Consider the following 72,089-nt stretch of genomic DNA (forward strand, 5'->3'; position numbering starts at 1 on the left):
TTAAAAATTTAGCGAGGTATAGTGGCACAAGCCTGTAGTCCCATTACTTGAAAGTCTGAGGCAGGAGGATCCCTTGAGCCCAGGCATTTGAGATTGCAGTGAACTATGATCATGCCACAGCCCTCCAGCCTGGGTGACAGAGTCAGACCGTGTTTCTAAAAAATATATATATATAAAAATATATATATGTATATTTTTATATATATATAAAATATATATATAAATATATATAATATATTTTTATATATATAAAAAATATATATAAATATATATAATATATATAATATATATATAAGTATATATAATATATATATGTATATATAAAATCAGGATGGTGATAATTTCTAAGGATGTGAGAGGTGGTAGGATTTGCAAGTTTTCTGGGGAAGGGAGTGCTCATAGTAGTCTATGAATTAACCTAGTTGGCAAATACATAGCAACACCCTTTATAAAACACATGTATAGTCTGCATTAAACCATTATACATATTTTGTGCTTTTTTTCCTAACAATATATTTCACAATTTAAAAGAGGATAACATGGTCTTCACTCTATATTATACCCTAAATGCTAAAAAAAATTCAAATAGTTTACAGAGTTTAATTTAAAATCATGAAACTGTTCGTAAACTAGAAGGAAATACAAGCAAATAAATATCCAAGGTGGGTGCTAAGTGGATAGGGACTACTTTTATTTCTTTTTTCCCCCCATTTTTTCTAATCTGAATCTTCTTTTCTATAAATAAATAAAATAGGCCAGGCGAGGTGGCTTATGCCTGTAATCCTAGCACTCTGGGAGGCCGAGGCGAGCGGATTGTTTGAGCTCAGGAGTTCGAGACCAGCCTGAGCAAGAGCGAGACCCCGTCTCTACTAAAAATAGAAAGAAATTATATGGACAGCTAAAAATATATATATAGAAAAAATTAGCCAGGCATGGTGGTGCATGCCCGTAGTCCCAGCTACTCGGGAGGCTGAGGCAGTAGGATTGCTTGAGCCCAGGAGTCTGAGGTTGCTGTGAGCTAGGCTGACGCCATGGCACTCTAGCCGGGGCAACAGAGTGGGACTCTTGTCTCAAAAATAAATAAATAAATAAATAAAATAGAACGGCAATATAAAGGCAGTCAACCAACTGGGGAAGATACTGTGGTGATGTAAGGAACATGTATCTACCTTTTGTGAAATTTGGGCTGAGAGCACAGAACTCAGGCCTAGAATCTGGCGATGGGACTGCTATTGGTGCACTTGGAAGATTAAGTTAAGTATACAGGTATAAAACAGCCTCCATCGGGTAGACCTCATTCCAACTTCCTGAGCCCAGGTAGTTCACCAGTGGACGGGAGACAGGGACGTCGTGGATCTCCCAGTTCTGTCTCCTGGAACTGAAATTTTGACACAAGGAAAAAAGGTAGGAGATCTGCTAAATGTCTGTGGTTGGTAGTGTTAGGGCACAGTGGGTTTGAGAATAACAAAGGTTTAAAATCCTGGGACATGGGAGCTCCAGAATTGCTACATTTATGAGGAGCTTAGACAGGAATGCCTCATTCATTGTAGGTATAGTACAGGATGCTTTCTGAGTGTTTACGAAAATATTGGTGGTGGGGAGCCAGGCAAGGCAGCTCACATCTGTAATCCCAGAGCTTTGGTAGGCTGAGGCAGGAGGGCTGCTTGAGGCCAGGAGTTTGAGACCAGCTTGGGCAACATAGCAAGACCCTGTCTCTGCAAAAGAATAACAAAATTAGTCAGGCACGGTGGCACACACTTGTTGTCCTAGTTACTCAGAAGGCTGAGGAGGGAGGATCTTGAGACCAGGAGTTTGAGATTACAGTGAGCTATATTGCACCACTGTACTCTAGCTGGGGCAACAGAGCAAGACTTTGTCTCTTAAAAAAATTTTTTTAAACATATTTTGCGTGTTACTACAGTGGTGAGCAAAAATATATAGTGGTGACGGGGAGAGAAGTGGCAGGGAGAACAGCTCCATATTACCAAAAGAAAACTACAAAATGAAGATTAGTAAAGGAATTTGATTAAATGGACCAAATGTAGCATTGTGTCAACCAAGTATTTCAACTAAATCTCATCATAAGTATTTTACTGTGGGCTGTAAGTGCATTTTCACGTGATATGAAGTGAGGTCTCTGCAAGTTAAGTGTCCAGGGTGAACAAAGCTTGGTAAAGGGCTCTTAGCTGAGAACAGCTGGACAAATTATAATATTGACTATATTGTTACCAAGGACACATGCATCTCCTCTAATTGGATTCCGATCCACCCTGCCCTACCCTAAGGGTGTGTGGCCCACCCTGTGATCCATAGGCTGATTAAATTAGGTATTTAGGGTATAAAGGGATTAGCCAAAGATTAGTGAAAGTTGTTTTCGGTTTTTTTGAGACAAAATCTCGCTCTGTTGCCTGGGCTAGAGTGCTGTGGCATCAGCCTACCTCACAGCAACCTCAAACTCCTGGGCTCAAGCGATCCTCCTGCCTCAGCCTCTTGAGTAGCTGGGACTACAGGCACGAGCCACCACATCCTGCTAATTTTTCTATTTTTAGTAGAGACGGGGTCTCGCTCTTGCTCAGACTGGTCTGGAACTCCTGACCTCAAGTGATCCTCCCACCTCAGCCTCCCAGAGTGCTAGGATTACAGGTGTAAGCAACCACACCTGGCCCAGTGGAAGATTTAAATTCACCACTTTGGCAGTGGATTCCAAGATGATTTACAATTTTCTTATTCAGTTTTTTTTTCATTAGATATAATTCCCTCCCTTTCATTCACATAGAGATTTTTGAGAAAAGCAAACATCCTGAAGTGGACCTGAGGAGCAAGAAATTTGGGGTGAGTACCAAAGAAAGCAAAGGTGGAAGAAATTTGTTAAATATGAAAAGTACTGATGTGTGTGGTTGAGTTAAATTGTATTTGCATCTTTGGGGCTGCCCTCGACTGTTGCCAAAATCTTACTGCCAGAATCTCTACAGATCACATAAAAATTAATCTAGGTATTCCATACATATTTATTGAGCACCTACTTATGTTCAGGCACTATTCTAAGAGTTGAGAATACAACAAAAACAAAGAAAAAGATAAATTCCTATTCTAGCTGGGGATGTGGTAGGGAAGATAGATAACTACAAAGTAAACATGTACCATGTCAGCTATCTATGAGTGCTAGGAAGAAAATTAAGAATAAAGTGATATCGTCATCCTATTTAACCAAGATGGCCTTAAGGAGGCTTTTCTGACAAGATGATGATTAATTTAAATCAAGTTCAGTAAGAATTTGGGGTGTGCATTCAGGATGTCTCTGGGAAACTCTGCTATTTCCTGGCTAGGTGGTCTTGTTCTCAGTTGCCTAACTTCTCTGAGCCTGGCCTGTAAGATTCAGAGAGGCAACACACCACTGAGGGGGTCTTCGGCACAGTTCCTGACGCTTGTAATCAGGAATGGGACTGGGATCCTGCCACCCAGCAGGCATGCTTTTCTGCAGATCCAGAAAGCGCATGATTGCTAGCTTCAGTTCCCTGTCTATAAACTGGAGGTAATGGTAATGTTGACCACTTAGGGTTTCTGTTGTTAAATTGCTTTTATTGGACCAAATTTATTTCGGTGCATTGAACCTACTGCCAGGCACGGCCTTAAACTAGGGAATTGTATTCATTCATTTAATCCATAACAACCCACTAAACCAAGTACTATTTTTAACGGCATTTTAACAGCTAAGGAAATACAATCACAGAGGAATTAATCTAGAGCCCCAGAGCGAGGGATCCAATCCAAACAACTGGGCTGCAGAGCCTGGCAATGTTATTAGGCGGTCAGCCCTGTGCCGAGCACATAGTAACAGCTCAATAAATCTGTATGGTGGTGGCTGTTCCCATTCTACACAGAGGCTGCTCCAGAACTGCCACTTATGAAGAGTTTAAGGCAGCCAGTTTGTTGGAAGAGGAAGCTAGGGAGCGCTTGCATAGCAACCATAGTTTACTGCATAGTAACCATAGTGTTTACTTAAATTGGGGGGTTGGGGGAGGCTGACCGGGTAAGAAGGAGTTTGCCGGCCACCCCTTGGGACCCCACTTTGCACAGGAAACCAGCATGGCAGCCCCCGCCGTGTGAGCGCTTCTTCCGGAACCGCCCGGTGAGCCAGTCCTCTGCGCGCTACAGCCTCCCCCCCACTTTTGCGGCAGATGGTTTCTTCCGTTGTCCCGGCTAGTTCGGGTTCCGCGCTCGGGAGTCACAAAGCGCAGGGTCACGTGGGCGGGCCGGTGCGCTTTGTGACGTCAGCGGCTCCGCCCCCCGAGGCCCGCCTATCCGCGCTCGCCAGCTCCGCCCCGCGCGCGCCGCCCGTGCAATCCCTGCTTAAGAGACCCCGGAGTGGGGCGCTCGCCCGAAGCCAGGCCGCGTCCGCCATAGTGCCTGGCTTGGAGGTGTCGCCGACGCCTGGTGAGGGCCCCGGAGCGGCAAGGGGGGCAAAACAAACAGGGAGCCAGCGAAGCCCTCGCCGCTGCCCGGCGGTTTCCGGGCGTATTCTCGCGGTTCTGGGCCTAAAGCCGACGGGAACGAAAGGCGAGAGAAGCGCGGAGGATCCGGCGAGAGGAAGAGTCAGGGATCCTCGGCGGTGTCCCCGGGGTCCGCCGAAGCCACCGGGCCGCTGGCTGGGGCCCGGGGTGGTGAGGAAGTGCTTCGAGGCCTAGTGAGGCCTAGTACCGGCTTTGTGTCTGAGGCGGCGGCGGCGGCGGCGGCGGCGGCGGGGGGGAGGCGGAGCCGAAGCCGAGGGCGGCCTGCGGGAAGGCCTCTCCTCCGCCGACCGCGCGTTTGCGGCCTAGGCCGCGGGGTCGCTCGTGGCCTCCGGGGAGCAGGCGAAAGGGTTTTGCGTGTGGTGGGGGCCTGGGCCTGGGGAAGCAGACGCCGGTCGTCCGGAAGCCAGGAGGAGGCGAGAGGCCGCTCGTGGACTCCGGGCCTAGGCCCTTTCCCCTCAACCTTCTCCCGGGGCCTGGGTCACCCCAATCCACGGAAAGAGAGACCAACCGGGAGGTGCGGCCGCGCTATGGACCCCTGACCCCGTGGGGTCATTCGGACTCTAACGTGTGGACTGACCGCTACTGACTGCACCGCCTGTCCCCCGTCTCCTGCTGGCCCTTAGCATGAGCGAGGGGGACCCAGCCGGGTGACATTGTGCCCGTTGGCGGATTCTCGATTTCCCCTCTTCCCCATCCTCGTCCTCTTAACTCCCACATGAAGTGATTCTGAGTATCGGGGGGGGGTTCTGGATTATTGTTCTTACGAACCCCTGCTTGTGGTTGGGGGGTATTTAATCTGAGGCCTTAGGGTCCTTCGGTGTCTTTGAGTGTTTTATGTGTGTACATATTTTGCTCTTAAGTTTATAAATATACATATATTGAGAGTGTCCACGTCTCCTCGCTGAACCTTAGGAATCCTTTGGCACCATGTCCTGTGTGCATTATAAATTTTCCTCTAAACTCAACTATGATACCGTCACTTTTGATGGCCTCCACATCTCCCTCTGCGACTTAAAGAAGCAGATTATGGGGAGAGAGAAGCTGAAAGCTGCCGACTGCGACCTGCAGATCACCAACGCGCAGACGAAAGAAGGTAAGAGCCACATGGGCTCCAGATATTTGGTGATGGAAGATAGATACTAGTTGTAAGGTGGCTGGCAGAAGACTAACCGCCATTATGTCTCTTGTGGGACTGTTCTAGCACTTTTGATACAACTTTCATTGATAGTCAAGGGTTGCAGCAGCTGGATTTGGAGTTTTACTGTCTTATTTGGTTTCGGAATATTTGAGTCATCTGTAACAGGCTAATGCAAAAGCGTGGAAGTCTGATTATTCTCAGTGTTTTTAAAAATGAGAGGGGACGAGGGGGCTTGCTGTGCAGGTTCTTTGGGTGCTTGCCTTATGGCATTTTCTAACTTTGCTTTTCATCAGAAGTCGGGGAGGAGAGCATGCACAAGGATTTTATGTTAAAGCAGCAAGAGATACTTCTAATTTTCTAACCTAACAACGTTTTGGAGTTTAATGGCAAATTTTATGTCCTCCCTTTCTCCCTCCCCCCATTTATTTATTTGGAGTTGCCTGTGTTGTGGAGAAGGGATCCATACTTTAACATTTTTGAGATTTAATTAGAGCGTTGGAATTGTTTTTGGCACTTAAAATGTTCTGATGTGACCACTCTTGTGTAAATTCCAGAATTAGTAATATAGTAATTAAGTAGTTGAACTTAGTTCATGATGTTACTCTTAAAATTTAGCAATTTGGTGAAGATCAAAAGTACTGATTTTTCTTTTTTAAAGTAGTAATTGCTAGACTTTACATGACTGTATTGATACTAGGATACTGAAAAATAGACTACTACCATAGAGTACAAATAAGCCATTTAATGGGGGGGGGGAAACCTGCTGAATCTTTAGAGTTTTTTCTCCTTTTTAAAAGTATTTTATAATATTGGGAATTTAACAGTAGAGAAATGTGATAAGCAGTCTTTTCTGACTCTGAACTTGTTTTGGTTTCTTTTTCTCAGAACGGTAATGCTGATGTGTAGTTTTCAGTAGATCAGTCTTCTGAGAGTGATCGATGGGAGGAGAAGAAATAAAGTTCTAATTAAGCTAGGATATTTTTTGATCACTAAATTTGGCTTAAGGTGTAACATGGATTCTTTTAATTGAAATGAGAAGTCCTCCACCTCTCGCCTGTAGTTTGTTAGGTAGAGTAAATCTTGTCTTATAGAAGACCAGTTTTCCATTTACAACCCAGACATAATTGTATTAGGTTAAGGAATGGCAGTGCTGGCATAGCTTGACTCAAAAATATTCAGTAAGGAAGAACTTTGCTCACATCATAATATGTGAAAATATTGTCTTGTTCCTCTCCTTTTTAAAAACAAGTGAATGCCCTTTGATAATTGTAATCGTGTGTAATACTCCTCTGCTTAAGGAGAGGAAAAATTATTGGTGATCATGAACAGTTGAGAAATGGCTTTTTTTAAGTCCCCTAAAAGCATCCCTTAAGTATAATAGTGACATTTCACAGAACAGATGGATTTATAAGGATTTTAGGCCATCTGGATAGATTAATGAGTATTAATGAAAGATGATATAAATGAAATTAAGGGATATTAAGGCAATTTTAGTCATCATATACTTGCAGGTTTCATGTTTTACTGGAGTGTTACACAATTGAATCATTTGGGGCTAGGCTTTATCCATCCTTTCCACCTAACAGTTGCATACGGTTGGTTAGAATGGATTATGTTATGGTTGAAGAAATCTTGTCCACAAATTTAACAGTTTTGTGACTTTGTGTTTTATTTTTGTAGTCCAGGATATATGTGATACATAATCCAAGCCTTGAAAGGGAAGTGCTTTGCCCAGCAGATTTTCTTTTATATATTTGTGTGAACTGCCCTTGACAGGAGAAAGCTTTGATGTTAGTTTGGTTAAGAAAAGGGAGCTGTGGGGAAAAAAATGTATATTTTACCGAATCTTCAAATTAGGGGAGAAAAGGATTATCATTGATAGTAGTGCGGAGGTAGCTACTTAAAGTAGTTTTGTGGGAGATAGTATCCACTGTCACAACGCAGTTAAGAATGCCACTTTATTTGTTTCAAAATACAGCTTTGTAGGACATTGCCTAGGAGAGGATGCTGAGCATTAGTTTGTTTTTGAATGAATATTTAAGTTACCTAATCTACCGTGTTTCTATAAAACACTCCTTACAGTTTTGGAAGTCAGTCCATGTTTAGGATCCTTAAATCTTGGTAAGACTAAAATGCTTGGATCAAAATTCTATGTACTTTAGACTTGAGAATTCTACTTATTTCTGGACTGTATTTCAAAATGAATTCCAAATGATCTTTGTTATATGTGAAATGCTTTTCTGCACACTAACCCCTGAAAAACAACGTTTATTCAAACTTGGTGTGAAAGATTTGGAAGCTGAGTATGAAATATTAAGACCCTTATTATATTTCTGACTTTTTCCATTTTTAAAATTTATTTTTTTTATTTCATCTATGCCTTTCATGTTTGGGGTCAAAAATTACACTGGTGAAGAGAAAGGGTCTTTTGAAGCCAGCAGACTGCTTGTTAAGGAGGTATTTTAAGTGTGAAAATACTTTTAGGCAATCATTATAATTCAGATATCTAAAAGGAACATCTGTTTGAGGGACATTGGGGCCCTTGACTTTCAGTTTGATAAAATTAAGCTGTCTTCAAAAGCTATTGTAAGTGCATTTGAGAGGTGTTAGAGATTCAGAAACTTCCTGGCAGGTGTTTGACACTAAGTCTTGTTTCTAGAATTAACTTTTTAAAAATCCGGCATCTCTCCTGTTCCCAATTTTTCTGACTCAGCTTGCTTGGAATTTGGGACTATAATGAACTATCCAAGATAAAGATTATAGTTTTACATTGGCGTGCCTAAATCTAGGAAATTGCATCACTCTAACTCTAATTGAATACCTGTGAAATACAGCTTACTACTTAAATATACTGGAAAGAACTCTTGCAGGAACAATTTAGTTTAAAACAGGGAATATTAATAATATTGTGACTAAAAATAATAAAGCTGATACATATTAAAACCCTAAAATGCCCAAGTATATGGTAAGCTTCAAATAATTGGAGGAACAGAAGTAGTCAGCCACTCTGCTGAGTAACTTAGGTGAAGCAAGTAAACTTAATAACATTAACAGTGAACTCTAATGTCTGGTTGTGTGATTAAGGGAGAGGGATATATTTTTGCATCTTGTAGTGAGTTATTTTTCTTGCTGGTAGTTTTCCAAATTCTTTCCTTAGCTAGCAAATCTTTTTACCAAAGTTTAGGTCTAGTTTCTTAATTTCATTCTTACAGAAGTATTGTAAATAATAGTCTAAGGAGTAGAAAAATAGGATTCATTCATCCTCCCTCTTGATCTTCTCAGAAAGTGACATCATTGTTTATCCAGTGGCTACAGACAGGAATCCAGGAATTCCTCTGGCCTGATTGCTCTTTCTGCTTCATCTTCCCAATATTCAGTCTGTCAGCAAGACTTGTGGATTCTGCTTCAAAACCTTCTATCTCCGTTTCTCTCTGCATCCCAACACAAGCTGTCATTATCTCTACCTGGATTATTTAGCAGCTTCCTTATTAGTCACTGTTTTTCTTCTCTTGTTCCCCTACAGTTCATTCTCCCTGTAGATGCCAGAGTAATCTTTTTTCCTTAACATAAATCAGTCATCACCATTTTATTTAAAATCCTTCAGTGACTTCCTGTCGTACTTAGAAACAAAATAAAAACCAGTGTATGATCTGTACCTTTCTAGCCATGTTTCACATCATTCTTCATTTTCTGTAGCTCATCCGGCCTTTTTGTGTAATTTCTTCACATGTTTTTCCCTCTGCCTGAAATATTCCTTTTTCATTTCTTTGTCCTGGGCTGGCTTCTCAGTCTTTTAAGTATGCAGTGTAAATTCCTCACAGGGGCTTTCTTTGAATCAACATTGTATCCAAAGTTGCATTCCACCATCATTCTTTGTTAGAAAACCTTTTCTTCTTTATTTATAACATGTCATAATTTAATTTTTAGTCTGTTTTCCCCAGTAATAAGCTTCATGAGGGCAGGGATCATAATTCTCAACTCATGTTTAGGGGCTAGGAGAAATCGAATATCTTCATTCAAAATAACAGCTTTTTCTCATAGTTAACATGTTCAGCATTTCTGGCTAAATAGAATAGAGAATGACTTAGTCTTACTGAAATTTTAGAGTTCCACAGAAGTAGAGATGCTAGAGCTAAGAACCTGTTCACACTATTTGTTGTCTCTTGAAGAGAAGCCCCCTTGTGGCTTTGGATATTTGTCCTGACAATATCTAGATGTGAGGAATGTGTAGTTATTTTAAGTTCGTTTCCCGTAAAATTTGTATTTGGTTATAGTTTTCTCATTCTTGGATGCTTACCCAAATCCCCAAATAGAAATTCGACTATCTTTTTATTTACAGAATATACTGATGATAATGCTCTAATTCCTAAGAATTCGTCTGTAATTGTTAGAAGAATTCCCATTGGAGGTGTTAAATCTACAAGCAAGACATATGTTATGTAAGTATTTATCAAATCTCATGTACTTGTCAACATAGACTTTTTTTAAAAAGTTTATTTTGTGAGAAAGAACAAGTGTATTTTAGAACTGAAGTCATTACTTTAACCTTAGTATATCTTCTTGATCCTCAAAACTGTGAGGATAGGGTGTTTTGGTTTTTTTTTCGTTTGTTTTTTTCTGATTTCTTCCCCCAGTTAAGTTGACTTACCTGTGATGAAAAGTAAGAGTTCTTCTTAGGAAAAATTTTCGTTCCATATGGGCAGTATTTAGAAAGATAGGAAAATGATACTCATATCAGTGAATAAATATTTCTGTACCCTTCGCCTACTTTTTTTGTTCTCTTTTCTTTACCACAAAAATTTAAGCATCAGAGAGATCTGTCCTAAATATTTTGATAGCATCAAGAGTATTCAGTAAGGCCAATATTTGCTCTTTATCAATAAGAGGCTTTTGTTGTGAGGTCATAGAGTATATAGGACTTAGGAGCATGGACCAGAGGTGGGGAACCTTTTCATGTTGGAAGGCTGCATTAATTTAGCTATAATCAATTAAGGCTGCATTCAAGAAACTTAGATATACTTAAAAATGTACATTATTTTGTAAAAAATCTAATAATGTACTTAATAATTTCAAAAAAATGAAAACTATTTAAGGTTAATCTATTAATGACTTTGTTTTATTTGCTTTTTGTTGGAAAGCATTTGAATATTTGGTTGCAGCGTGCATGGAGGTCCACAATAATTTCAGTTGATCCTCTACATGGGTATCAGTCATTTGTGACCTTAAGGGCATCTTGATTTGGGTTAGGTAGGAGAATGTAGATTTGCAGCAATAAGTGGTTGAAAAACAAGAATACAGTTTTTGGGCCTGTTGCTAAAGGTTTCTACTGCATTTTTCCATATTTCGGTTGGCTCTTTCTTAGCATCAAACAATGACTTTAAAATGTCATCCCCTAAGAGCTCAATCACTTCCGTCTGTAGTTCTCTAGGTGCCTTGATGATATCAACTAGGTGAGGCTGAAATGCTAATTTGAGTGTGATGTCATGATTCTCAAAGTCAGTGAACCTTTCAGTGTATTCTCCAATTAATTGGTCTATGACAGCTGCATATTCTTCAGATGATTTGCATATATCATCCTGTTCATCAGTGACCTTTGTTTTTTTTTTTTTTTTTTTGAGACAGAGTCTCACTTTGTTGCCCGGGCTAGAGTGAGTGCCGTGGCATCAGCCTAGCTCACAGCAACCTCAGACTCCTGGGCTTAAGCGATCCTACTGCCTCAGCCTCCCGAGTAGCTGGGACTACAGGCATGAGCCACCATGCCCGGCTAATTTTTTTGTATATATATTTTTAGTTGGCCAGATAATTTCTTTCTATTTTTAGTAGAGACGGGGTCTCACTCTTGCTCAGGCTGGTCTCGAACTCCTGACCTCGAGCGATCCACCCGCCTCGGCCTCCCAGAGCTAGGATTACAGGTGTGAGCCACCGCGCCCGGCCTCATCAGTGACCTTTGCTATTTGCTAGTTGGGGAAAATGCTCATCCGAAATTTCCTTTTGAAGAAGTGTTTTGGGGTGGGTTGTGTTGTTTTGTTTTGTTTTATTTTGTTTTGTTTGACAGAGTCTTGCTCAATAGTAGAGAGCATGGCATCATTATAGCTCACTGCAATTTCAAACTCCTGGGCTCAAATGATCCTCCCTGCTCAGCCTCCCCAAGTTGCTGGGACCACAACCATGCACCATGATGCCCAGCTAATTTTTCTATTTTTAGTAGAGATGGGGTCTTGCTCTTGCTTAGGCTGGTCTTGAACTCCTGGGCTCAAGCAATCCTCTCACCTCGGCCTCTCAGAGTGCTAGGATTACAGGCATTAGCCTCTGCACCCGGCCTGAAGAAGTGTTTTGAGAAAAGATAACTGAAATGCTTGGATTTTTTTGCCACATATCATTCATATACTTAATTTTACCTTGCAAAGAAATATTCAGGTCGTTTTGATTTGACATAACACACAGAAATGCTGCATACCTATAGAAATCCGCTTTCAATAATTCACATTGCTGATCCTGTTATTCATAAAATTTAACTATCTGTTCTTGGAGAGATAAAATTTTGCTAACACCTGTCCTTGTGATAGCCAACTCACTTTAGAATGATGTGGCAAATCCACACCGAATATACCTCATGGTTCAGCTTTAGCATGTTATGAAACTGACCATGCCATGTTGCATTTGTACCAATATAGTTAACAATACTTATAACTTGTTGCAAAGTGTCACTTAAAATAGTAGCTTTAGGATAGAGATTTTGCTGATGCAAGATACAATGAAGAGAAAGAAGAACATCTGAATCTGTTAATACTTTTTTTATTTGTGCAATAAACCTTTCCTGTTTTCCTGTCATGGAAGGTACACCATCCATACATACACTTAAAAATTCAGTCCAACTTCATGACATTTATCTTGGGAGTTGTTGAAGATATCTGTTCCCTGTGTTTTGTTCACAAGAGTGCCCAAAGCGAGTATCTCTTCATAGCAAAGAAAATCTTCTGTTGTGGCCCGAATGAAGTATATAATACCTGTGCCGAGTCAGTAGTATAAGTTGATTCATCCAAAGTGATTGAATGATATATATTTTCCTTTTGAAGTATTACAGGACGTTGTTCTGTTTAGTTGAAGGCTAATTCATACTGCTGATCATTTATGGTTCTCCTTGAAAGAGGCAGTTGTTTGTACTTTGGAAATGTTATCGGGGTCTAAGCATCCTACAACTTCAACAATGCATTCTTTCACAATTTCTACGTCACTGAATGGCTTTCTTTTTTTCCCCCAAGTGTATATGCTACTTTATAAGTTGCTTCAGTGGCATTATTTCCAGATCTTACTGCTGCTTGAAAGAATTGTCTTTGGTTTTGCTTTTCATCTTTTAATTTCTGCCATAAACTCTAGCCAACCAGTGTTGTGTGGTAGTGGCACCAGTCAGGCTGGGGAAGTTAGAACTATATCATGAGCGTAGCATCCATCAGTTTAGCCGTATGGCTTACCAATGTTCTAATTGTGCCAGTTAGTCTGGGAGGAATATTTGATTGAAACTTATTCTTTGGTATTTTAAATATGTCCATTTTAAAAATAAAAATATAAAAGATGAGCAAAAATGTATTAGTGAAAATAAAAGGATTTGTTCTGTAAAATTTGGATTCAGTCAGAAGGCCACACTTAAGGACCTAGGAGGCCACATGTGGCCTTAAGGCCCCAGGTTCTCCACCCTTGGCATAGACACTGGAATCAGGCTTAGGTTTCACTCTACTTACTGCTTTATATCAGTTGCGTGACTTTGGGTAAGTTACCTAAAGTCTTTGTGCCTCAGATTCCTCAAAAGTAAAATAAGGTTGTGTGGGTACTTACTCACAGAGGGTTTTAAGAATTCAGTGGTGCCTGGCACATGGTAAATGCCCATGATTGGGGTAAGAATATAGCAGTCTCTCAGGACTAGTCTAGAACTTATATTCACTAAAGGGGCAAGATTAAAACTTTATATCCTTAACTTTCTCTGCTTTCTTGCAATTGTTATTAATGGTAACTAATATGTGGAAAGGCCAGCAACATAGGTTGTTTAAAGGGTAGTGATTTCCATTTAGAAACTAGGTAGCTTTGGCTAGGTGCAGTGGCTCACACCTGTAAGCTTAGCATGTTGGGAGGCCAAGATAGGGAGGATAGCTTGAGTCAGGAGTTCAAGACCAACCTGGGCAACATAGACCCAGTCTCTACAAAAAAAATAATTAGCTGTGTGGTGGCCAGAGCTCATAGTCCTAGCTATTCAGAAGGCTAGGGTGGGAGGATTGCTTGAGCCCAGGAGTTTGAGGTTATAGTGAACTGTGATTGCACCACTGCAGTCCAACCTGGGTGACAGAATGAGACCCTGTCTTTTAAAAGAAAAAAAAGAAAGGAAAGAAATTAGGTAGCTTTGAAATATTGGCAAATTCTGCTTTGGATCAATAAAAAATTCTGGAATTTCCCAGTCCTGTGAAATGGAATGTGTTCTTGGAATTGAGTTAAAATAGTGTCATTTCTTGGAGCTTTATACTCAATGTGGGCAAGAATTCATTTAAAAAATTTTTTATCATTAGTTTGTTGTTTCCATATGTTAACATTTGGCAGTCCTTTTGTGTAATATCTTCTGTATAGTAACAACATTAAAAAGCTGAATACTTCTTTTGTTGTTGTGATTTCCAAGTGAACTTAGGGGTATGTGCTTTTAGCTTTAAATGATTCTAAGAATTATAAATTATAAGAGGAAAATTAATTCATACAATCTAGTGTGAAATTGCACTTTAATTTATCAAGTGCCTTGCAAATTGACCAAGGAGTTGAAAAAAACAATTTATCAAGGGCTTTTCTTTAAAAATAGCAAACATTCAGTTTCTGTAGGTTTTTTTATATTCAGAATCTCTTGGGAAAAGAAATACTTGAAGTACATGGAAAAATAAATTGCTTCTTACATGGAATTGTGTGTTGAAATTCACGTATATAGAATTTTATTTGCATTAATTTAATAATAAATCTGTTTCATAAAATGCCTCTGACTTTGTTGACCAAATACTAGAAAATTAAAGCTCAATTTTTTTTATCTTAGAACTTCCAAATCATGCACAAACCTAGAAACTCCTTTTAGATGCTATCTAACATTTCTCTGTAGTCAAGATATGAATAATTTAAAACTAAGTATTTAAGGGCTATTTAACAACTCAATCCCTGTCCCCTTTCCTGTGTAGACTTAAAAGAATTTTGTTTTGAGTTTAATTTATATGTTCTTTTAAACATCAAATTGTCCAATTCATTCCATGTGTCTATTCAGTGGGGGTAAGGGAGAACTGTCCAATTCAAAATACTCTATATTGTATTTTCCTGGGAGTTAGAATTCTTGTTCAATTCTTGGTCATTGTATGGAGACATTTTAAAAATGAAAATAGCTATCAACCTGTCTTTCCAGGTTTGAAACTTAGTTTTCGGAGCACAGCAGTTTCTCAGGGGTCCAAATTATAAATGTTGACAGCAGTGCTCTTTAAGAAAATCTGGTGGGTGAAAATTTACATCTGGACCTATTCAGGAACTGGGGAATAATATAGTTTAGTTTTTCAGTCTCTTAAGAATAAACCACAAAGTTTCTAAACATAACAAAAATCCCCACACTACCTTTCAGCAAACATTTATTGTAAGTGACAAGGTATACTTATTTTTAGAATTCCCTAGTGTGGAATTTTTTTGAAACCACAAATGTGTCTTAAACTGTTCAAAGGTGATAAAGATGAATCATAGTACTTTATTCATTCAGAAATTGGCTGTTTTGAAATCTTTGTACCAAAGGAAAATTGTGTTTCTAAAAATGTGTGATTGAAGATGTGGTAAGATTTATTAGCACAAAAATTCATAAATAGCTAATGTTAGTTTTTGTTGTTTTTGTTTTGTTTTTTAGAAGTCGAACAGAACCAGTGATGGCAACTACAAAAGCAGTATGTAAAAACACAATCTCACACTTTTTCTACACATTGCTTTTACCTTTATAATGTAGCAGTGAAGTAAATCATTTTAGAACTTAATATCCCAACTGGTCATAGTACATATTGTAAATAAAATGTATTTTGATGACAGCTCAGTTGAATATGGATATGTGGCATAATTTGCACATTTATTTTGTAGAATGGGTAATTTGTGCCCATAACATTGTTTCATATTAAATATGATAGCATTCTCCCTGTATGACACTGTGTTGTACAGTTAATGTATGAATCCTTTTTAGATCGTTTAGGTTTTACACGAAAGAACATGATGGCATGTTCTACATCTGTCTGTCTATAGTTAGTATTTTGTATGTATGTACAGGCTGTTGTGTGCTTTTTGTTTCTTGCAATAAAAAAATGTTTGGAGTGTATATTTTGCCATTTTCACGTTGTATCACTTAGTTTTTGTTAGGTTTTTTTTTTTCCTGCCTGATTGATGGCTTTCAAAAATGCATTAGCAACATGCAAAGCTTATTAAAGTTTGATGTTTTCTCCAGTTTCAAACACATCATAGAAAAGAGCTTTCCAGGTACCATTGATGCAGCCTTATTATTTAGTCTTGCTTTATTTGGCAATTTTGAGCTCCTATTCTTTGTTTACAACTGTACCATAAAATGAAACCCAAAGTTGGGACCCCCTATGAATATATAAATGTCTCAATGATTTTGATGATTTTATACAATTGGGTACATTGTTTTCAGAGTTTAATATGAATAAGATCTTCCATTTCTATCTAGTCAGCTTAAATGTCCAAATTGAAATATTTCCCTCTTTCTCAAAAGATATTAAAATGCTGCATTAATTAATTGTAGACTGTTGAAAGCTATAGCTTATCAAAGGTAACTTCCCTTAACCAGGGTAACATCTTAATTTTTGTAATCACAGATTAACCTTAAGTGTGACACCATTTTGACTTTGAAGCTCTGAAGTAAAAGGTAGCATTTCCAAGTTAAGGAGTGAAACATCTGTTTCAGAACACAGCTTTATCATAATGGGGTTCTGTAAACTTGATGGTTCTCTAAACATTTTACTGCTCAGGCTTGATACTGTACACAATGCAAGATGTCTGAAATCTTCATTTAGAACTCAAGGGTATTGCTTGCTATTTCACTTTATACTTTTTAAATACTACTGATCTTTGTGTATGAGGGATTTCACTAACCTTGGATCATTGAATCTTAAACATAACATAGATTATCTGAACTTTGGACTTGTTCTCTAGAGTATATGGCCTTTAGTTCTCAAGGAACTAAATATAATAATTCAAAGATCAAAAGTCTTAGTGTTTTGGGGTTTTTTTCCCCTCTTTTTGGATATATGGGGTTTTTTTTAAGCATAATGCTGTAAAATCTGTCCAAGTTTCTGTTTTGCTGGTGATTGGTTTAAAACTGATTTTTATGTATCCAAATGCTAGCACAAATTAGATCGACTATCCTGGTTACTGTAGTAGTTAATGTAACACATTTTGTATAAAGTACATTTTATATAGTATTTAAACTAATTCAGATGAAGTTTTATTTCTTGAAAACAATTATTTCTTTTTTGTTTATTAATTAGCATGTGTATAAACACAAATCACATGTTCATAAATAAAGTTAACATTCTTTTAGCCTTGTGTGTTCCCTGGCATGTCTGTATTACATTTATAAGAAGCAGTTTATTTTAAGCTTATTCAGGTTTCTCTTCCTTTTTTTTTTTTTTTTTTTTTTTAATACTTTAAAAGTGGCTTTAATTTTTAGGTAGAATTATCTGAAATGGAGACATCAGATACCTTATCCCCATTATTTATTTGCTTGGGGTACATTTGCTGACATTTAGGATGAGAGAGAAATGTACTCATCAAGCATAATTAATGTCCATCTAAGGCTTAAGAGTCATGTGGATTGTACACATTCACAAAAGCAAAGTAAATAGAGGCGCTTAGCCAGTTTTTAAAATTCTAATTAGAAGTGTATTAAATGCATACTTTTCTGGTAATTTAAGCCAGCTGTAATCAAGGGTGGCTGTTTCCATATTCCCCAGCTTTGTTTTATTTAGTCATCCTTCCATGTTGGTACACCAAAGATGGATGTTCTTCTCCTAACTAAACATCAGAATTAGATTTTGTAGGATCCTTTAAATTCAAACAAGTATAATTGGCACAAAAGATTGCGAATCCTTGCTCCCAGAAACAAGACCCCAAATTAGATGCAGGGAGGTGGGTTAATTTTAATGTCTACAGTATGAATTGATCAATTAGTGAAGACTCTTTTTTTAACGTGACAGACTTACTTTTATACCATTAGTATCTTACTGAGTCACTATTTTTATTGATATTCAGTACATATAAATTCCTAATCATTTTTTAAACCATTCTTTGTCAACATTTTCACTCATTTCTTAACACCTTGCTATATGTAGAAAACAAAATTGGATGTTTTTCTAAATTTGTGGTAAAATTGACTTCTTTGTGGATTATAAGGTATTTAGGGGCAATAGTGATTATTTGGTGGGGAAAAAAGTGATTTAGGTGCAACTGCACATCTGAAACCACTTTCAGCTCAATAAATACATGGTACAATAATAATTTAGTGAAACGCTAAAAGGAAAGGATGAAGAAGGCCCAGCATAAAAACAAAATCAAGCCACTTCTTAAGTGTTAGGAGGGAGGAGACTTTTTAAAAATGTTTTTCAGTTCCATTGATAAGAAAGTTAATATAATTGGTTGCTTTCTTTCCAAGGAAATCATCAGTAGTTGTATTCCAGATAGTAATGGGCTATTTTTAAAGGCTAGTAATTTGTTTCATTGGTTAGAAACGTATAGATGATGGTTGACAATAATTTGTTCAGTCCTTGTTACTTCAATTCCTGGTTAGTGTAAAATGTAACCCTCTTTAAAACAGATTAAGTAGGTCAGAAATTATTCTGCGTAAAAATAGAATATGTATTCTTTTGGGTTTTTTCCTACTTACCCTTTGAGATTAGTTCTTAATGGAAAAAATACTTCAAAGCTAGGCAAGAATGAGAACCCATTGACAAATTATGTGGTTATTCAGTTATGTATCAGGAATGTGGGATTAGTGCATTATAACCTCTTCATAGCCCCTCAGTGTGGAGCAGAGAACCTTCTGTCTGAATAAACATCCCAGTGATGACCACCAAACTAACTTTTAAAACTCTTAAGATATTTGTGAGATGTATTTTAACAGTTAGCCAGCATTGTTTTTATTTACATTTATTGAATCCCTACTGTGGTGGGCAAGGCTAAGAACTTAATATTGAGACTGGTTACATTTCTATTCCAGGCTTGTAAATCATGCTGCTTTTATTTTAATACTCTTAGTTCTCTGGAATACTTGAAAAATATCTGATGAAGACTTTTTTCTTTGATCCAGATATCTTGTTACATTCCCTCCATTTTAAAACAAGAGTTCTGACCAATAATGCATGAGAAACTTACAACATGCTGAATAAGGAACTTACTTACTACATAGGAAGCTGTAGGGAAATCATATCTTCAGGATTATTTGCTAAAGATACCTGTGTGAGTGTGTGTTCACACAAACATACACACTTTTTAAAAACTGATGTTAAAATCGTTTTAGGGGATCAAATAATTTAAAAAATTTTTAAGTAATTTTTAAAGCTCTCTTATATCTTATATATATTTGCTCTGTTTGATTAAATTGTTTCTTTTTCCCAAGTTTTAAACCCATCATCATATGTGACAGCTGTTTTCCCTTTCCCCAGGCTGCCTTTGTTTTCCCTTTTTTTGACTTAACATCTTTGCCCTTATAAAGCTGTGGTTTCTTTGTTATTCTTTGTATTAGAGAATAAACAAACTTATTCAGGCTAAGCAGTACATGCTCAAAAAAGAAAAAACATAGCAATTATATCAGAGCTGTTATTTATTAAAGCAATTATCTGAGCCATTAAAGAGCTGCTTGTTTTTACAATATTGTATAAAACATTCTGGGAAAATTAGAAGGATTTCTTTTTCTCTCTTCTAGTGTACACTGTCTTGAGCATTATCAAATTTAGAGACCATTGAGAGACAAGGGACTCTTAGTATTTAGTCACCACTCTAAACAGATTTTCTATGTGATATACTTTTCTTTACCCCATTTTTTTCATTGATTGAATCCCCCCCCCAACTGATAGCCTTTATAACTATGTGTGAAATATGTAGAGAAGAGGATTAAGTCAGTTGAGTTACACTTTCAGGCTTAAAACAAACTAACAGTCTGTAGAAAACTAAGAAAATGCCCAATATTTGAACATTAAGTATCAGTAGGGGCTAAATGATCACTTTAAGATGTTTTCAGTTTGGAACTTGAATGTGTGTTTAATTTTTTGTGAACAGATTGATGACCCTTCCGCGTCTATTTCTCTGGCCCAGCTTACAAAGGTATATATATTCTTGAAAATATAAGTCTTTTTCTAACATTGTATTTTTTTTTTTTTAATGTGGAACAGTTTTTTAAGAGGGGTTGGGGGAGGATGTATTTGGCAAAAGCATTGTACATATTTTTACTATCCTGTAAAGAGTAGTTGCCGTTTTGAGAAGATAGGGGCGTACTTTGTCAGCCTCAGCGTAATGTTGGCGTATTGTTCATCTTCAAGACTTCAAGACACGAAGCTACACTTAATCACTTTTTTCTCGCATACATTTTTAAAAATTATACATTGGAAACTAACAAGGTTCTGGAGGCATTTCCTGGTTTTGGCTATAAATTATGTGGACTTTTCTAAAGCAGCCAAAACAGAAGATTTCCTTTACATGGACGATTGCATGGTTATTTCTTGAATATTTGAATTGATCCCATGAAGGTCAATATTTTAAATGTGATACAGTTGTTTCTTTATGCTATAGACTTGTAGTCTGTCTACGTTAGAACAAAAGTTTTAAACAACCTAATTTGTTTGAACACAGACTACATGAATTGTGTAAGTGTATAAAGTCGTTTACAGGAATATACCAATGTGTATGTTTAGCAGAGGGGCAAATTGTTACCTCCTGAAATCATTGTATGTGCCATGTTTTGCGATTAAGATTGCTTGCATTTTCTGCTCAAGAATGTGTATCTTTTGTTTGGGAAAGCACTAGTGATGGATTACTTTTTAAAACAATACATTTAGCTTACAAATTGTGCCTTTAAAAAAAAAGAATAGGCAGACTTTTGAGGGCTAAGAAGGAAGTTGTCTAGCTTTCCAAAAATCCTTTTTTCCCCCGCATCAGAACTGTGAAACCAAATTTAGCAACCAAGATTAATGAAAAAATGAGTTTTCCATTAGTGCTGTCCCTATATTGTCCTTAGCTTTGTTATAGGTTGTGTCCTTTCCCCCTAGAATGTATCCCCCAAAAATGTCCTAGTAACAAATTGCTTTTTAAGCTCCTGTTCTGGGAAGACTACACATTGAAATTGATTCTAAAACATAAAGTGGACTAAGACCATCCTATTTTATAATTCTCTAATGCAAAGTGGTTTAGCATAGAGTTAACATTTTAGTAGTTTATAGTTTACTGTTTTTATTCTTATGTACTGTAAGGACCATATTTGAGTTTTGGTCTATTCCTACCATTGTTTCTTTGCGGGGAGAAGTTGGGGAGTTTGGGGATTGCTTTTTTTTTTTTTTTTAACTACAGGTATTTGTAAAATAATGTTTGGGTTCAAACAAATTAGTTGTTAAACATCTGTAATCCAGTTTTCTGTAAATGTTGCTGTTGTTCTCAGCTCTGTTAATGTTAAGCATTCTTTGTATATAAATTTACAATAAAATGTTAAAACTGGTTGCTTGTTTTGTGGATGAATGTAAAGACAAACCCAATGAATGGCTGATATGACTGCTAGGTGCTTGAAGATTCAAGTTATTAGAAATCACTCCCTTAGACCCTGCTTATATCTGTTGTATCTAATACCTTAAAAGTGGAGCTATGAAGCTCATAGAATTTATCTGGAGAGTTGAATTTGACATTATGAATGCTCAATGCACTTTTTTTGTACTTAATTTGAAACTGACACCACTACCTAAAAAGCCTTCTGACTTCTAATACCTGCTACATAATATGTTTGGTCATTCTACCCCAATCCCTACCTCCAAGTTATAAGTTATAATCTCAATGCTCTGACACTTGAATTATTTTCATGATTTTAAAAACATCAAGTGTTTTTCTTCTAACTTAATCTCAGTCTTTTAGAGGAGTAGTATGTAAATCTCAATGTAAGGTACAAACAGGGTCTAAGGTTTGAGTGCCCCCACAAAGATTTTCTTCAGCTTCACGGACACCCAAACATCATGTAATGACCTAAGGAATTCTCAATGCCTCTTCCAGGTTATACATGTAAATAGCTGTTTTTAATGCAAGGTTAGTTAGATACTGCTCTTTACAGGATGAGTGGTGTTGTCTTTGGCTGTGTGGTCTTAACTGTGTTTCTAATGTGTGTGTCAAATAATTACCTATTAAACAGACTGCCAATCTGGCTGAAGCCAATGCTTCTGAAGAAGATAAAATTAAAGCAATGATGTCGCAATCTGGCCATGAATACGACCCAATCAAGTAAGTTCATAAATACTTTATACTAATAGGAACTTTTGGGGTGGGTTCCCCCCCAAATCAAAAACGTTATTTTTTTTAAAGTCCTTATATACATGTAATTTTTTTTTTCCCTTTTAGTTACATGAAGAAACCTCTAGGTCCACCACCTCCATCTTACACTTGTTTCCGTTGTGGTAAACCTGGCCATTATATTAAGAATTGCCCAACAAATGGGGTAAGTCCAAAGTAGAAACTATGGTACACCTTTTGGTTTTTTTAGAATTATTTCTTAGCCATCTTATTTTTCTTGGTAAATATTGCCTTCTCTATTACAGTAGCTAATGAGCATGACCTCTGGAGTCAGATTTGCTAGGCTTCAAATCTTAGTTCTGCCACTTAATAGCTGAGTGAGCTTGAGCAAGTTACTTGATCTCTCCAAGCCTGACTTTTCTTCTCTGACATGGAAATAATAATAATGCTTACCTCACATGGCAGTTGTGAGGATTAAATGAGATCATATATGTAAAACACTACAAATAATATAAGTAGTTAGTAAGCTCTGTGTCATGTTAGCTAATTTATTAAATAAAGGTAACTGCATTTTCCCTTCCTCCTCTCCTCTTCCTTTTCCCCCCCAAATAGGATAAAAACTTTGAATCTGGTCCTAGGATTAAAAAGAGCACTGGAATTCCCAGAAGTTTCATGATGGAAGTGAAAGATCCTAATATGAAAGGTGCAATGCTTACCAACACTGGAAAATATGCAATACCAACTATAGATGCGTAAGTATGCAAATTAGGTATGACCTATGGAGGCTACAGTTAGTCCCAGGGTGTGGTGTTTTAATCTTGGGCTTGTAACTTGGCTACTTGGATTCCTTGAGCACTTTGTATACCAAGATCATTAGTCTCCACTTGTTACATTTCTGTGAGGCTGCAGTCTGCTCCATTTAAAGCAAATTTAAAATGGATTTGGGGATTTTTGTTATCACTGAGTGCCACTTCCCTTGTAGTCTTCTGATTTTTTCTTTTTCTGTCATTCCCTGCTTTCTTCCTCATTCACATACATACTCCCACATAATTTTATTATATATGCTGCTTGCATTTTTTAAGTGAACAAAACAGGTTGTAATCATTTTCAGAAATGAGGCTTAAGAATAAAAGTTCTGCAGGATGTCAAGGCAAATTTAAGTGCCAAGCATAAATGAAATACTGAGGTATCTTGGAATAACTTTGGATACAGCATGTGAGTAGGGTTTATTTTATAAACCATTAGTTCAGATCAGCTATTACTTTATAACACACCTAATGCTTATTTTTATCTGTATTCAGATTTTATGAGCCAGTTTTTAATAAAATAGACAGACATGAAAATCTAGTGACATGGTTCGACTAGATAACTTCCTATTTTACCTGCTTTTATTACTGTGTTTAATTATCTTTTTTATTATCTTCAGTTGTGGATTCATAGTATACAACACAATATTAAATGTTGCTTTGGACTATGATTGTCTAACTATTGTGCATAAGAATCTTCTACAAAAATCTGTTAAAAGATTCTGGTCAGGTAGAGTGACCTTGTGCAAAAAAGGAGAAAGATTCTTGATGATCTGCCCCCCACCCCTCAGTTTTTGATTTAGAAGTTATGTGAAAAGACCCTAATTCTGCATTTTTAGCCAGTCTTCCAGGAAGATTATTAAGGTAGGGTATCCTCAGAACATACTTCGAGAAACATCAGTTTAGAGAATAGTTATGTTCTCAGTGACCAAAAATATATATATATGAAAAACTGTATATAGAAACACAGATTTCCTCAGCTTCATGCATAAATATTATTGTAGTATAGTGAGCAGATGGGGATAATAAAAATGGCTATTCTATGGAATGATATTGAAAAAATTAAATGGTTTTGAATATGTACTTTTTAGTAAATACAATGTTTTAGTTCACAGTTGAGAATTAGTTTTCCTAAACTCCCAGCCCTGCTTACTTCCTCAACTTCACCCCCATCTATTTTTTTTATCAGTCACCATCCTGTGTTTTTGTGGTTCATCTTAGAACAGTCTGTTGTTATGCTTTTTCTAATTCAGAGACATTTCATAGATGCCACCAAACAACTTTAGGTTGAAATTGGTGATTTTTACAGACACAATTTAAGAGCAGACCGCTTCATCTATCTTATGTAAAAGTTTTTAAGGAATAGAAGTTTGTGTTGGAAAATTAATATCCCCTGTGAACCCTAACTAATAATTAACTTCATTGCTTTTGAATGCTGAAATACAAAAGCCCATTTGTTTCAAACACACAGCAAATATTGGGGAAAGATGGGAGCCCAGCTATTTTAAATGAAACTTTCACCCTCTCCACTAACACCACTGATAAGCAACTCAGACTCTTCTTCTGTTTCTTTTTCTATCCTCTGTTCTCCTCTTTTTTTTTTTTTCCCCCTTTTCTTTTCTTTTCTCTCTTTTGGGCAGTGGGAGACTCCTCTTTCACAAATTGGGAACAATGGGGCATAAGCAAATTGATACTTATTTCTGGAATCGTGGTGATGTCTATGGAGCAACTGCAACACAAATAACACACCTAAGGTACCCTACTCCGTACAGCTGAGATTCTTTCATTTTTCAGCGTTGATATAAACACACTCTGTTCCTAATTGATATAGAAAGGATTTCTCTAGGAATTCCTATGTTTTACAAATTTGCCTGATTTCAGAGAAGATGGGGGTGTGGAAGCAGAGGTGAGAAGTCTGAGAAGAGCTTTTTTGTTTTTTAATACTATATTTAATACCAACATTTCTGCAAAATGCATTTCTACAAAAAAACTGGACCTGGAATGTCTAATGAGGTGTTACTTCACATTTTTGTAACACATATTTTGATCATTTAAGTCATTAATATTTCTTAATTGACTATAAATAAATTAATCTCTCTTAAAATGCTAATTATAAGTAGGTCATTGGTTTTGAAGTCTGATTCTTTAATTATTTGTGTAGTGATGACATAATAATTTCCCTTGAACTATCTTCCCTTAATTATATAATGTCAGAACTAATTTTAGTTTCCCATCTTGTGGCATTCACTTCAGTACCTTCACAGGTTTGGGGTACTGTTAGAATATGGAGAGGGAAGTTTTGGTTTGGTTTGGTTTGGTTTTTTTCCCTCAAGAAACATGGAGTAGGAAAAAATGTGATTAGATTGTTATCTAAGTTCGTATCCTGTCTCTGCTGCATGAGTAGAGCTTTATGGCACTAAATATGTTGCTTTATCTCTCTGGCCCTCAGTACTTAAGAGTTACGGATTCTAAGATCTTTTTAGCTGTTTTTATAGCATTTGTTTATTTTTGCTATATTTGTTTAGAGTTTTGTGTCTTTTTGTTGTTAGGGCGAGGATATGTATAACTGCTGCCTTATTTTGGAAGATATTATGCTTATCTAAACTAATTTGGCATTGTACTGAATTATAATTTCCTGTGTAGAAAATGTAGCATGAATGCTCTGCCTTCTTAACAATGTTAAAACATGAAAATCTTCTTTTACAGAGAAGCATATGCAATTGGGAAGAAAGAAAAACCACCCTTTCTACCAGAGGAACCATCTTCTTCATCAGAAGAAGATGATCCTATCCCAGATGAATTGTTGTGTCTCATCTGCAAAGATATTATGACTGATGCCGTTGTCATTCCCTGCTGTGGAAACAGTTATTGTGATGAATGTAAGAAATGATGAACCTTTGCAGATGTGTATTTTAGAATATTTGTGTTTACTTAGAAAAGCTCTTGATTAAAATATGCAATGTTGATAATAAGTGTTGAGCATGAGCATTTAGTTAGTGAAAACTGTTCTTGTTGCTACATTTTTTATTTTTACTTATGTATTTATTTATTTTTGCGACAGAGTCTTGCTCTGACACCCTGGGTAGAGTACAGTGGCATCATCGTAGCTCTCTGCAACCCTCCTGCCTCAGCCTCCCAAGTAGCTGGGACTACAGGCATGTGCCACTGTACCCAGCTAATTTTTCTATTTTTAGTAGACATAGGGGGGTCTCACTCTGGCTTAGACTAGTCTTGAACTCCTAAACTCAAGCAATCCTCCTGCCTCGGCCTCCCAGAGTGGTAGGATTATAGGCGTGAGCCCTTGCGCCCAGCCTGTTGCTACATTTTTTAAACAATAGCCTCTTTGTCCCTTTATATATTAGAATTGACAACCTCCCTTAACTTCATCAGGGCAACTATATTGAGGTTTTTTTAAATACAGAATTTTTAAAATCTTTTGGGCCTAAGATAATTCTGGATATATTCTTAAATGGTACCTAAATCCGCTTTCCTGGATTGTGAATAATAGCTTATCCTAAAATTTCTAGGTATAATTAAACGAGCTTCATGTAAACATATTACCCAGCATTTGCCATGTGGTTGTGACTTTTTTTTTTTTTTTTTTGATCACTTATATTAGCACTTAGGGTTTTTCCTGCCACTTATCCTAAGTTTGTCCCTTCTTACCCGGAAGAAAATGGGTGCTATCTGAAAATTTCACTATTCAGTCCTGCTCTGGTCTTTTTAACTTCTTTTTCTTTCTTTTTCTTTTTTTTTTTTTTTTTTTTTTGAGGCAGAGTTTCACTCTTGTTGCCCGGGCTGTGATCATAGCTTACTGCAACCTGAACCTCCTGGGCTCAAGTGATCCTCTTCCCTCAGCCTCCTGAGTAGCTGGGACTATAGGCATGCACAACTATGCCCAACTATCACTTCTCTTTTTAATGTAGCATAGGTCATAAGAAAAATTAGAGCAGAGGAGTGCTTTAAGACGAGATTCACTTAAATCTCTTACTCTAAGAAATGATTGGTGCTATGTGCTTGGAAAACAGTAATGTAACTGAACAGATGTGGGCTATCTTTTTAATTCATTCTATAAACACTTGAGTTTCTAGTATGCTTTTAATAATATTTAAAATCTTATACATAGGTATAAGAACAGCACTCCTGGAATCAGATGAACATACGTGTCCAACATGTCATCAAAATGATGTCTCTCCTGATGCTTTAATTGCCAATAAATTTTTACGACAGGTAGCTATCTTTGTGTCCCTTTTATGAAAAAAATTTTTTAATCTTTTAACTGATTTATGTACTTGGGTGAATATTACATTACATTTTTCTATTACTATGTTTGTTATCTGTAGGCTGTTAATAACTTCAAAAATGAAACTGGTTATACGAAAAGACTACGAAAACAGTTACCTCCACCCCCACCTCCAATACCACCTCTGAGACCACTCATTCAGAGGAATCTCCAACCTCTGATGAGATCTCCAATATCAAGACAACAGGATCCTCTGATGATTCCAGTGACATCTTCGTCAACTCACCCGACTCCTTCTATATCTTCATTAACTTCTAATCAGTCTTCCTTGGCCCCTCCTGTACCTGGAAATCCATCTTCTGCTCCAGCTCCTGTACCGGATATAACTGCAACAGTATCCATATCCGTCCATTCAGAAAAATCAGATGGACCTTTTCGGTAAGTCTGGATTTTTCAGTGTTAGAAAACAAGAGATCAGTGATGTAGTTAGGGGGTTTTTTGGACCCTGTTGAGATACAGGATGTAGTTTTTTATTGTTGTATAATATTGCTGTAACAGTTTTCTTAGTGGACCACTGTGCTCAGTAGGGTGGGATGACTTGTAAGAAATGACTTAGTCTTATTGAGGGAAGAGGCAAATGAAGGTAATTTATATGCCAAATGATGAAGCATCCCAAGGTCAAATAGAGGTTGTCCCCTGTTAAACATTGAATCATATACCATAACAGCTCTGCAGTTCGGGGATTGGAGAATTTACTTATGGTTATAATGTTGATACTAGAAAAGAGTAGATTTAAGCAGAGCTAAGATCGGTTTGGATATGTAAAGAAGAGACATAAAAACACTGGAAGAGATAGAGAGGTCAGGAATAATTGTTTTAGAGCATAATTATGTAGGAGAGTAGTGAAAACTCATGTAAATCCTACCACTTCAGAAATGAAAGGGTGTTTTCTATGACCATGTAGTCTACTGGCTCGTAAATTCTTTTAAAAAAAAATCATCCAGCTTCTAGAAAATAGATGTCAGAGGACTGTTTCAGATATACCTAAAGCAAAATCTTTAGGGTGAGACCTTTACATGTGTATTTAAGAAATCCACTGATCTGGTTTAGCATTTTATTTGATTCACAGTGGGAATAGGCCCAGAGTGTTCTGAGGCTTACCCAAGATTACCCCTTCATTTTAGTGGTAGAGATAGAACTAAAAGTTACTCCTAATCCTGTGTTCTTTTTGTCCTCATACGTAGTCCACACTTTGATTTCTTTTTTTAAGTTTTCTGCTCTTGCAACCAATTTTCATCATGTCTATCATATGTAGTACTTTTTAAAAGGAAGTTCCTTCCTTTTGCTTTTCCACTGCATAAAGAACTCTCCAGAGGTCCAGTCCTCTCTCAACTTTCCTCAGAAATTTCATCATCTTTGACTTAACTCATCTTAATGCCAGCTGATGGAGAAACTGAATTATCAACAAGCTGATTTTTACTTTTTTTTATTAAGAGACAGTCTTCTCCATTTATTTGTTTTTTTTGTTTTGTTTTTTCATTACCAGTCACCAGCAGTAGGAAGAGACAGTCTCAGTGTCACACAAGCTGGTGTGCAGTGACATGATCATAGCTCACTGCAGGCTCAAAATCCTGGCCTCAAGCCATCTTCCTGCCTCAGCCTCTCAAGTAACTGGAACTACAGGCACACACCACCATGCCTGGCTAAATTTTTTTTATTTTTGTAAAGACAAGGTCTTGAACTCTTGGACTCAAGCAACCCTCTTGCCTCAGCCTCCCAAAGTGCTGAGATTACAGGCATGAGCCACTGTGCCCAGCATACTTGTACTCTTAATTCTCCATTTCTGATTATTTTAATGTATTGTAAATTATATTTGTTTTCTAGAGATTCTGATAATAAAATATTGCCAGCTGCAGCTCTTGCATCAGAACACTCGAAGGGAGCCTCTTCAATTGCAATTACTGCTCTTATGGAAGAGAAGGTAAATTTCATTGGCCTGTAAATTTGGAGTTTTTTTGTAGTGGAGTTTTGTTTTTGTTTTTCTAGTTTTGTTTTTAACGTTTCTTTTTTTTAATTGTTTTATTTGTGCTTGTTCCTAAAGGGTTATCAGGTGCCTGTACTCGGAACCCCATCTTTGCTTGGGCAGTCATTATTGCATGGACAGTTGATCCCCACAACTGGTGAGTAAAATCATTTTGGTTTAGACCTTTGTTCCCTTTAAAGAATAATTTTAGCTTTATTTAACATACAATTTTATATTTACTTACAGTTTTTGCTTATTTTTTGTTTCTAAGGTCCAGTAAGAATAAATGCTGCTCGTCCAGGTGGCGGTCGACCAGGTTGGGAACAGTAAGTATATATTTAAAATAATCATCAGATGATTGCCTTCCAACTAGACAAGGGAAACTACAAAGTAGGCAGTGTGTTGCCAAATGTTTTTTATTGTAAACACCTTTATGTGCCAGATTAACATGCTTTTTATGTAAAATATCAAAATTAGTCATTCTTCTCTAAAATACAAAATCTTGTAAGTTCTTTTCTACTTTCTTGTCTAACAAACGGAGATCTTGACAGGACCTTAGTTAATGAGTAGATAAAGATTACTTGAAAACTTACTTTGCATATAGGATCAGTTATTTTCCTAATAGGTTTAACTTTTTCCTATCCTTAATTTGGATGATCAAAATTTGAGTACATAAATGCATATTAAGATTAAAGTCTACCAAACAAGATTTCTCATTTTGAATAGCATCTGTTATAAAATCTTACTGCATATTAAAATCTAAATTTTCCACCCAGAAATACAAAGAACTTTGGTCTTCTATGGGGTGTCTTGTAGCATTAAAAATCAGTAGATTTATTTAATATCTTTCTATTTATACCATTGTTTCTGTTTATATAATCCAATTTATAACTGACATATTACGAAACTTTGATCTTTTTGTTTGACAAACTAAATTTCTTACATCAGGATATATAAGTCAAAGTAAAACTTTAAAAAGAAAGAAAGAAAAACTAAATTTCTCATAAAGTATGTTAAGTAAGAGGCTAGCAGCATATATCAGTAAAAGAACATGGGATTTAGAGACAGGTAGACTTGAACTTGAGTCCCAACTCCTCCATTTACTAGCTACATGACAGTAGCTTCCACTTCCTCATTTGTAGAATTGGAATGCTACTACCTACCTTAAAATGTAAAATGCCTATATGTAGTGTAGTAAAGGCAATTATAAAACACTAATTAAAATATAATATTACAGAAAATTGGCTGGGCATGGTGGCTTACACCTGTAATCCCAGCACTTCGGGAAGCCGAGGCAGGAGGATCACTTGAGACCAGGAATTCAAGACCAGCCTGGGCAGCGTAGTGAGACTCTGCCTCTACAAAAAAAAAAAAAAATTGCCAGGTGTGATGGCACGTGCCTGTAGTCCCAGTTACTCTGGAGGCTGAGGCAGGAAGATCACTTGAGCCCAGGAGTTCGAGGCTGCAGTGAGCTATGATTGTGCCACTGACAGAGCAAGAGCCTGTCTCACAAATAAGTTGAGACCCTGTCTCTAAAATAAAATTAATGAGTAAATTAAAATGTTACAGAAAATATAATACTTTGAGGTTTAATTGTTGTTATACTCCAGTTATTCAGGGAGGGAAAAAGCTAATTTTAAGTAAATATAATAGTTGCTCAGATCTCTTCTATCTGGAACAAGTGAAGACTCAGAAAGTAGGCAGGTGTGGTGGCATACACCTGTAGTCCCAGCTACTTGGGAGACAGAGATAGGAGAATCACTTAACCAGGAGTTTGAGGCAGCAGTGTGCTATGAATCCACCACTGTATTCCAGTCTGAGCAACAGAGCAAGACCCTGTCTCTAAATAAAAGAGAGAAAGCCCATTAAAAAGAAAATCAGGAAATAGGAAAAGGTTTTCCAAGTAGTTACAATAGGTATCTTAATGTCTACACATGGAATGGTCATGTATTACACCCATGGAAAAATATACAAGCCTATTTTATCTTTTTTCTTCCACACAGTTCCAATAAGCTTGGCTATCTGGTTTCTCCACCACAGCAAATTAGAAGAGGGGAGAGGAGCTGCTACAGGTAGGCATGCTAAAAATCTGAAAATAATGATCTTATGCCATACTGAATGAAAAATATACCACAAAGAAATTAAAGCACAGCAATGGCAGGAGAACAGGGGGTCATTTGTTTGGATTTTGTTTATCTCCTAAATCCTCAGTAGTTGTCCGTAAAGAGGCCTAGGAAAGAACAAATTACATTTAGTATTTTAAATGATGGTTTTTAAGGCTGTATTATTTATATTCCTTCCCAGTGATTACTTTCTCCCTGTGAGCACACAGCATAATATTGGCTTGCATTTGCCCTCTTTGGAGGGTAGTAAATGAAAGGGTAGAAATAAAGTAGTGGAAGAAAGTCATTAAAGCCCAGACAATATTTGGGATATCAATTTAAGATGAAAATTAACTAGCTCAGCTCCCAAGTGTGAAGAAGAATTGGATTTATTTCTCTTCTAGACTCAACTGTCCTAGTCATCCCCTGCCTGCCTTTTTCCAAAAGAAGAGACAAGGATATTGTTAGGGGCTCTTGCCCTTGGCAGTCACAGGCAATATTAATCTAAGAAGTAAGCCATGTAGGTCTTACTGTCTAGGGCATAGTCTCCTCTAGGGTAAAGGAGCCTCCAAAACTATATAACAAGAATATTAAGAGTATCTTCTAGTGCTCCATTGAGAATTGCTAAGCTTATGAAGATTTACTATTTCATTACTAGAATTCACATGTTAAAAGAAGCTAATATTTACTAATTCATGGCTTTCTGAAAAGAGACTTAAAATCTAAACCCCTGCTACTGCTGTTGTGTACCAGTTGCCTATAATTTAAAGAACTTTTAGTTTAACACAAGCCAGCCCACTTTGTTTCCTTGATGAAGCACAAAGAAACTAGCCAACACTTATTTTTACTTAACCTTTTGAGAGAAAACATTGAGATTTTTAGTTGTTAATTACAGATGTTAAAACTGGTATTCTACTTTGTATGATCTTCACCCACTTCCTCAAAAAAGGTGGCTATAGGAGGTGGTTTTTCTTTATTCAAACTTTGGGCACAAAAGGCATTTTGGGGAAAACTAGATCACAGTAGCATTGACCTGTCAGTTCCTTCAAAAGACAGATGAGGAAGTAACAGGTAATAATTAGTGGAGTGATAATCAATGTAAACTTCACAAAAGAGAACTTTTAAATATAGTGTCTTCAGACCAAGTGTGATCGCTCATGCCTATAATCCCAGCACTTTGGGAGGTCAAGGCAAGAGGTGAGGCTAGGAGTTCAAGACCAGCCTGGGCAACAAAATGAGACCCCGTTTCTACAAGAAATTTAAAAATTGGCTTGGTGTGGTGGTACTCACTTGTATTCCCAGCTACTTGTGAGGCTGAGATGGAAGGATCACTTGACCCTGGAAGTTAGAGGTTGTAGTGAGCTATGATCATGGCACTGTACTGCACTCTGGGTGACAGAGCAAGACCCAGCCTCTAAAATAAATAAATAAATATATATATATATATATATACATATATATATATATATATACACATATATATATATGTGTGATTTTTTGTTAATTATAGTATTTTTATATAGAGAAAGTCCTATAAATTTATATCATCTCAGTCCCTAAGTGGCCTTAAAAATAAAGTTTTGTTATGGAGTTACTTTTACAAATAAATGATACCAGTGTTTCTATACTCCTTGAAAAGTTGAATCTATTCCATTGTTTTTAAGTTTGAAAATAGTTATGGATAGAAAAGGCAAACTTAAATAAGTTTAATTTGAAGGAATAATATCTTGGAATTTATTTCTCCAGAAGTATAAACCGTGGGCGACACCACAGCGAAAGATCACAGAGGACTCAAGGCCCATCACTACCAGCAACTCCAGTCTTTGTACCTGTTCCACCACCTCCTTTGTATCCACCTCCTCCCCATACACTTCCTCTCCCTCCAGGTGTTCCTCCCCCACAGTTTTCTCCTCAGTTTCCTCCTGGCCAGCCACCACCTGCTGGGTATAGTGTCCCTCCTCCAGGGTTTCCTCCAGCTCCGGCCAATTTATCTACACCTTGGGTGTCGTCAGGAGTACAGACAGCTCATTCAAATACCATCCCAACAACCCAAGCACCACCTTTATCCAGGGAAGAATTCTATAGAGAGCAACGACGACTAAAAGAAGAGTAAGTATTTTAATTTGAAATTATTTTACACTTTTTTCATTTTCTGATATAACATTAAATAGGTTTCTTTGGAAACATTTTCCAGTGTTTCCAGTTAGTACAAGAAAATTCACCTAAAATTTAAACCAAAGCCATATAAGCAACTTCCTCAGGGATTCCTAGTTATTTATAGTTTTAAACTGGAAAACTAATGACAATTTCATTCATTTCATTCATGATCTAATTACATTTGTCTTGTTAGTTTTCTTAAATGGTTTTTGTTAACTTTCACTCTTTAACTTTATTTTACTAGGGAAAAGAAAAAGTCCAAGCTAGATGAGTTTACAAATGATTTTGCTAAGGAATTGATGGAATACAAAAAGATTCAAAAGGAGCGTAGGCGCTCATTTTCCAGGTTAGTGTTTTGCAAGCCTTCACAACAGAATTACAAATGGGACTTTGAATATCCAGGGATTAGCTATGGATATAAATAACATTGCACTTATGGAATTTTTCTGATTCGGTCTAGGTATACAGAAATGAAGATATAGCTTATTTCCCTATATCTGTTTAATGAAGTAATGTCTCAGTGTAAATTCTATTCTGTAGAACTAGCAGTTTATGGGGATTAAATTGCCCTTGTCCCTTGAAGTTATTTATAGTATGAAATAATTGGGAAATGTTTTTGGAAGGAAAGAAATAGGAGAATAGCCAAAGAACATTTCCGAGGACCCTTTTACCATAAGGCTACAGCTTCTTGCTGGAACATTAACCTGTGTAATTAAATTGAAGTAGTGGTAGAATACAAATTGCTTTATTGCTACAAAAACTGAATTATAAAAATTCCCTGGAAGTTTGTTTAAAAGACTTTATTTTTTATCCTTACACTTTAAATGTGTTTCCTTTTAAAACCAGGCTGTTGGCCAGTATAGGACAAAAAATGGACTCCTACTTAAATAATTAGATAGGAAGTGAAATTTAATTTAATTGGCATTTTATTTAATGTTAGTTAGCTCATATAACTCACGGTACATTAATGCACTCCACTCTAATTGTTAAGACTTCACTTTTATTTTGTAACAAGTGATTGCTCTGATTTGTGCACTTTATTCCATTTCAATAGAGGTCACTGCACCTCTTTAATCATCTCAGATGAAACTTGATATAAAGAAAGATGAAACCGTGAGGATAGAATGCTAGAATCTGAGATTCTGTATTTTATTTTGTGTATATTTCTCAACTATCAACTATTGTTTTGTTTTTGTTTCTAGGTCTAAATCTCCCTATAGTGGATCCTCATATTCAAGAAGTTCATATACTTATTCTAAATCAAGATCTGGTTCAACACGTTCACGCTCTTATTCTCGATCATTCAGCCGCTCACATTCTCGTTCCTATTCACGATCACCTCCATACCCCAGAAGAGGCAGAGGCAAGAGTCGAAATTACCGTTCACGGTCTAGATCTCATGGATATCATCGATCTAGGTCAAGGTCACCCCCGTATAGACGCTATCATTCACGATCAAGATCTCCTCAAGCATTTCGGGGACAATCTCCTAATAAACGTAATGTACCTCAAGGGGAAACAGAACGTGAATATTTTAATAGATACAGAGAAGTTCCACCACCTTATGACATGAAAGCTTATTATGGGAGGAGTGTTGACTTTAGAGACCCATTTGAAAAAGAACGTTACCGAGAATGGGAGAGAAAATATAGAGAGTGGTATGAAAAATATTATAAAGGTTATGCTGCTGGAGCACAGCCTAGACCCTCAGCAAATAGAGAGAACTTTTCTCCAGAGAGGTTTTTACCACTTAATATCAGGAACTCTCCCTTCACGAGAGGCCGCAGAGAAGATTATGTTGGTGGGCAAAGTCATAGAAGTCGAAACATAGGTGGCAACTATCCAGAAAAGCTTTCCACAAGAGACGGTCACAATCAGAAGGACAATACAAAGTCAAAAGAGAAGGAGAGTGAAAATGCTCCGGGAGATGCTAAAGGAAATAAGCATAAGAAACATAGAAAAAGAAGAAAAGGGGAAGAAAGTGAAGGTTTTCTGAACCCAGAGTTATTAGAGACTTCTAGGAAATCAAGAGAACCAACAGGTGTTGAAGAAAATAAAACAGACTCATTGTTTGTTCTCCCAAGTAGAGATGATGCTACACCTGTTAGAGATGAACCAATGGATGCAGAATCCATCACTTTTAAATCAGTGTCTGAAAAAGACAAGAGAGAAAAAGATAAACCAAAAGCAAAAAGTGACAAGACCAAACGGAAAAATGATGGATCTGTGTCCAAAAAAGAAAGTGTAAAACCTGCTAAAGGACCCCAAGAAAAACTAGATGGAGAGCGTGAAAAATCTCCTCGATCTGAACCTCCACTTAAAAAAGCCAAAGAGGAGACTCCAAAGACTGACAATGCTAAATCATCATCTTCCTCTCAGAAAGATGAAAAGATCATTGGAACCCCCAGAAAAGCTCACTCTAAATCAGGCAAAGAACACCAAGAGACAAAACCAGTCAAAGAGGAAAAAGTAAAGAAAGACTATCCCAAAGATGTTAAATCAGAAAAGCTAACTAATAAGGAAGAAAAGGCCAAGAAGTCTAATGATAAAAATAAACCACTTGATAACAAGGGAGAAAAAAGAAAAAGAAAAACTGAAGAAAAAAGTGTAGATAAAGATTTTGAGTCTTCGATGAAAGTCTCTAAACTAGAAGTAACTGAAATAGTGAAACCATCACCAAAGCGCAAAATGGAACCTGATATTGAAAAGTTGGATAGGACCCCCGAGAAGGACAAAATTTCATCATCAACAGCTCCAGCCAAAAAAATCAAGCTCAACAGAGAAACTGGAAAAAAAATTGGAAGTACAGAAAATGTATCTAATACAAAAGAGCCTTCTGAAAAATTGGAGTCTACATCTAGCAAAGTTAAACAAGAAAAAGTCAAAGGAAAGGTCAGGCGAAAAGTAACTGGGACTGAAGGATCCAGCTCAACTCTTGTGGATTATACCAGGTATCTGATGATGGGTGGTGGGTGAGGATGTTTGTTTTGGGAAAAGATTTTATTTAATTTTATCCTTACTTGTACTTTTTATGTTAATTAAGAAGGTACTGATCCTGGGGATTAGGCTGGTTGTACTCTTTTGTTTTCTTTAAAGAAAGGAATTGTTAAAGACAAGGCTGTAAAGTAAATTTGGGGGGTAAACCATATTTGTTTTTATGCAGTCAATCATATTCTTAAATCATGTGTATCTTTATTAGAGCAGGATAATTTGGCTTTTTAAAATTTGAGAGGACATTTATTGTATTCAAGTTAGCATTTTTATATTAATGTTTTATAATTAATAGTAAATTCTTCATTAATTAAAAATATTTTTATTCTTTTTAGTACAAGCTCAACTGGAGGCAGTCCTGTGCGGAAGTCTGAAGAAAAAACAGATACAAAGCGAACTGTCATTAAAACTATGGAAGAATATAATAATGATAATACAGCGCCTGCTGAAGATGTTATTATTATGATTCAGGTTCCTCAATCCAAATGGGATAAAGATGATTTTGAATCTGAAGAAGAAGATGTTAAATCTACACAGCCTATATCAAGTGTAGGAAAACCTGCTAGTGTCATAAAAAATGTTAGTACTAAGCCATCAAATACAGTCAAATATACTGAAAAAGAAAGTGAGCAATCAGAGAAAATTCAGAAATTCACCAAGGAGATGAGCCACGAAATTATACAACATGAGGTCAAAAGTTCAAAAAACTCTGCATCTAGTGAAAAAGGGAAAACCAAAGATCGAGATCATTCAGTATTGGAAAAGGAAAACCTTGACAAGAGGAAGAGCAGCACTCAGCCAGAGAAAGATAGTAATTTGGACCGTCTGAATGAACCAGGAAATTTCAAAAGTCTGTCTCAATCTTCCAAAGAGACTAGAACTTCAGATAAGCATGATTCTGTTCGTGGTTCTTCAAATAAAGACTTCACTCCCAGTAGAGACAAAAAAGCCGACTATGACAGCAGAGACTATTCAAGTTCCAAACGTAGAGATGAAAGGAATGAATTAACAAGAAGAAAAGACTCTCCTTCTCGGAATAAAGATTCTGCGTCTGGACAGAAAAATAAGCTGAGGGAAGAGAGAGATTTGCCTAAAAAAGGAACAGGAGATTCCAAAAAAAGTAGTTCTAGTCCTTCAAGAGAGAAGAAACCTCATGATCACAAAGCCACTTATGATACTAAACGATCAAGTGAAGAGACAAAGTCTGTAGAGAAAAATCCTTGTAAGGAGCGTGAAAAGCATTTATTAGAAGCAAGGAACAATAAAGACTCAAGTGGCAATAAATTACTTTATATACTTAACCCAACACCGGATACACAGATTGAGAAAGAGCAAGTTACTGGGCAAATTGACAAGAATGCTGTCAAGCCTAAACCCCAGTTAAGTCATTCCTCTCGGCTTTCCTCGGACTTAACTAGAGAAACTGATGAAGCTGCTTTCGAACCAGACTATAATGAAACAGACAGTGAAAGTAATGTGTCTATAAAAGAGGAGGAAACTTCAGAAAACATTTCTAAGGACCTGAAAGATAAAATAATGGAGAAAGCAAAAGAGAGTGTAGACCCAGCAGCAGTTGGCCAGGCGGGCGCAAGAAGCCAGAGTCAAAGCAGCCCTAGTGTTAGTCCAAGCCGAAGTCATAGCCCTTCTGGAAGTCAGACCCGAAGCCACAGTAGCAGTGCCAGCTCAGGAGAAAGTCAGGACAGCAAGAAGAAGAAGAAAAAGAAGGAAAAGAAAAAGCACAAGAAACATAAAAAACATAAGAAGCATAAGAAACATGCAGGCACTGAAGTAGAATTGGAAAAAAGCCAAAAACACAAACACAAGAAAAAGAAGTCAAAGAAGAACAAAGATAAAGAAAAGGAGAAGGAGAAAGATGACCAAAAAGTGAAATCTGTCACTGTGTAAAAGGACAGATTTTAAAAATTGACTTAATTACTAAGTCATCTGTATTAAATTTTGTTATAATGTAAAGAGATTCAAGCCTTGTAAATAATGACATGGAAGACCCTGTGCTGCACTTAAAATATTGCTGCTTGATTATTTGATTTTTACATCAGAGCTTTATAACACGAACTTTTGTACAGAATTGTGAGTTGTGACCATGTAACATGAGAGGTTTTGCTAGGGCCTATTATTTTTAACCACCATTAATTAGTTGGGGTGGAGTTTACTGTACTGTGAAATTTTCACATTTGAATTTTTTTAATTGCCTGGCAAAAGCTGATATCAGTTCTAAAATATCAGCAGAATGATTTGCTGAATTCATTACAATCCCGTTATGTCACTTTTTGATTACAATAAAAGTTTTCAGTAAACTTTTCAAATGTTGAATTATTTGCATTATTTAAAGAAAGTAGTGTCATACCTCTTCCCCCTTCCATTTCTCCATTTTAAAAATCCTTTGATTTTTTTAATATAAGCTGAACTGAATATACAAAATTCTAAACTAAACGTTGAAGATACACTTCATAGGTGGACTGGTGGTAGGTAGCTAGAAATAAATCAGGACTGATTGGAAATGTGGTTAAATAAATCTAGGAGAGTCTTGATATAGTCATTAAAAGTCTGAATTTCTAAAAAGGTGTGGATTTAAATTTTAGAAATAAGGAATTGTCATGTTTATGGCCACGTTTTTCTTAAAACCCTGATAAATGAGTATTAGATTCCTTGATAAAGTGGAATGCAGCTAAGCCAGTGAGTCTGTGGCCTCCCTAATCTGTTCAGTTGACAAAAGCAAGCAGTAAGTACTGTGATAAGACTGATGGGCATCCTTCATTACTGTAGTTCAGGAGGCATATTGTGGGCAATGAAAAGCTACTGAAAGGATTTGGGGGGAATGAGAGAATGGTAATTTAGAAACGTGGTGTAAATAAGGATTAAGAAAAGGGAAAAGGGACCAGTTCTGGTCTGTGCTGGCGGTCCTAGAGTGCTGTGTGGGTGGCATGGACTCTGGTAGTAGAAGATGAAGGAAAGGAGTGACATTAGCAGCAGTGTCCTATTAACCTGCCTTAATTCAGTATTTCCAGAGTGTGCCCTGTGCACAGTACTGTATACTATTGTTGGGACTCAGTTTTAAGGGGTGTACACACACTTTTTTGAATTTTTTTAGTGTAACATTTAATATTTTTAGAAAAATATTAAGTGATTTAAAGAAAAATAATATAGGTAACACAAGTACTATAAACATGAAAGCTGTTCAGGGCTGAATTAAATCTGAGAAATGCTGCCTTTGAGTCAAATCAGCTTTTCCTCTAAGGGGCTCTGCTTTTGTTGTGATACTTAATGACATTTGCTTATTCCCAGACACCTCTATTATCGGTGGTGGGATGTCCTAACCATTCCAACCTTTCACCTCCCCACACACGACACATAAAGGCCGCTGCCACTTTGAGATAATCTAGCTGCATTATGTGCTTAATTCCTGCTAATCTGGACCAAAAATCAGGATTATATCTCACATTCATTGGCACCCAGACCAACTTTTCATCATAAATTGCATCATCTGAAGTCAGTTATGTTACTTAAGCTCATTGTTGTTTAATTTTAAGCTAAACTGACCTTTAACTTCATTCCTATGACAACAATTCCCCTTTTAGATTTAAGCTCCAATATTTCATCCCTAATTTGGTCTTCCAGCTCCATTCTCTGTTGGTTTTATTTAGGCCTGAGGTTTCAACTCATCTGTTAGTCGCTCTTCTTTCTATTATTTCCCTTCTCTAGTTACCTATACCCTGTCATTTCAACCATATACTAATGTCCCCAAAGCCTGGTGCACCTAAACAGCTAACCTTCAAACCTGGATTAGGGTGCTGAACACTGCTTAACAAAACTGAAGGCTTGAAAGACAATTTAAGAAGTAATTTATTTGCCAGGCGCTATGCCAAGTGCTCATACTTTATTTAAGCACCTTAAAAATGCCAGTGGCTCTTGATGTCTTACATTAACTTTAAGCAGGAAAGTCCACTGCCTATGAAAATTGACTTCAACTGTGGATATTCAAGCCACTGCCTAACCAATTCAACCCTACCACGTGGAAGAGTTGGCTGGCATGTAAGGCTCCACCTATTTTTGCTGTTCTCCCAGGGTGATGTGTTATATCTCCCTATCTGTAGCACTTGGCTGTTACATCTGACTGGAATTAACTTCCTCTGCCTACCTCATAATTTCCTCCTGATTGTTAGAGAGTTAGGTTGCCTTTTTTAAGTCATTCCTTCACAGTATCTGTGGGTACCCTCCCCCACCCCACCCTACACACCTGAGGCACTACAGCATCACTGAATATACTGTAGTCACACTTTCCAAATTGTTTTCTATGGGCTATGTTTGGTTGCCTCCCTCACTGAACTAAGCATGAACTCCTCAAAAAGAATGTCTGGGTTGGGCATGGTGGTTTAAGCCTGTAATCCAAGCACTTTGGGAGGCCAAGGCGGGAGGATTGCTTGAGGCCTAGAGTTCAAGGCCAGCCTGGGCAACATAGCAAGAGCCCCTCTCTACCAAAAATAAATGTAAAAAGCCAGGCATGGTGGCACACGCCTGTAGTCCCAGCTAATCGGGAGGGTGAGGCAGGATTGCCTGAGTCCAGGAGTTTGAAGTTGCAGTGAGCTATGATTGCACCACTGCAGTCCAGCCTGGGCAACAGAACGAGACCCTGTCATTTAAAAAACAAAAAGTCTTGGTTTATATTCCACAAGTCAAACCATGCCTTGCACATAGTAATCAATAAATGTTTGACATAATGAAATCAAATGCTTTTTTTTAACTTTGAGGTTAAGTTTTACCAAGCAAATTAATTCTCACCTACATAGTGGCCAGAAGAAATATGTGTAGAGGCCAGTAAGAGCAAACTTCATGGACAACCAGCAACATGTCAATTTTTTAAGGGAGGAAATTAATTGGTGACCTGCTACAGCTTTGAGAAGTATAATAGTATCCTTCCAGTATTTGGGTGCTTTGGTGTGCCAAGGATATTCCAAAGTGTTAAAATAATAACACCTTTGCTAGTGTCAGCATGCCAAATGAAGGGAGCTAAACCCTCTCCAAAATATTTAAGCCAGGGATTTCAGAGGGGTAAAAAGCTACTTTATGGTTTATTCATCCCAATTTGTGCAAGTATCCCCATGTGTGTGTTGTCCACTTTTTCCTGTCTTTAGTTCCTTTAATGAATGCTGTTCTTACTGTGTAAAACATATAGAAGGAAGCCTCTGATTTGGAACATGCTTTTTCTGAGCCCTTTTTATACTACTGCTTATTTAATTAAGCTAGCTTCAGTGGTTCTCTGTTATTTTTAACAAGAAAAAAGCCTCATATAATACGTGTGTATGTATATATGTATGTGTATATATAAAAATATATGTTTATTATGCATATAAAGTGTATACCCTGCTTTTTTTCTTATATATCATAAACATCCCTTTGACATTAAAAATTTTCACGAACATTTTTAATTTTGAAAATTAGAATGGTCATGAAAGGATAGAATTGGATTAAGTATGCCACTTAAATCCTTGATAAAGGGTACTGTGGATCTGCTGTATGTGAATAACTTCAGCATATTAATATGAAAGAAATAGGGCTAACAGGAATATTTAAAGATTTCAGGTGAATTCTTTCAGTAATCTAAAGTATAAACAGCTATCAAGCAAGGCTCTTCTTTGATACAAGCTTTTGAGATTATCTTTAGGATCATGTTAAAAGGACCTTTTAAAAAATAACTATTTCTAATTTCTTTATATACTTTTCCTTTTACTAAACTTAATGAGTTGAACAGTGATCTCATAATAAGGCCAACATGAACATGAATCTTACTCTTTCCACTTTGTTTGAAATGTGGCTATTTAGTAGTTCGCTGTGAAGTTGGCTTGGCCAGTATGAATCTTTTTCAATTTAGGTTTCTAATGTTAAAGTCTTTAATAGTAAAAGATTCTACTGTGAGGATGGACATACATTTAGAATTCAAAATGAAATATTCTTTTGTAGAAAGATTGACACCTTAATAACATTTTGATACTTATTTTTTAACCAAGCTTGATACATAAAGGTGGTAGACTGATTCCTTTTAATATCCCAAACGCTAAAACCAGTGAAAACAAATATGATAAAAAATGAAGATAGGGAAAACTATATCAGTGCTAGAAACCACGAAAGGATAGAAGGGACAGACATAGCCAGAAATGTGGAATTTCTGCTATAGTACCAGATCTTAAAAGTTTAAAATGGAGAAAAAAATAGATACCCATCAACTGACAGTTCTTCCTTGAGAAAGCAGATGACCTCTTGGGAAGCTTGAGTAGAACAGCATTATGAACACCCCATAATTTGGAGGGACAAAAGTAGATCATGGAGCAAATGACGAATGTTTCTTTTGAACTCACTTAATATTAAAATTGCACAAAGGAAACCTGAAGCATAGGCTATGATGTTGAGAATGGAGGAAGATTCTATCCAAAACCAGATTTGTTACAGCTGGTCTCTTTGCCAGGAAGGAGGCCGGGCTACACAGCCCTCTTTTTCCTGGCTATTAGAGGGTGGGGTGGGGAAGTAGGGACATACAATTTTCAAAGCATTGCAGTATTGGTAGGAGAATAGGCAGAAGAATCAGTGGAATTGAGTAAAATGCCAGAAATTGGCCCACATATAAAAGTGTAATACATAACAGTTGCAGCATAAGTAAATGTGAACAGAATAAATTTTTAAATATTAATACGTAGCTTTGAGAGAACTGAATAACCACTTAGAGAAAAAAATTTTCACATTTTAAAATTCTATAATGTAAATATTTAATATATATTTAGGATTCAAAATAAAATATTCTTTTGTAGAAGTGTTAGCACCTTAATAAAATTTTGATATTAATAATTGTTAAAATATGTTTTAACCTAGATTATATTCCTCCCGTCTTCTAGAGTCACCTTCTCTTTAATAGTTTAGGTCTTTATTATTTCAACTGGCCAGTCTACTGGAAACCCAGGATCTTCCCCAATATTTCTTTTTTTTTAATTTTCCCCAATATTTCTGATGATTGCTGTTTGAAACCTGGTTTATCTCACTGTGCTCCTTTCTGATTTTCTGATGTCTATTCCTGGTGCTGATTTTCCTCTTCTGATGTTCTCATTATGGTAGAGTCTCAATCTTCATAAATTTTATAACATTTCTCCCCTGTTTCTCAGAACATCACCATCCTCTCATTTTACTATGCATGCTATCATCCCTTCTTTTTTGTCCTGCATTATAGGCTCTTCATGCCTTAAACTGAAATTCATCATTGAAGTATTTTTCTGAAGCAAGAAACAATTTCCCTGAGATGAATTATGCCATTAGAGGGCAGAAGAAGCTGCTGTTAGTTCTTTAAAATAGCAACTTCTTCCCTCTCTGCAATTTTTTCCAAAATTACAATCTCAACTATTACACAAATGATGAATAAACATTTGAAAAAGTTAGATGCCACTGGCAATAAAACAAAAATGCCAGTGAAACTAAGTCCCATTGCCTTCAGGGGTTTAGAGTTACCTCTAAGTCCAAAACCAACCTGATTCTCCATCCTCCCATGGCAATGACATTTCCACCAGGATATGCCTATGTTGGTTAGTGTTTTCATTAAGTTTGCCCAGGTCATGATACACATTCTCAATTTGCAGACTTTTAAAGAAATTTTTTTATATTTCTAACAGAAAAAGTCATAAATTTTTTCAAGACCTACAATAAAAAATTTCAGTCTCCTCTTCTAAATTAATTCTTCAGAGGCAATTTCAACTTTGCTAGTTCTTTCTTTAAAAAATAAAGGAAGAAAAAGATTTGTTATGTAATGATGTACTCCTCTTACTGCTTGATTTTTTTTCAAGCTTAAAAAAAATTGTATTTTTATTTCTGTTGGGACAAATCGTGGTTTATCTTCCCTAATTCAATAATTTTCATGTACAATCTATCATGCACTTCCTCCTTTGTGATTTTTCACTCCAAAACCACATCTCTCGTCTCTATTCAGTCTTACTTTGCTGCTCCTTTTCTAAGACAACTTTATCAAGTTAGATGTAGACTCCACTTCAATCTTGTGGAGAACATGAAATAGACGTAGGTTCTAATATTTTGTTGTTGTTTCTGAGGAACAGATTTCTGAAGGAGAATGTACCTCTGAGTCTCCACATCCTCGTGATTTAGTATTTTAATTATAACTTTTTTTCATAGATGTATCAGTGCTTTCTATGACTAAATAATAATCCATTACATCAATAAATCACATTTTGTTGATCCATCAGTTGACAGACATTTGGGTGGTTTTACCTTTTGGCTATTATGAACACTGTCGCAGGAGGAAGGGGTGAGGAAAAAAGAAAAATTTAAAAAATGAATGCTGTCGCTATGAACATTTTGTATACAAATTTTGGTGTGGACATGTATTTTCAATTCTCAGTCTTGTACATGAGATTTCTGGGTCATATGCCAGACTGCTTTACAAAGCAGCAGTACCATTTTGTATTCTCACCAGCACTGTATGAGAATTCCAATTTCTTCATACTCTCTCCAATACTTGTTATTGTCCATCTTTTTTATTACAGTCACCCTATTGTGGTTTTATTAATAATTTGCATTTCCTAATAATTGATGATATAGAGCATCTTTATGTGCTTATTGACCATTTGCATATCTCTTTCTGGGAGAAATGTCTGTTCAAATCCTCTGCCCATTTTTTAATTGGGCTATTTGTCTTTTTAATGTTAAGTTGTAAGAGTTCTTTTTATATATACTGAATGCAAGTCTCTTATCCAATATGTGATTTGTAAATATATTCTCCCATCCTGTGGGTTGTCTTCTTACTTCCTCTGTGGTATCCTCTGAAGAATGAAAAGTTTTTAATTTTGACAATGACAAATTTATTTATTTTTTTCTTTTGTCTTTTGTGCTTTTGGTATCACATATAAAATATCCTTGCCTAATCCAAAGTCATGAAGATCTACTCCTACATTTTCTTCCAAGAATTTTATAGTTTTTGCTCTTACATTTGGGTCTACAATGCATTTTTGTGTTAATTTTGCATATGGTGTGAAATAGGGGTCCAGCTTCACTCTTTTGCATGTGGATATTCCCTTGTCTCAGGACCGTTTGTTGAAAGACTACTATTTCCCCATTGAATCTTGGTACCTTCTCCAAAATCAACTGATAATAGATGTAAGGGTTTATGTCTGGATTTTTAATTCTATTACATATATACATTTAATTAAGAATATATATCTATTCTTATCCTTATGTGAGTACCACACTCTATAGTAAGTTTTGAAATCAGAAAGTGTGAATCCTCCAACTTTGTTCTCTTTTAAGATTGTTTTGGCTATTCTGGGTTCCTTGCTTCCCACATGAATTTTAGGATCAGTTTTCCATCTCTGAAAAAAAGTCAGCTGGGATTTTGATAGGGATTGCACTGAATCTGTAGCTTGCTTTTGGTAGTATTGTCATTTTAATAATAATGTTTCCAATCCATGAACACTGACTTTCCATTTATTGAGATCTTCTGTAACTTCTTTCAGCAATGTTCCATAGTTTTAGGTGTGTAAGTTTTACACATCTTGTTTAAATTTATTCTTAAGTATTTTGTTCTTTTTGATGATGTTATAAATTGGATGGCTTTCTTAATTTTATTTTTGGTTGTTTAGTACTAAGGGATAGAAATACAATCCATGTTTATATATTGATTGTGTATTCTACCACTTTTCTGAACTTGCTTATTATATCTTGATAGTTTTTGTGGATTCTTTGGGATTTCTGTAGATAAGGTTATGTCATCTGGAAAGATGTGATAGGTACACTCCTTCCTTTCCAATCTGTTTTTTTTGTTTGTTTGTTTTTGAGACGAGTCTCACTCTGTTGCCCTGGCTAGAGTGCCGTGGCATCAGCCCAGCTCACAGCAACCTCAAACTCCTGGGCTCAAGCAATCCTCCTGCCTCAGCCTCCCAAGTAGCTGGGACTACAGGCATGCGCCACCATGCCCAGCTAATTTTTTCTGTGTATATTTTTAGTTGTCCATATAATTTCTTTCTATTTTTAGTAGAGACAGCCTCTCGCTCTTGCTCAGGCTGGTCTCGAACTCCTGAGCTCAAGCAATCCACCCGACTTGGCCTCCCAGAGTGCTAGGATTACAGGAGTGAGCCATCACACCCCGCCAGGAGGATTGCTTGAGGGCAGGAGTTCAAGACCAGCCTGGGCAACATAATGAGACCCTATCCTTAAAAAAATTTTTTTAAATTAGCCAGGCATGGTGGTACACACCTGTAGTCCTAGCTACTCAGGAGAATGAAGCAGGAAGATCACTTGAGCCCAGGATTTCGAGGCTGTAGTGCGCCATGATCATGCTGTGAATAGCTACTCAGTGCACCTCGCACTTCAGCCTAAGAGACCTCATCTCTTAAAAAGAAAAAAGAAAAGCTCCTAAAGTGCTGGGATTACAATCATGAGCCACTATGCCTGGTCCCAATTATTTTGTTATATGAAATTTATAGGTAGGGATGTAATCTTGCTCTTTCTTCTGTCTACTAGTGCTTTATAATTTATAACATGTTTTATAAATTTGGATTATAAACTAATCTGCAATGGGAACATAATCTGTGGGAATTCTGTGAGGCCAGGTTTAGTGAACTTACATCTAGGTAAGTTTTACGTTTGCCTCTCTGAGGCTACGCTCTTTCTATGTTGTTTCTTATTTTTGGTATTCCTAGGTCATAATAGTGTATGTTCAAACATTAAAGCTGCATGAGAACAGGCTTTGGTTATTAATTATCATGGGAGTCTTTTTTTCCTTGATCCAGAATTCAGGGCAAGTTACATAGGCTTCCATGTTTCTCTGGGCTTAAAGATGGACTTTTTTCTTTTCCACCATGCATTAGGGTTCTCTAGAGGAACAGAATCAGAGATTTTTTTAAGAGGAATTTTCTCGCACAATTATGGAGGCTGAGAATTCCCACAGTCTGCTGTCTACAACTCCCAGGGACCCAGGTAAGCTGGTGGTGTAATTCAGTCTGAGTCTGAAGGCCTGAAAAATAGGGGAGCCAGTGGCATAAATCCCAGTCCAAGGGCTGGAGAAGATGAGATATGATGTTCCAGTTCAAGCAGGCAGGAAGAAGCAAAAGGGAAAAATTCTTTCTTCCACTTTCGTCCTCCAACGCAGATGATACTTTTGTTCTATTCAGGCCTTCAATGGATTGGATGATGCCCACCCATATTGGGGAGGGCCATGTACTTTACTGAGTCCATCAATTGAAATATTACTCTCATCCAGAAACACCCTCACAAACACACCTAGAAATAATGTTTAATCTGGGCACCCTAGATTGAACATGGCTAGTCAAGTTGTCACATAAAATTAACCATCACATACATTCTTGCTGAGGATGCAGCACTTTAAGGGTTCTAAGTTGATGTGGAAGTTTCAGCTCCTGAGGGCACAAGACTTTGTCTCCTATACCTGCGTGGAGTCAAAACCCAACCCCCAAGGCTGCCGTGTCCCTAGCAAGCTCTAGATCCCCACGGTGGACACAGTGTTAACTCATGTGCTTCGCTCTCTGGTTTCCTGCTTTTTTTTTTCTTCCCTTTTCGAGAGCTCAGCTATGCACTTGAAGAATATCTGTTATATTTTATCCAGAATTTCTCTACAACTATTTGGTCTTCCATATTGTCAGAATCACAATTTTTCATTTTTTTTTTTTGAGACAGAATCTTGCTATGTTGCCCAGCCTGGTCTCAAACTCCTGCCTCAGTTTCTGGAGTAGCTGGGATTACAGGCACAAGCCACTGTGCTTGGCTTCATTTGCTTCCTAATCTATCATCATCAGACTTCCATTTCCACAACTTCATGACAGTTACTCTTCAAAGGCCATTGATAAAGGAGGCAACTGCCAGATTCCACGGGTGCTCTTTTAATTAGGGTGTATTCCAACCACACATGATGAAATACCTGACTAAAAGTGGCTGACCCCATAAAGATTTTTTGATTTTTCAATTTTTCTAAAATAGGTCCCAGGATCAGTGTGACAATTCAATTCCATTGGAGACCTGTGTTTTTTCTGTCCTTCCGCTCTGCCATCCCCAGGATGTCAACGATGTTTTCTTACCTTATTGTCACAGGGTGGCCACCTCCAACGACCACATCAAAATAGCAAAAGATGGCAGGCAAAGAAAAAGACTTCTTCCTCACAGGCTTCTCTTTTACCAAGTAGGAAAATCTTTCCAGAAGCTCCATGCAAATGGCCCTTTCACCCCTTCGGCAAGAACTGTCACATGTGAATCCCTGGAGCAATACAGAGCAGAGAGTGGAATGGAGTCATCTCTGGGGCTGTTGGGACAATAATGGGGTTCTGTTTACAAGGAATGTGAGTTGTAGAAATGCACAGGGCAAGATCCCTGTCCTTAAGGTGCACGTTGTCTGGGGGAGGCAAAAGAATGCAAACAAAACAAATGCAAATTTCATAGTCATATAAACTTAGGCATGAAAAAATATAAACGCCCTATTTGTCTATACCCAAACCTAATTTCTACCCTACGCCCTCTTTCTGTCCCACAGGAAACTTATCTGTCACATCCATGTTAAACTCAGTCATGGGTAGGCAGCCAGCTGTATCTGCCACGGACACCTCTGCTCTTCTTGTGTAGGACAATATAGAACAAAACTGCTGGTTTGGAACAGGCATCTTACACTGCAGCCCATCTGATCTTAAAACACAGTCCTCCTTTCCTCAAGAAGGCCCCCAGCTGCAAGGTAACAGCAAATCATACTATCTCCTAAAAGCGGTCTGCGTAATTTGTTTACTTATTTATTTATTTGGGGCAATGGAGCTTAGTTTCAACCCTAGGGAGAAAGAGAGTGGCAAGAAAAAAATCTTTAATTTGACTTATTATAAATCTGAAGCGAAGACAAGTAGTCTAGGTGAGTGTTTCTTTGGAAATGACTAGATTAAGTTTTCTATATTGGGCAGAGGCAGGGAGGGCAGCTGGGGGCAGACATGAGGTTCAGGTATGGACAAATGGAGGATTTACATTTTGCACACCTCAGTGTGTGTGCCTGAAATTTGCATCTGCCACATCTGTTTGCAATTCTGTTGCCTCCAATAGACAGCGAGCACCTCAAGGACAGACACCTGGCTTTACGTGTTTCTTTACCATCTCTTCCCTCCCTCTCACCTTTCTCAGACCTGCAGCATAAGAGGTGCTCCACCAAAATGTTTGTTTAATAAAAGGTTGCCTGAGTGAATGAATACATGAGCGAAGGAGGTTACTACAATGGGAGAAAACAAGCCCAACAGATTTTTCAACCAAGTCTGTTTAACGTCTCCTGATTAAGGGGAGAAATGTGGAAATGCACATACGTATACACACACGCAGGAGGGAGAGGGGAGAAATCTCTGCAAACTACAGTCACTAAGTAAAAAGGAGACAGGCTAATCAGAGAGCCAGACGGGGCCCCACCTGACTCCTACCGCAGCTGGGGCGGGGCGGGGGCAGGCTGGTGGGGAATAGAAGGTTCGGTTGGAGCCGTCTCCCCTCTCCTGCAGCTCCAGTCTGCCCCCTCTGCCCCACTCCCACTGCTCTGTGAGGCGGCTTGGAAGCTGTGGGGAGGGGAGGGAGCCCAGTTGGGCTTCCAGAACGAGGCAGGATGGTGTGAGCTCAAACGCCCTGCAATTGCTGGAGCAACAGTGGCGACACTTGAGTTATTCACAAAGGCTGGAATTCAAATGAGGCTGGCACTGCTCCAAGTCGCAGTAGCTTAGGAGGAGAGAGAAAGGCGTATTAACTATTCATCAAGATCTTAGCGTTGCATGGGCTCTGAGGGTTCTCCATCTGCGTCCCTCCCTCTGTCACTGATGGGGGGTGGGCTCCAGAAGCACTTTATCTGTCAGTCTGGGGGCTGGGGGTGGGGGTGGGGGGCTGAAGTTAGGCAGATTTGTCTCATCACATGATGGGGGACCTGTATCATGTGATGGCTCCGGTGATGTTGGAGGCAGCATGTGACTCCCAGGGCTACGTGGGCTCAAAAACAATTTAAATACAAAAACACAAGCAGGTTCCCCTCCTCTCCTTTGCCTTTTGGTCCGGCTCTCCCTGTCTTTGGGTTGGTGCCTGACCGAATGGAAAACCCGTCGTCTTACAGCCACTAACCTGTGAGTGCCGGGTACCTGGAGACCAGGCCCCTCTGCTGGGGGCCCCCCCAGGAGCTGTGCCCCATCGTTTGGCAGCCCACTGACTCCCAGCCTGGTAAGTTACCGCACACTTGGAGCGATTATCTGCGAAGCTGCCCTCAACTGCCTCATTAGCGTGCACAGGGCACCGTCGCTGGGCACGCTGCAAGGGAAGAGCCCCCGGGGAGCTGCCGCGCTCCGGGCAGACGCAGGCTCCCGGGGAGCCGCGCAGCAGGTTCGGCTGGGGTGGAAGGGGCTTCTCCATCTCCGCCCTCCGTCTTCCCAACCGCCCTCCTCCAGCATCTGCCCTCTCTCAGCCTTGCTCCTCCGGGTCACTCTCATCCCTCGCCTTCCCCGTCTCCACCCCTCTTTCATTTCCTCTTCTTTATTTGCCCCTCTTTCTGTCTCTCTCCTACTGCTTTTCCCAGGAGTTCTTCTCACCTTGTTTTCTGAATTGTGTTTTGGAGACCTAGGTTTTATGTTCTTTCTATCCAAAACCTGAAGGAGACCAGCTTCTCAGGACTTGGGGATTGGAAATGTACCGATTGCCCCTTTGGAACTTTTTTTTTTTCACTAAGACAACGTAGATTGCCCAAGATTGCCCAAGATTGCCCAGTTCCTGTGGTGTGTGCAGGTGTGCGCGTATGTGTTAAGGGAGACTGACACGTGTCTTGGGGCCATCAGAACTGGTCCTTGGGAGGTTTTTTGTTGGCCCCAGATGCCAGCTCAGCTAGGGGATCCTCAAGTGATAGCAGGCACAGTTGCAGTGGTCGGTCAAGGGACAATGCTCTCTGACCCCGAACATCTGACTCTCTGTGGGAGGAAACAGGGCTTAAAGCAGGAGCCAAAATCTTGTGCTTAGGGATGCTTAGGGACTCACTCAGGTGTCACAAGGCATCTCAAAGAGCTGGCTGAGGGTTTGAAACCACACCTTTGCAGAATGAGGCAGAGTGTTGGCTGGGAAACTAACCACGGAGAAGCCGAATGTAAATTCAATCATGGCAGTCTCTGTGGCCACAGAGAGAGGAATGATGGCTGTCGAAAGCTCTGGTTCACTGTTACCTGGGCATGCTGACGCCGGCTCGGCAAGAAACAGTTAACAATTACAGAGCACAGTTCCCCCAACAACTCAATGAGAGGGCGCTGTTTTTATTCCCATTTTAGAGACAGAGAAACTGATGCACAGACTGGCTAGTTAGGTCACTTGTTTAAGGTCACTCAGCTAGCAAGTGATGGAGCTAGGATTTGAGCCAGGCTGTTTTTCTCCAGTTAGCCACTATTGTAAACTGTCTCGCAAAATAGCTACCTACCTAACAGTTACGATGCGACAGGTAAAGTGCAAGTTTGGGGCTACATTTGTGAACGAAATAGAGAGACATCATATTCTCATGGCATTTGCAGTCCAGTGGGAAAGGCAGCTATTAAACAAATCACACAAGACAATGTATCCTTTCAGATTAGGGTATTTGCTAAGAAGCAAAAGAATAAGCTACCACATGTATGAAGACATACTTCAGTTGGGGGGAGTGAAAGAGGAGGAAGAGCTGGTCCAAGGAGCCCTCTCCAATGATGTCATATTTAAGTTGGGATCTCAGAGAGGAGTAAAGGACAACCAGGTGGAGAGTCAGAGAGTGCAGTCCAGACAGAGGGAATGGCATGTGCGAAGGTGTTGAGGCGGGAGAGAGCTGGGACCCCTCGAGGGGCCCCAAGAACGCTGGCAGACCGAGCACAGGTGTGCGTGGGACCACGGTAGGTGCAGCTATCCAGATTACGTGGGGCACTGCAGGCCTTGCTAAGTGACCTGGGTTTCATCCCAGGATCAATGAACAACCATTAAAGCATTGTAAGTAGGGAAGCAGCACAGTTGGATTTGCAATAGGAAAAACATTCCACAAGAGGTATCTCAGTTTTTGTTGCGTTTCAAACCACCTCAGAGCTTAGTGGCTTAAAACAACAGTCATTTATAGCTCATTATTCTGCAAGTTGGCAGCTGCAGCTGGGATCATCTGGGCAAGTCTTCTGTTCTTGCCTGGGTTCACATGTGGAGCCAGTCAGTTGGCAGACTAGCTGGAGCTGGTCTAGACCTAGAGGGTCTCACCCAGGTGTATGTTGATTGGCAGGGGCAACTGAAGTTGGCTGGACCATGTGTCTCCATACTTAGCAGGCTAGCCTGGCCTTCTGCGTACGACAGCTGGGTTCCAAAAGCAGCAAGAGAAGGGAAGCCTCAGTTGCACAAGCACCTTTTAGACATCTGCTTGTGTTTGCTAGTGCCCCATTGGCCTAAACAAGTTACATAGTCAAGCCCAGATTTATGGGGTGGTGAAATAGGCCTCTTGGTTGTTTGTCTTTTTTTTTTTCCAGAATACTCCTTGAATTCAAAAGGACAAGCTACATGTTGTCTCCCTCTGATATTGGGAGGAATTGAAAGCTAAGAGGAAATTTGAAGCCAATTTTGTCATTAGAGGTGAACTTAGACCTGGTCGTGTATCAGACTTTGTTTTCTGCTTAGAACAAGCAAGGGTCTGACATCTGTTTTGGACAGGGATCAGAGGGTGCCCAGAATACGGTGAATGTGGTGCAATAAGGTCTTCTCTTCTCACAGGATTATTAGGGAATGACTTGGAGTCCAGGGGGACTTTTGAGATTGTCATCCTGTAGTGAAATTTGGGCCATATGGAACTCAGTGTGCTCAAGTGTTCTAGGCACAGTAACAGCACGTGCAAAGACCCTGAGACAAAAAAATGTGGGGCTTGTTTGGGAAATAAAAGGAAGGTGATTTAGTTTAATGTAATTGTAGTTGGAATGGAAAGGGAGTGGACAGATTCGAAAAATGTTGAAGAGGTAGAAATAACAAGTCTTGCCAATGGATTAGATATAGTAGTTGAAGGAAAGGCACGTATTAGAGAAGACCTGCAGGTTGGTGATGCCGTTTACTAAGGTGGAAAGACTGGAAGAGGGAGGGCAGGAGTTTCCCATGAGACATCCAAGAAGACGTACAATAGACAGTAGGATACCCTCAAAGAGGCTTAGACTTGATATGTAAATTTGGACAACAGTTGAGATCACTTAGAATGTAAAGAGGGAAATGACAAAAGGGCCAAACTGGAACTTCAGGCTGTCTAACATTTAGAAATCAGATAAAAGAGGTACCCACGAAGGAGTTTGAAAGAAGGGGAGGGAAATCAGAGTGTGGTCTCATGAAGCCAAGAGTGGAGACTATTTCCAGAAGGAGGAAGTGATCAACTGGGTCAAATGTCACTGAGACATTCAATAAAAGCGTCACCTTGGAGAGGGGGAAAGAGGATGCTAAAGCAGGCAGAGTGCTCGTGGAAAACAGAAAGTGTGTGTCTAAAATGGTATAATCTTCTCCAGTAACACGTGAGTGCTTGGGTTCAAGCTCCTGGAGATGGTGGGGTGCAGTCAGGTTAAAGTTTTGCTGGATAAATTCCACAGAGAGAAAAGGGGTTTCCGAGAGAATGATTGCAAAAGCAAGCCTCAGGATCTAAGCTGGACCGGAGTGGGAAGGAACAGGAAGGAGTGATGGAGAGTGAGTGAGTGGTGGGCTCGGTGGAGGAGGTTATGGTGAGACGAAAGAACTGTGTCCTCGGAGGTAGTCCAGCACTCACGTCACCTGGGAGCATCGGCAGGATCAGAACACCTGGGAACTTGTTAGCAATGCAGACTATCAGGCCCCACCCCCGACCTTCTGAGTCCAAATCTGCATTTTAACAAGATCCTCAGGTGATTTTGTGTGCACATCAAAGTTTGAGAAGCACTGATGTAGGTTGTCTTGTGGAAAAATAATGGTGCTGTTCTGGGGAAGGTGAGAAGATAATGAACCCCAAAATGTCCCACTCATCTCTTTATTTTTTTCCCCTTTCAAAACAGATCTTAATTTAGCAAACCGTCCTTTTTATCCCGTGGTTCCTGGTTTTTATTTTGTTTGTTACACAAACTTTCAAACATATAAAAATATAGAATAGTTTAGTGAAAGCCAGTGTACCATCACTGGCTTTGATAATTTTCAACTAATAGCCAACCTGGTTTTCTCTATACCATGCCTCCAACCAAGGATTTTTTTAAAATCAAATCTTAGACATGATATAATTTCATCTATAAATTTTTCATTAACTACCTCTGAAAGACAAGGGACACACCCTCCTTTTAAACATAACGACTAAACCATAAATATAACCACATCCACCAAAATCAAGAATAAATTCTTATCACCAGATATTCATTTATGTGACCCACATATATGCAATTGTCTTGGCATTTAATTTGTAGGTTGAGTACCCAAACAAGGTCCATATATGGCAACTGGGTGATACAGATCTTAAGTCTTTTATAATTTATAGGTGTCTTCTTCATTTCTTTTTTTTCTTGAAACTTTGTTCTAAAGAAATAAGAATATTTGTCCTCTAGATTTTCTCAAAGTCTAGACTTCGCTGATTTCTTACTCATAGTGTCATTTAATATGTTCCTCTGTCCTTTGTATTTTTTGCAAACTGGGAATTATATCTAATGGAAATTTCTTTTGAAAAAACTTTTATAATGAAATATACATAAAGCAGGTATAAAACATATATGTACCACCTGAGGAATAAAAATACCCTTTAGAGTTATAACAACTACGTGGTACCTTAGAAACCCTCCAATAAAATCCCTCTTCATCCTCTCTAGAGGTAACTTCTATCTGGACTTTTGTAATAATTTTTCTGTCTCCTCTGGAGTTTTATCACACATGCACATTCCTAAGCAATATATTATTAAGTTTTTTGAACTTTTTTAGTTGTATGTAAATGTAATCATACATAGATATTCTTCTGTGACTTCTTTTGTCCAATATTTTGTTTTTGAGATTCATCCATGCTTACATATGTAGCTATATAGCTCATTCATTTTCACTGACGTATAGTAATTCACTATACTACAATTTATCCATTCTGCTCTGGATGAGCATGTGGGGTTTTTTCCCCCCAGTTTTTGGGTATTTTGAATAATGCTACTATGAACATTCTCGTATGTATCTTATCACGTACTTGTGCAATAATTCCTCTAGGCTGTCTACATAGAAGTAAAAGTGCTAAATCACAGCAGCATAAATTCAGCTTTACAAGAAAATGTCACACTGGGTTTTCTGAAAGTTGCTTTTGTTTCTTTCCAATCCTTATACCTATTAATTTACTTTTTCATGTCTCATTGTATCAGCTAAGGCTTCTGATACAATGAAACAGAAATGGTGTAAGCAATTATCTATGTCTCATTCTAATCTCAAAGGGAAAGCTTTCAACTTCACGTAATTAGGTAACATGTTTGCTGAAGGGTTTTTAAGTTTTATTTTTTGTCAGATTCAGAAAATTCTTCTCTATTTCTCCTTTGCTCAGAGTTTTTTTCCCCTCCTTGGTTTTTTTTTTTTTAACATGAATGGCTTTTTAATTTTATCAAATGCTCTTTCTGTGTCTTTTGAGATACTAAAATGATTTTCTACTTTATTCTCTTAATGTAATAAATTATATTGATTAATTTTCAAATGTTTAAGCAATTTTGCATCCCTGGAATAACCTCAATTTAGCCATGATGATGTAGTTTTTTTCTTATATAACTAGATTTAAGTTAGCTTATATTTTCATATTATATATCTAGATTTAAGTTGACTTACATATTATTTATGATTTTTATGTCTGTGTTCATGAGAGAAATATTTGTAATTTTGTAATCCTGTAATTTTTCTTTCTCATAATGTTACTATCAGATTTAGGCAGTAAAGTTATGCTATACTCATAAAATAAGCTAAAAAATATTTCGTCTTATAGTTTCCTTGAAAGAGTTTGTGTAAGATTGGTGTAATTTCTTCCTTGAATGTTAAATGGAATTTACTGGTGAGTTCTTCCAGGTTTAGAGTTTTCTTCATGGAAAAGTTGTTAAAATTATGAATTTAATCTGTTTAATAGATATAGGATTTTCTTTTCGGTTTTTTTTTTTGTGTGTGTGTGTGTTGATAAGTTGTTTTTTCTAGGCATTTGCCCATTATATCTATATTCTCAAATTTATTTTTATGAAGTTACTCTTTTTTGTTTGTTTGTTTTTGTTTTTGTTTTTGAGATATGATCTCACCCTGTCACCCAGGCTACAGTGCAGAGGCACAGTCATAACTCACTGTAACTGCAAACTCTTGGTCTCGAATGATCATCCTGCCTCAGGCTTCTGAGTAGCTGGGACCACAGGCACACACCACCATGCCTGGATAATTTTTCTGTTTTTTTGTAGATTGGGGTCTCGCTCTTGCTCAGGCTGGTCTCAGACTCTTAGCCTCAAGCAGTCCTCCAGTCTTGGCCTCCCAAAGTGCTAGGATTACATGTGTGAGCCCCCACGCCTGGCCTAAGAGATCATTCCATCTCTGTCGGCTTTGTAGTGATGTCTTCTTTATCTTGATTTTTTTCCTGATCAGCTTTACCAAGGATTTACCGATTTTTAAGTTTTTCTTTTTCAAAGAACCAACTCTTGGCTTTGTTAATCTTCTTTGTTTGTTTGCTTCCTACTTTTATTAATTTATTAGTTTTATTATTTCCTTTCTTCCAGTACCTTTGAATTTAATTTGCTGTTGTCTTTTAAAACTTCTTGGTATGTGTGCTTAGCTCATTGGTTCTTTCAGCCTTATCTTTTTTTCTAATATACATACTTGAGGCTATAAATTTCTCTCAAAGCATGGATTTAGTTGGATCCTATGGCTTTGGCATGTAATTTTTTCAGTAGCATTGAGTTCAGAATAATTTTTAATTTTCATTAGAAAAAAATCATTTAAAATGTATTGCTTAACTCCTAAATACACGGGGCAGGGTAATTCTCTTTTGCTTATTGATTTCTTTTCTATTTTAGGAGAAAAAGGCATATGAATTTATTAATATGCATAACCATGGGAGACATATAAAATATGATATTCTCATTAATTTCTACCTTAATATGACAACAGTCAGAGAACATACTCTGTATGGTTTTATTCTTTGATATTTGTTGAGATATTCTTTTTTACTCACTGAGATATGGTCAATTTGGGGAGGTTTTCCATGTGCACTTGAAAAGAATGTGTATTCTGCAATTGTTGGTTGTAGGGTTTTATATATGTTAGGCCAAACTTGTTAGTCATATTGTATAAGTCTGCTATGTCTTCCTTGAACTTTTTGTATGTGCTTGTTTTCTCAGTAATAGAGAGAAATATGTTAAAATCTTTAATTGTAGATTTATCTATTAGGAATTCTTAAACTTTTTTATGCTATGGATCTCTTAAGTAGTCTCACTACATCTTCCTTCTTAGTGTAAAGTATACAAGTGCAAAGAGTACATGGATTATAAAGGAAACTGGTTTTACTGAAATATATTTATAAAAATATTTTTAACTAAATTAGTAATATTCAAATATATGTGCTTCCTTATTCGTGTATTAAATTACAAAATCTAGGAGCAGGTCTCATACTAGGTTTTTGTTTGTTTGTTTGTTTTTTGAGACAGAGTCTCACTCTGTTGCCCAGGCTAGAGTGCCATGGCATCAGCCTAGCTCACAGCAACCTCAAACTCCTGGGCTCAAGCAATCTTCCTGCCTCAGCCCCCCAAGTAGCTGGGACTACAGGCAGGCACCACCATGCCTGGCTAATTTTTTTTTTCCTATATATTTTTAGTTGTCCAGCTAATTTCTTTCTATTTTTAGTAGAGATGGGGTCTCACTCTTGCTCAGGCTGGTCTCAAACTCCTGAGCTCAAACAATCCACCGCCTTGGCCTCCCAGAGTGCTAGGATTACAGGCATGAGCCACCTCGCCCAGCCTCTCATACTAGTTTTGAAGTAGTATAAGTATAAATGCTATTTTTAAATGCCTGCAACAACTGTTATATGATATGAAATGATCTGTAATCTCTATTGGTGATAAGTCACAGGTACTGCTAATACAATGGTTTGTTGCCTACTTTCATAATTCAAGGAAATGATAAATTTTATTAGAGGTTAAAACTATAATTTTTTTCCCACCCAAGTTCATGGCCCCCTGGGTTATATCCAAGAGCATAGGCGAAGAATCCCTGTCTTAATCCAGTGAGAGACTGAAATTATTTAAAAGCTAGGTTTCTGTTCCTGGAAGGGATGTCCTGTTTCTGTTTCACACCTATGCCTTGTCCATAGCCTTTCAGGGCTAATCAAAAGACTCGGGTATTGGCCAGAGCTCCTTCTCCTTGACTGCCCCTGAATTCCAATTGCAGTTCCCCACTCCCGGGCTCATGAATCTGCTTAAAACTTTGCTTTCAGCCTTTTTGCCACATCCTTCATCTGACAGGGCAAAGCTCTGCCAAGTGCCTGGCTTACCTCTGTGGCCCTCCTTTCTGCCTCTGATCTTAGCTCCTCGATTCCTTGCTGCCTTAATACCTCTCTGATGCCTTCAAACAGATGTGTGTGTATATGTGTGTATTTAATATCTTGCTTAGCTTTTCTATTGCTTCTTAATGGGAAGTTAATCTGAAAGAATTTAGAACCGTGCAACGCCTTTAAAAAAATTTATTCGCCTAGGGCCTGTGTAAAAAGTACACAGGATCCTTGTATCGTTCACAAGCATGATGATTGGGTTTTCACGCACACGTATGAGATGTGACTCCTCAAACCTTGTTACGATGTCAGCACATTCCCTGTCTGACATAAAAAAAAAAAGTACACAAATCATGAGTACAAAAATACACTTGTGAAATAAACACACAGATTGCCTGTGTTTTAATTTTGTATAAATGAAATCATACTTATATACTCTCATATGCTTTCACATTGCTTTTTGAAGTAATAGAAGTTTGAATAAATGTTGAATGACTTTAATCCCCACAGCTTTATGATATAACTGTGATTCCCATTTTACTAGCGCAGTCACTGAGGCTCCAAGTGGCTAAATGACTTGCCCAGTGAGTGATCCGTAGACAACAGTGTGTGAATATATCCCAGCAGGTGCACAAGATGACCCACGGGGGTGAAGAAGGGACATAATGGGACTTCTATTTACTCCTTACATCTTTCTTTTTAGTTTCCGTTTCATGAATATTTTGTAATATACTGAATACTACAATAATACACATATATAAGCTATATATAAGTACATATATTTGTAGAGGTATAGGCCCAAAATATTTACTGGGGTGAATTTTCCAAAGAATTTAGGCTGGTCACAGTGGCTCGCGCCTGTAATCCCAACACTTTGGGAGGCTGAGACAGGAGGATCACTTGAGGTCAGGACTTTGAGATCAGCCTGGGCAAAATAGCAAGACCCCCCTCTCTACAAAAAGAAAAAGAAAAAGAATTTAGAGACCATTGCTCTAAACCACTACTTTCTACTTTCTCTTCAGAGAGAATATAACAGATGCATTTATAGCTTTCTTAATTATCCCAGACCCGAAGATACATTCTTGTCATCTTGTAAGGGCTGTGTTTTCTGAGGATACATAAGCAACATCCCTGCTTTCTCTCGGAGTTAGTGAAATCAGAAACTTTATTATTGTGGGTCTCGTTCTCAGAGAATAAATTGGAGAGAGGAAAATAGAAAATATATACTCTTTGTCTCATGTATTTAACTAGCTGTTATTATAGGCCCAGTAAGAATTAATTCTGTTCTCCCACTGCCTGAGAATAATATTTGAAGGTAAGGAATTGCCTATTCATTGAGGCATAAGTCAATAAGTGGAGTCGACTAATGATAGACCAGGGAACAATCAGATATAGTGTAGTAAATTATGTTCTGTCATATTGTAATTCTTAATAACTCAGCTGTCACTCTAGACATTTTCCCATTTTTGCCTGGAGAATGGAAAGAAATAAAATTTAAGCTGATTTTACAGACAAGGTAAGAATCCTGGGATGTGGGTGGAAGGAAAGACTTTGCGGAGAAGGCTCTTGAGTTGGATGGTGAAGGGTGAGTGAAAGTTCGCCAGGAGAAATGGCAGAGAATGCTCCAGACCGAGGGAACAAGATGGGCACAGGCACGGGGATGGGAGGTCAGTTCGCTGGAGAATGGCAGGAAGTGTGGTGTGGCTGGGCAGAGAGAGCCCAGCAGGTGGGGGCGGGAGGGTCGGGGAGGAGGCCAGCGAACATGGGCCTTAAGAACTAGACAAGCCTGTGATCAAATCCCTGCTTGGCCTCATACTAGCTCTGTGACCTTGAGCAAGTATCTCTGCATGCCTCAATTTCTCTATTCACAAATTCATCATAACAACAGTAGTACCTTCCTTTTAGGGTTATTGGGAGTTTGAACTAAGAGAATCCATTTGAAATGCTTAGAATGGTACCTGATCACACAGTAAGGTCTCAGTGATAGAAAGTGTTCTTGTTGTTGTTATAATGCTAGACGAGGGACTAGCTTATGGAATAGCTTATATACCAAGTCAAAGAGTTCAGGCTTTCTCTCTTAGGTCAGTGTTTCTAAAATGTGATCAGTTTGTCTGTAAAACAAATAGTCCTTGACTAGTTTGGTAGCTTCTGTGGCACAAGCAATGGAAAAAAAATGTGCTTAAGCATTTCATAAATTTGAAATGGAAGAAAAATAATTCCCAAATACTGTTATGGTCTTAATAATGGTTCAAGGGTGCAGATGGCTCAAATTGGTCAGACTCTTAACAGGGTGTAGTTAAAATTTAGTTACTAGGATCTAGTTTTTTGTGGCTATATCATTTGTACACTATTGTTTATATGTGTAGAATTTGCACTTTTTTTTCCTGTTACTATTATGTCTTGTTATGGCTCTGATTAACAAAAATAGATTAATGACTAAAAAGTGGTTCATTGAAGTGTAAAAGCAATGACAAAAATAGTAGTACAAACACTGCAGCTCAGAAGCATAATTAGCGAACAGGACTTCAGGATCTGTGAGGACAAAGCATCTGTGAATGTGATGATTTCACCCAAGCAGCCGAAAGCGAAAGTGTGACTGGAAAGGGGAGCTATGAATATCTGGAAATTCGATTTCATTGAACAAGGGATTTATCCCCCTCGTGTCTCCAAGGGATATGGTATTAGAAAACTTTGTCAGATAGCTCCAGGACTCCGCCAGAGATTTCACGTCATTTCCAAAGTAAAATAAACTCTCTGGTCAACCAGTGGTTTCTCCTGAACCACATATAAGATAATATTTTGTAGTATGAAGCTGATTAATTTTATTTCTAAATGCAGAGAGGACAAAACAACAGCAAACGCAGATGCAAGTCATGCTATTATCAACATACTTCCAAAACCAGCCCCAAATTTAGGACAAACACAATGCTAAGAGAGAAAGCAAAACTAGCCCTAAGCAAACTAGTGATAGGGTTGTGTGCTGCATGGCACAGATGGCATACAAATATGGTGGAACTACTATTATTGTCATGATGCCAGCCAATATTTTGTTTTACAGTTCAGTGAAACCACTGGTGGAAAAAGTATGAACAAGCTCTTTGCATCTGCGTGGTATGTATGTGAATGAGAAAGACACACTCGATAATTTTGAGTTCTAGATATCACTGGAAACCAAAATACACAAAGCTATTTTTTATTTAATCTAGTATTGCTTTGTAAGACGTGCCAGATTAGAGCGTATTTGAGAGAATGCTGTTGGAGAACCAGCTGTATGTCTAGGAAAGAAAGGTTTGGTGTATCAGTGCCTACCGCTATGTTAATGCAAAGCAATGGCAAAACCCAATCATTTAAGTAACAAGAATTTATTTATCTCGGCCGGGTGCTGTGGCTCACGGCTACAATTCTAGCACTCTGGGAGGATGAGGCAGGAGGATCTCTTGAGGTCAGGAGTTCAAGACCAGCCTGAGCAAGAGCGAGACCCCATCTCTACTAAAAATAGAAAGAAATTATAGGGACAGCTAAAAATATATATAGAAAAATTAGCCGGGCATGGTGGCGAATGCCTGTAGTCCCAGCTACTCGGGAGGCTGAGGCAGGAGGATTGCCTGAGCTCAGGAGTTTGAGGTTGCTGTGAGCTAGGCTGATGCCACGGCACTCTAGCCCGAGCAACAGAGCGAGACTCTGTCTCAAAAACAAACAAACAAACAAAAAACCATACACAATGCCAGAAAACATGAAGACATTCTTTCCAGAGCTGTACCCAAACGAAAAACATTAGAAATTCATTTGTAACTACCTGCCAAGTTAAAACACCTAACCTTCCAGCCTTTGAATGAGATATGCTCATTGACTTAGCTGCTCATGAAAAGTGGTTTTTAATGAGAAACTTCACCATCGTTTCTAGGTACAGATCTCATCCAGACATACAAAACTATCTGTTGGGGCCTCCAAATGTTTGCTGCCTTATCTAACAGCCCATAATTCTTAGCTAGTACTTTCTAATTTGGTAGGACAAAAATAAAGGGACTTTTTCCTTAATGCAGATATATATGTAGATAGAGAGACATAGAGAGATATATATTTTAATGATTGACCATAAACAATAGTATCCTTCTTGCTGATTTGATATTTCTCACCATACTAATTTTGCTATTTCATCTCTCCATACCCAAATTCAGGACGTATTTTCAAGTATTTCTTGTTAATAGGGCTGGTATACTGTACTCTCCAAACTCTTGCTACTTCTTATCCAAAATTCAGGTACTAAGTATATACAAATTACATTGTATCCCTTGCTATACAAACTTGATTCCTGAATTCCTGAAACTCAAACTCAGGAAATAAATAGAATTTGAATAACAAGGGATACTCGAATATTATTCATTTTTAAGTTATTAAAATTTAGTTTTATTATTCAAAAACTCGATAAGTATTTACCTAAAATTGGCACCTAATATAATGTTGGGTTTGGGAGGTGGCATATGACACTCGATGTTGGAAGACTTTAATTTATTTTAATCTTTCCACAAATATTTGAGTACCTAGTGAACTCCAGTCACTGAGCTCAGACTTGGAGATACAAAAATGGAAAGACTGCCATGGGCTCTCCTCCATGGGTCCAGTCCTACGAGGGTGATAAATTCAAACAAATCACCCAAATGATGGCAGCACAATTGTGCTCAGTGCTAACGAAGAATCAGGGACCTGAGATGTGGTATGGAAATGAAAATAACCATTCATAGAGAAAGATTGAACACAGAGGTGAGAAAAGAGGGAATTAAAAAATGAATTTGGGTTCCTGGCTTGGAGGAGTGGTTATTAACAAAAATAAGGAATTCAAAAGGAGGAGCAAATTTGGAGTCTGTCAATAATGAATTAAATTTTGGACGTGATGACTTTGAACTCTCAGATATACAGGATAGATGTCCAGAAGGCAGGTGCGTGTATAATAAACGTGGAGAGAGAGATCTGAGCTTCAGATATATATTTGGGGATATGGGATGGACTAGGAGCCATAAACAGTGACTCAGCCTGTCCACTCCCTTAAGCTCCCTCTCCAGCCACAGTCCAGGCCACAGACAACTGTTTCTATAGGGCAGGATTATTTTTTTCAACCAGTTTCCATTTCCTAACCTCCACTTTCAACGTACCCACTTTGGCTTAGTTTCTATTTGTTTTCTAGTGCCTTAAATCTATATTTCCAGAATGTGACCTAGACCTGGACAATGTAAGACTTCTTGTTAGAGTAATTGTCCCAGGGATAAGCACATGATCTTAGCAGAGAAAAGATGCCATGAAACTTCTGCTGAGACTTCTGGGACAAACTCAAGGCTTCTTTCCCTCTTCACATGAACCTAAGAAGATGTAGGGACATGTTTGCTACAGAAACCCTGTGGCCACAAGGAATTTAAGAACAAAATCAGGCCAGGCATGGTGGCTCACACCTATAATCCTAGCACTCTGGGAGGCTGAGGTGGAAGGATCTCTTGAGGTCAGGAGTTCAAGACCAGCCTGAGCAAGAGTGAGACCCTGTGTCTTCTAAAAATGCAAAAATTAGCTGGGTGTGGTGGCACATGCCTGTAGTCTCAGCTACCAGGGAGTCTGAGGCAGGAGGATCACTTGAGCCCAGGAGTTTGAGGTTGCAGTGAGCTATGATGACACACTCTAGCCGGGGCAACAGAGTGACACTCTGTCTAAAAAAAAAAAAAAAAAAAGAACAAAATCAATACCAAGGTGGGAGACCTGAGAAATGAAGGAAACCTGGATCTCAGTGATTTGATTTGAGTTGTCTTCTAACAGGAGAATTTAATCCATTAATAATTATTGTGATTGATGGTTCCTCGTGTTAAATTTGTTAATCATTTTTATTCTTCCAGTTCAGCAGCTCTCAGATACATATCTCTGACCCCACCCCAGAGATTCTAATTTATCTGTTCTAGTGTGTGCTCCGGGCACCAATATTTTTAAAACTCTCCCGAGTATTTCAATGTGCAGCCAGGTTTGAGAATCACAGAGCTAGCGGTCACTCTCTGTTTTGTTTTGTTTTTTCTTTCTTTCTTTTAGAGAGAGGTCTCACACTGTTACCCAGGCTGGAGTACAGTGGCATCATCATAGCTCACTGCAGCCTCCAACTCCTGGGCTCAAGCAATCCTCCCGCCTCAGCCTCCTAAGGTGCTGGGATTATAGGCGTGACCCACTGAGTCTGGTCACATAGTCACTCTTGATTTTTGTTTGTTTTTTAAATGTTTTATTATAAAATACCATATGTACAGAAATATAACACACACAGGGGGAGAAAAGAACATAAAGCAAAAGCTTAACATTTTTACTTTGAGAAATGAAACATTGCCAGCACCCCAGAAGCTGCCCACATGACTCATCCCAATTTATCTTACATTTCCTAATATATCTTTCTATCAGCATCTAGAACCATCACTGGAACAATTCAACCCATACCATAGTTTCAAGCCTTTCTCTGCCCTTACTTCAACATTGAAATCTGATGAAATCATAGCTCCAGATTTTTTAATTTTTTCACAATATACATATTCACATTTATATAAAGTATACATTTTATCAGTTTTGGGGGGCACTGTATTTCTTGTATCTACAATTTCCTTTTTTTTTTTTTTTTTTTGAGACAGGGTCTCTCACTCTGTCACCTGGGCTACAGTGCAATGGCATGATCATAGCTTACTGCAACCTCAAACTCCTGGGCTCAAAGGATCCTCCCACCTCTGCCTCTCAGAGTGCTGCGATTACAGGCATGAGCCACCATACCGAGCCCTACAACTTCTTTTCTCTAAAATTTGCTGTGCTGAGAGCTGGAGTGTCAGTGCAAATGAGAATCGGTATTCTTACTTCAGCAGCCAATTCCTGGGACTGTAAAACTTAGGGATAAATGTAGTGCCGGATCAGGTAGCTCACATTCTAGAGGTGGGATTCTGCATCCTTCTGGGTAGCTAAATGGTATCCAGGTTACCACTTGCCTTCTGCAGCTTCTGTGACTACTCTGAGCTACACATGTGGCCGTGACCCAGGGCAGGCACTGGTGACAGCCTTTCTTTTTCCTCCCCCATCTCACCCCCTGTTGTTACAAAGGCCCTGTTGAAAAGGCCTCTGCTTCAGGGCAGCCTTCAAGTTCAGAGCCTTCCCCAGCAAATTATTTATTCTCTCATTCAAAAAGTAGTTCTGGGGTCTTCATCCTGGGTGCTTTATTAACCTGGAACTACCAGGCAGAAGAGTGGTGTCTAACCAGCCAGGCCAAATGCAGCTCTGCAATTAATTACCTTAATGACTGCCCTGGGAGCCCTCTCATTCTTAATATTTGTTTACTCTAATCTTGGGTTTCCCAGAGGCTTCCTTGGGAAGAACTGTCTTCCCTCAGGAGTGTTTAGCGTCAATTTTCTCTTCCCTGGTTTTGCCATTGATTGGAATCCTTATGTTTTCTGTCTTACAAGAATTCCTGACAATTTCAATTCTCTTTCTTTTCTTTTCTTTTTTTTTAGCAATTATGGATTTGTATGTAAAATGTATATATACATATAAATATAAGGTACACAATTGGCCCTAGAACCACAAAGGTTTGAACTACGCAGGTCCACTTACACGCAGATTTTTTTTCAATAAAAGTTACACAGACTGTGCCTGCCTCTCCCGCCTCCCCTCCCACCTCCTCTACCTCTTCTGCCTCTGCCACCCCTGAGACCGCAAGACCAATCCTCCTCTTCCTCCTCCTCAGCCTGCCGAACGTGAAGACGATGAAGATGAAGGCCTTTATGATGATCCACTTCCACTTAATCAATAGTAAATATATTTTCTCTTCCTTAGGATTTTAATATTTTCTTTCTTTAGCTTGCTTTATTGTAAGAATACAGTATATATAGTATATATAACATACAAATATGTGTTAATTGACTGTTTATATTATCTGTAAGGCTTCCAGTCAACAGTAGGATCTTAGTAGTTAAGTTTTGGGGGCGGCAAAAGTTACATGCAGATTTTGACTCTTAGTGCCCCTAAACATCATTCAAGGGTCAACTGTATATTTTTCTATCATTTTAGTGGGGTTTGGGGGGATCATGGAAGAGGGACACCCATGCTCAGAAAATAAAACAGTGAGAATGGCAGATGATGGCATTTCACAAGGAACAGCTGTAGTTTTGACACCTGAAGTCGGGCCTTAGTGCATAAATGAATATACTTACAGTTACTGGTATTTTAACTAACGTTCAACTTATTAAAGTTATAAATCTAAAAGCCTAGTTTTTTCCTAGGCCTTTAACATAACTCACAAATCATATTATTGTATTTATAAATCCAGTATATCTTGTCTAAAGTTATGACTAAACTTTATTCTTGTATCAAGGCTAAATTGTAAATTTGGCAAATTCTCCTATTTAGCATCATTTAAAAACTTAATCAATAAATATTCTCTTAGCTTTGGCATTTTTAACCACAGTGACAAACTTGAATCTCTAAAGTGCTTCAAACATCTGACAAGGCCAACTTATGAATCCAAGAAACAATTGCTAAAGTGCTTAAATACTACCTACAAACCAATAAGTCTGAAATTGTTTACTAATCCAGAAGTTTTTGAACATTCCGTTTCAGTCTGAATCAAATTCTCTTAAATATTTTTAATTAAAGTCACAAATCTTCTTATATCAACCAAATTCTCTTAACCCAATATTCTGCCTACTTCACTTGTCTGTACCCAGGCAACTGGACGTAGCAGGAGGGAAAGCATGCACAATTGTGCTTATTGGTTTTTCTTTAAATTTATGTTCACAAATCTGCAGTGAACCCCTCCGTACCGCCCTCTTTTTTTTTTTTTTTTTTTTTTTTGAGACAGGGTCTCACTCTGTTGTCCAAGCTAGAGTGCCGTGGCATCAGCCTAGCTCACAGTCAACCTCAAACTCCTGGGCTCAAGGGATCCTCCTGCCTCAGCCTCCCAAGTAGCTGGGACTACAGGCATGTGCCACCATGCCTGGCTAATTTTTTCTATATATTTTTAGTTGTCTAGCTAATTTCTTTCTATTTTTTAGTAGAGACGGGGTCTCGCTCTTGCTCAGGCTGGTTTTGAACTCCTGAGCTCAAGCGATCTGCCCACTTTGGCCTCCCAGAGTGCTAGGGTTACAGGCGTGAGCCACCGCGCCTGGCCTCTTTCTACCTTCTCAATTGTATTGTTACCCATAATCCCATAGACATTACATTTGCAGGTATTTGGGGGAAACAGTTTCTCTTTGTGTATTTATTTCATGAACTTCCAGAGCTTGCTTATTATTTCTGATAGTTTTTGGATGATGCTCATAGGTTTTATGTGAGAGGAAAGATAAGGTTTGTCACGTTATTGCCAATAGCTGTACCTTTGCATTGTGTCTCCATGGTGTTTTGTTTTGTTTTGTTTTGTTTTGTTTTGTTTTTGCCTGAGCTGCCAGAAACATCATCAGATGCTAGTGGTAGCTCACATCCTGGTTTTATTTCTGACTTTAAAAAGACAACTCTGGGGTTTTATTGTTAAGTATGATGTTGACTGTTGAGCTGAGATTCTTTTATCATCCTTCCTTAATTCGTTACATATTTATTGGTACCCGTCCAAGTGCATTGGATTTGGCAATATGTAGGGCACTGATCGCCTTGGGGGAAGCAGTTTCAATGGCATTATGCCAGCATAAGCCAGATTGCAGTGGTTTGCAGGGAGGCATAAGATAGCAGGCTTCGTCTTCACTGCTTGCCGAGAGTCTGCATCAGGAATAGTACTGGGTTCTTTCTTAATGTATTTTCAGCATTCATCAGTAAAATTATGTTGTTTTTTTCTTATTTGACCTACTGGGATGATTTAACATAGTAATATATTTTCATTCATTCATTCAAGAAATATTTAAGGGCATACTGTAAGCCAGGTACTCTTCTATTATTATAATGTTAAATATGTGATTTTTTATAAAATATTGCAGGGCTATGTGATAGTTTTAATATCAATTTGTAAATATTGAACTGTTTTTACAGTACTAGGATCAATTTGACTTCATTGTGGCATGTTATTCTTTAATTTTTAATTGCTACATCAATGGATGCTTATTATTAAAAATTCAAAAGATGCAAAAAATGATAAAGCCAGAAAGTTCAGATATTCCCAATTAATAGATATTTCTGGATCTTTTTCTTTTGCGATTTTCATAAGCTTTACAAATGTATTTGTAAGCATTTTATGTAGGATTTTCACATCGCTATTCATGGTTGTGGTATAGATGTCACAGTAGGAAAGCCACACCTGGCTCCACATCAGGTCGTCCTCTCCTGCTAAATGACACTTTGTTGCAGTTCTTAAACCATCTGTTCTCTCTGGGCAACACGGCATTCCCTCCATCCATGGGCATGCTACATGCCATGCGGAAGTAGCTGAGGTTCACTTGTTCAGAGAGCCCTTATCTGACTCCATGCAACTCATATTCTAGGAAAGGGGCAAATAATAAAATAAATAAATTAGACAGGATACTGTGGCTCACACCTGTAATACTAGCATTTGAGGAGGCTCAGGTGGGACGATCGCTTGAGGCCAGGAATTCAAGACCAGCCTGGGCAACATAGCAAGACCCTATCTCTACAAAAACTAAAAATAAATTAATTAATTAAATAAATAAATGTATAGAATATTGGATGGTGATAAGGCCTATGGAAAAAAAGCAAGTAAGAGGGAAGGGTGATGTTACTGGGAGCAAGGGAACCATAATTACCGTGGGAAGGAAGGTCCCATTGGTGAGGTGAAGGGCATTGGGAAAAGAGGACTCAGGCAGTGCAGAGAATGAATGATCTGCAACTGTGTACCACAGTATCAACGGATCTCACAAATACCATGTCGAGCCAAAGAAGTGAAGCACATAGAGTACGTTCTGTATGATTCCATTTATACAGAATATAAAAACAGGCAACATTTTCTGAGCTGTAGAAATGAGGGTAGCACTTACTACTGAGATGAGGTAGCGTCTAGAAGGAGACACGGCAGGGAATCTGGGACGCTGGTAACATTCTGTTTCTTCATCCCAGTGCTGCTAATATCAGCCTGCGACGCTGGTAACATTCTGTTTCTTCATCCCAGTGCTGCTAATATCAGTGTGTTCTGCTTGTGAAAATTCATCAGACTGAACATTTGTAATGTGTGCATTTTCTGTATGAATATTATATGCCAATTTTTTTAATTCAAAATTTTCTGTCTTATTGATAGATGGGATACTCCCTGAAATCTGCTGTCTTGTCTTATTTTCCTATGCATCCTCAGCACTTAGTACAATGAACACATGGAAGGGATTCATTGTGTGTGTGTGTGTGTGTGTTTGAATGAATAAGTGAATGATTAAACAAGCGAATCCCCAAAATCTCTAAATGGGGTTGTATTTAGTCTGCCTTAAACTGATCACCTTGGGAAAACTGAAGCAATAGCTATTTTTACTGTCATTTCCCTGTTTTAAAAAGTTGTTTCTGTCTCCCTTCTGTTTATATAAGAATAATAAATTCATTCGGCAGACATCCAAATACTTTTAGGATTTATAATCAGGGGATCAAGTAGAACAAGGACGGAAACATGTCGCCATTGGATTTGGCAACATACGGGATCTTGATGGTACTGGTAGAAGCAGCTTCATAGATGCCAGATTGCAGAGGTTTGAGGGGAAATGGGATTTAGGGAACTGGAAACAGTGATGTTGGCAAATATTTCAAATGATTTTGAAAGTTAAGAGAGAATGTACACGGGGTTGACAATTTTTTACAGTGTGTGAGTGTTTATCTTAAAAGATGAAAAAGACTAGAGCGTGTATACATGCTAAAGGAGAAAAGCAGTAGACAGGAATAGTTTTATTCATTGATTTCTGCATTCAATCTTAACCAGTCATTCATTTACTCACCAACTACTTATTAGACATCTGTCGTACCAGTTACTAGTTTTGACAGTGGCAACAGAGCAGCAAATGGACTAGGTGCAGCCTTGGCCCACGTGCAGCTTGCAGTCTGTCAGAGAAGAGAGAAGTTGCAGACATGGGTGACGGAAAGAATGACAGTTGGGCGGAGGGTGTTGAATCAAAGTACAAGGGGAAGAATTAACATGGTCAAAAGGGATTTTTCCTTACAATGAGATAAGAATGATATCCCTTTCTTACAAAGGGATAACTAAAAGATAGATATAAACGTTGACCAGAAAAATAATTGATATAGCAGAGTGGAGCCCTCCTCGTAGGCAAGAATATGGAAAAATAGCACTACGAAGGGTGAAGCCAGATAGACCATAATAGGCTTAAGCCGGGCAATTTCCCAGCAGTTGGATGCTAGGCAAGACCTTGGAGATCACCTAATTCCGCAGCTACCAACCTGGTTCACAAAACAAGCAGTTGTGAAGGGCGACTTGTGAAACCTGTAAATAAGACTGTAGAGAATCCTGCAGTCACATCTCACGCGAGGATGAGCAAGCCGGGTGTAGAAGGCAAAGCCCGCACAGAGTCATAGTTACCCATGAACATCTCTAAGGAAGAGGCCCTGCTGGAGATCATGTGCTTTCCTTTCCATCAAGCTTTCCTCCAGCATAGGTTCAGATTTGTGTTTCTGTAGCTGAACATGAGCTGACGTCACTGGTTTGCATTTAGGGGCCTTGTATAAAATTTGTCTTAAAATATTAGTATAACTGTGAGCTTAATGAGAACCTCACAGTAGGAGAAGTTTGCAAGGACTAAGACCACCGGAGGAACTAGCAGATCCATGTTTCCCGTCTCATGTTCATTCCACACTATTAAAATGATGCTTTTCTTCCTTGTACACACTCTCTCTCTTTCTTTGTTCTAAATCTTCAATAAGTGTAACTGTAATACAGTCAAAATACTAAGCTTGCTTGTTATTTGTTTTTTAAAAATATTATAGTAAAAACATATTTGAATTTTCTTTTTATTTATTTATTTATTTTTTTTTTGAGACAGAGTCTCACTCTGTTGCCCAGGCTAGAGTGCCATGGCGTCAGCCTAGCTCACAGCAACCTCAAACTCCTGGGCTCAAGTGATCCTCCTGCCTCAGCCTCCCGAGTAGCTGGGACTAC

General features: G+C 38.2%; 1 protein-coding gene and 1 non-coding gene across 3 annotated transcripts; both read left to right on the forward strand.

Moving 5' to 3' along the window:
- The first annotated feature begins 4,335 nt into the window (after nt 1-4,335).
- RBBP6 (RB binding protein 6, ubiquitin ligase) lies at nt 4,336-38,828 on the forward strand. Of its 2 annotated transcripts, XM_045542809.1 has the most exons (18): nt 4,336-5,604; nt 9,989-10,088; nt 15,551-15,587; nt 19,978-20,022; nt 22,085-22,173; nt 22,291-22,387; nt 22,795-22,934; nt 25,695-25,867; nt 27,115-27,218; nt 27,332-27,669; nt 29,116-29,212; nt 29,333-29,411; nt 29,526-29,580; nt 31,258-31,326; nt 33,103-33,465; nt 33,758-33,859; nt 34,716-36,464; nt 36,840-38,828. In XM_045542809.1, the coding sequence occupies exons 1-18, from the start codon at nt 5,439-5,441 to the stop codon at nt 38,407-38,409; spliced, it is 5,373 nt and encodes a 1,790-aa protein (XP_045398765.1). In that variant the 5' UTR covers nt 4,336-5,438; the 3' UTR covers nt 38,410-38,828. The 2 variants fall into 2 exon arrangements, with proteins under 2 accessions (XP_045398765.1, XP_045398766.1); XM_045542810.1 differs by lacking the exon at nt 33,758-33,859.
- A 20,407-nt stretch (nt 38,829-59,235) lies between these two features.
- On the forward strand, nt 59,236-59,338 carry LOC123633796. Its single transcript, XR_006733797.1, has one exon. It is a non-coding gene; the product is annotated as a small nucleolar RNA U13 (small nucleolar RNA).
- Nucleotides 59,339-72,089: the final 12,751 nt, after the last annotated feature.

The sequence above is a fragment of the Lemur catta genome, chromosome 2 (genome assembly GCF_020740605.2).
Source record: "Lemur catta isolate mLemCat1 chromosome 2, mLemCat1.pri, whole genome shotgun sequence".
NCBI classification, from domain to species: Eukaryota; Metazoa; Chordata; class Mammalia; order Primates; family Lemuridae; genus Lemur; species Lemur catta.

Excerpts from the sequence above, each read along its gene's own strand:
- RBBP6 (XM_045542809.1), top strand. The coding sequence starts at position 5,439 with ATGTCCTGTGTGCATTATAAATTTTCCTCTAAACTCAACTATGATACC. Across the intron at positions 27,219-27,331 it reads CCAATAAATTTTTACGACAG|GCTGTTAATAACTTCAAAAA; the intron begins GTAGCTATCTTT and ends TGTTATCTGTAG. Across the intron at positions 36,465-36,839 it reads ACTCTTGTGGATTATACCAG|TACAAGCTCAACTGGAGGCA; the intron begins GTATCTGATGAT and ends TATTCTTTTTAG.